The sequence below is a fragment of the Erythranthe guttata genome, chromosome 12 (assembly GCF_056151865.1).
Source record: "Erythranthe guttata isolate IM_541 chromosome 12, IM_541, whole genome shotgun sequence".
Lineage (NCBI taxonomy): Eukaryota > Viridiplantae > Streptophyta > Magnoliopsida > Lamiales > Phrymaceae > Erythranthe > Erythranthe guttata.
Window position 1 is genome coordinate 3,317,546 of NC_142544.1, and position 66,894 is coordinate 3,384,439.

Consider the following 66,894-nt stretch of genomic DNA (forward strand, 5'->3'; position numbering starts at 1 on the left):
TTAATAATAAGAAAGTTAAAAAACAAAATGTGGAAATAATCCACGTGTTTCATTATATATTTATTTTTTCCAAAAAAAAAACCTTATATATCTATTTTATATTATTTTTTTAAAAATTCTTAAAATAACAGAAATCGAAATACCTAGCCGTTCTCCCGGGCCGTAGTGCTGTTTCGCGCAATTACACCATAGTTTCACCACTGAATCAACCGTACGATAAATCGACTTGCAAAGGAATCCCACCGGAGTTGAAGGCCATGCCGGAGTACTGGTTGTCATTTCGAAACGAAGAGGGCACGACTATCCCGTCTGTCGTGGCAACGGCCCACGATACCGTAATGACTCCCGTGCAACCAATAGAACCGTATGTTAGTCCGTTTCCTCCCGATTTCGCGGAGTATCCGGCTAATTGGGTATATACACCGGATGGGTGAAAAGCATATGAACCCGGACTATCTACTGTTCCAATTACTTACACTCTGGTGCCACTCTCTTGGACAGAGATTCCAAAAGATCACTTAATGCTGGTTCCGGGCCAACCCATATTCAAAAAGGTTTACGAATTAGGTTTACGAATTACATTTCCATATTTGATTCCTTAACTCGATTTAATTCCACGTTGCCACGTCGGGGAATAAGCAATCACCCTATTAGCACCGTCTGAAAGGATCCTTCAACGGTTAAACTTTTATAAATTAAAACAGTTGGATAATATAAAAATCTTTTAATTTAGCGGAGTATGAAATTATTTATAAATTAATAATTAATAATGTAACACGCCACCTTTTCAAAATCCCAATTTATCTTTTACTCAAAATTCTTATGTGCAATTATTACGTGAATTAATTATATGACTTACGTGAATAATTTATATACTTTATTATCTGCTATATTTCGAGTAGATTTATTTTATGTGTTCGAAATTATGTGAAATAGATTACTTAGTAATGTGATTAAATGTTATAATTAATACTAGCATGCACGTATATGTACATGTATGTATATATGTATACATGGTTCAGAGGTTTGTAAAAGACTAAAATAGTCCCTCACATTTTAATATACTCCAATTTCATCCTTTAATTTAATCTAACCTCAATTTGACTCCAAATTTCACAAATTATCCAATTTTGACCCAAAACACAATTTCATGGACAATTTCGTCCGTCGCCGCCGTTGACCGCCGCTCTCCGGCGTTGATTTTTTTTTCTTTCTTCGTGATTTTTCTGTCGGTTTGCGTCGTTGACCGGACTTTTTCGATTTTTTTTTCTTTAATATCTTTTTGTCCCCGTTTAAACAACAATATTGATGTGGTTGACAGTAATATTAACAATATTACTATTAAACACAGTAAAATTAACTATACTACAGTTTAACACAGTACTATTGCTATATTAATCTCTAGCAGAATAATATTAACACAACAAAAGTCATTATTATTGTGTAATAGAGTAATATTAATATGTTGACCGTTCAACAAATGTAAACATAATAAAAAACCAAAAGAATTGACATTACTGTGGTTGACAATAATAAGTAATATTACTGTAACAGCAGTAATTTTTACCGTCAACCACAATAATATTATTGTGTTTACAGTAATATTACAATAATAGACAGTAATATTATTACGTTACTCCGTCATTAACTCAAACAAAACAAAAAACCCAAAAAAAATAATAACAATGATGTGGTTGATAGTAATATTATTGTGTTTACAGTTATTTTACTGTTAACGACAGTAATATAATTACGTTGACTTTTCAACAAATCAAACAAAATGAAGAAAAAAAAACCAAAAAAAAAAATAATATTGTCGTTGACTCTAATTGTACTGTGAAGGACAGTATAATTACATAAATGTACTGTCAACAACAGTGCAACTACGTTAATGTACTGCCGGCGATAGTATAATTACGTTAATTTACTGTCAGTGACAGTATAATTATTGTTAATGACAGCAAAATTACGGTCAATGTTTAGCGGCAGTCGTAAAAAAAAGACTAAAAGTCAACGCCGGAGACCGGCGGCGGAAAAAACAGAAAGAATTTTTTTTTTCGAAAAAGTCAACGCCGGAAATCGGCGGTGGAAAAAACTGACCAGAAAAAAATCGAAAAGTCTACGCGCAAAAACTATTTTCTGAAAAAGAAAAGTTTTAAAAAAAAAGTCAAAATTAGATTTTTGTAGTTAAAATTAATTAAATTGGGGTTACAATTAAGAATTGTGTGTAAAGGCTGGGGTAGTTTTGTCGTATACATTAATTTTTCATTTATTTATAATATATATTAAAGGGATGAGCTTATTGGCGAAAGAGATATAACCCCTAAACCTAGAATAATAAAAATGGTTGGTCAGTGACTTATGCACAAAAACCCCTATATATTATGAACCGTGCCCCTATATATTATGAACCGTGTATGTGTGTGTTATGTAAGTTGATGACTAAATTAAATAGATATTCAAATGGGTAATTTGCATGACAGCACACTTGGCAATTGATAATAATTTTGGTTAAACCCACACCTTGCGAAAATTAAAGGCATCCTTGTTAATTCTTCTTCCACATAATTTCATACTTATCTCCTCCCCTCACCACCGAAAACACGATCACCACCATTATTGTTCATCTTCTTCTATCTCAACTCCTATTTTCCCAAGAAAACAAAAAATAGAAATGAGGGTTCCCTATTTAACCATTGTTTTGGAATATGTCAATAACATAATCAAGAATATTTGTCCACTCACGGGAGAAAAATACACAACTCTTGGAAGCGCACACACACTCTTTCTTTCACCATCAAAGTAGCTTGACTTGATTTTGGCATCAATCTTTGAAGCACCCTTCCTTCGATTGTCTTTCTTTTTCCTACGGCTATATAGGTAAGAAATTTTAATTTCATGTTGCAATTAGAAGGTATCAATAGTAATGGGTTTTCATGATTATTTAAAAGATTGAAAATATTTCAAAATTTTAGATGTTTTTGGGGAAAAATGAAAAAGTTGTGTTGCTCTTTTATTTCTTCTTCTTGCATGTCTTATATATGTTTATAATCAGTAGATAAAAGTTTTAATGGATTAAAAGTTTGAATATTTCGGGTTTACAGATTTTTGCAAAAACAAAAGAGGGAAATTGGAACTTCTAGTGGTTTGCATGTGTAAATCTATATACTTTGGGGTCAAATCTTTAATTTTTCAAAAGATCAGCTCTAACTAAGTTTTCAACTTTGTTTTCCTGTAAGTAATAGGTAAAAAATATTTTTATTTGAGGATAATTCATGGGTTAATTAGATCTATTCAAGAAAATCGATTTTTGATAAAGAAAAGAGTTTTCTAGCTTTTAAATTGTTAAAAAATCGAATTTTATAATACTTTAAAATAATTTTAGAGTCTTGAAACTTGGTTAATTATAAGTCTTATAATTTAATTTGAGAATTTTTGAAAGTCATTTGCTTTTATTTCGAATTGTAAAGATTTATGTGCCATTTATGGTGTTCTGATGATTTAATTGTCATGTCTTGAAATGATGGTATATAAATAAATGAATCATGGTATTATGTACTTTAATCTACAACAGGAACATGTTTAATATGATGTTGGTATTTATTAAAGTGAGTTAAATGTCTAAAAGTGGCAATAAACCCTTTCGGACGACACGACACTTTCGGATGAAGGGTTTGCTGCAGCCTTGCAAGCAAGAAACCCTTTCTGATGACAAGACGCTTTCGGATGAAGAGTTTGTTGCAGCCTTGCAAGAAACCCTTTCCGACGACACGACGCTTTCGGATGAAGAGTTTGATGCAGCCTTGCAAGAAACCTTTTCCGACGACACGATGCTTTCGGATGAAGAGTTTGCTGCAGCCTTGCAAGAATTCATTTCCGACGACACGACGCTTTCAGATGAAGAATTTGCTGCAGCCTTGCAAGAAACCCTTTCCGACGACACGACGCTTTCGGATGAAGAGTTTGCTGCAGCCTTGCAAGAAACCCTTTCCAACAACACGACATAGCCAAATCAACCTAGTCAACAACCTAGCCAACAACCTTGTCAAACCAAAAAGAGAAAATACGTTAAGGTATATAACTTATATATTTATTTTTTCCAAAAAAAAAAACCTTATATATCTATTTTATATTTTTTTTAAAAAAATTCTTAAAATAACAGAAATCGAAATACCTAGCCGTTCTCCCGCGCCGTAGTGCTGTTTCGCACAATTACACCATAGTTTCACCACTGAATCAACCGTACGATAAATCGACTTGCAAAGGAATCCCACCATAGTTGAAGGCCATGCCGGAGTACTGGTTGTCATTCCGAAACGAAGAGGGCACGACTATCCCGTCTGTCGTGGCAACGGCCCACTATACCGTAATGACTCCCGTGCAACCAATGGAACCGTATGTTAGTCCGTTTCCTCCCGATTTCGCGGAGTATCCGGCTAATTGGGTATATACACCGGATGGGTGAAAAGCATATGAACCCGGACTATCTACTGTTCCAATTACTTACACTCTGGTGCCACTCTCTTGGACAGAGATTCCAAAACATCACTTAATGCTGGTTCCAGGCCAACCCATATTCAAAAAGACCAATTGATGTAACCATAGTTTCGATTAAGTATCCTTATTTCTAAATGTAATTACCATCTTGCCAAATGTGGCTATATTTTTGCTAAATTGTAACTAATTCCCTACTTTACTTACTGTTGTTTCTCGTGGTATTTATGTGTTTCGCTAATAGTATATGGTTTTATTTTGCTGATTAATAAATAAAAATCATTGTTTGACTCATCTATAAATATCCCAATTAAGGCTCAATTAGCGCTTATCATTACCGTTTTTAATTCATCTTTTACTATTTTATTAATTTATTTAACTCATTTTGATTGATTTTGACCATGTAACAAATTTTTGTTAATTTCATCGTGGTGCTATTTTCACCTCCAAATTATCTCAATTCACCACCAAAGATTATAAAATGTCACAAATACCCCTCAAATTTATAATACACCATTGTTCCTTATATTCACTTAATCCTATAATTTTTATAATTTTTTTTTTTATTTTTTTTCAATGAAATATTTATTTATTAACAAGATATTTAAACTTTCATATCAGATGAATTTGTTTTGAGGAAACAAAATTATATTAAGCCAAATTAGCCAATTCTGAAGAAAGTTCAAGAACTTTCATACAAGCAATCTTAATTTATTTCTCAAAAACGTGAATTCCTTCTCTTTTTGTCCTTCGAAAATATTTTTCTTTGACTAAGTGTATTCACTTATGGTGGAGAGGGTGTGATTTCCGGTGAAAAATGTGGGATTTTTTTTATAAATATTTTAATTAAATTAGTGGTAGATGGTTTATTGTGATAGAAGAAGAAAGAGGTAAAATTGGAAATATATTTAATTTGGTGGTGAAATAAGATATTTCGGGGGTGGAAATAGCACGTCTCTTTCATCTATTATTGACACAAGTTTAATATAATTTCATCCATTTTCCCTATTTTAACATGTCTAGTCAGTAAACAATATTACGTCTATATGTTTAAGCGATTTGATCCTGAGCGTTCAAAGTATTTAATCAATATTACCTAGTGAATACCTATTAATTATTATACTTGAGGATAAATTACAATCACTTCGAGGTATGTCAAATTACGAAACCCCTCCTCTTTTTTGGGTAAGTACAACCATCTTCCTTAACTATAAATTTTCTAACATGTCCACCATTGCGGTTTCAAATTTAATGGAATCTTCTAGATTATATGGAATATTCTCAATTTTGTACATGTTTTATCCCTTTCGAGCTCCACATTTTGAAGCTAGATGATCATAAGATGTATTTTTTTAGCTTGTATATATATCAGATTGTGGTGCATCATAAACTATAATTTTGCACGAAACGAGTACAAACTAGAGAACATTCCTACTAGCACCTTTGAATTTGAATTTGACACTATAAGAGTAGAGATGTAAAAAGATTCATAGTTAATGGGGTAGATATAATTATCCAAACATGAGATTTAATTATCCAAACATGTAAGAAAATTACGGTCAATGTTTAGCGGCGGACGTAAAAAAAACACTAAAAAGTTAACACCGGAGACCGGCGGCGGAAAAAACAGAAAGATTTTTTTTTTCAAAAAAGTCAACGACGGAAACCGGCAGTGGAAAAAACTGACCAGAAAAAGAAATCGAAAAGTCTACGCGCAAAAACTATTTTCTGAATTTTTTTTTTTTTTAAATTCAAAACTAGATTTTGTGGTTAAAATTAATTAAATTGGGGTTACAGTTAAGAATTGTGTGTAAAGGGCTGGGGTAGTTTTGTCGTATACATTAATTTTTCTTTTATTTATAATATATATTAAAGGGATGAGCTTATTGGCGAAAGAGATATAATCCCTAAACTTAGAATAATAAAGATGGTTGGTCAGTGACTTATGCACAAAAACCCCTATATATTATGAACCGTACCCCTATTTATTATGAACCGTGTATGTGTGTGTTATATAAGTTGATGATTAAATTAAATAGATATTCAAATGGGTAATTTGCTTGATAGCGCATTTGGCAATAAATAATCATTTTGGTTAAACTCACACCTTGTGAAAATTAAAAGACATCCTTGTTCATTCTTCTTCCACATAATTCCATACGTATCTCCTCCTCTCACCACCGAAAACACGATCACCACCATTGTTGTTCATCTTCTTCTATCTCAACTCCTATTTTCCCAAGAAAACAAAAAATCAAAATGAGGTTTCCCTATTTAACCATTGCTTTGGAATATGTCAATAACACAATCAAGAATATTTGTCCACTCACGGGAGAAAAATAACGCAACTCTTGGAAGCGCACACACACTCTTTTTTTCACCATCAAAGTAGCTTGACTTGATTTTGGCATCAATCTTTGAAGCACCCTTCCTTCGATTGTCTTTCTTTTTCCTACGGCTATATAGATAAGAAATTTTAATTTCATGCTGCAATTAGAAGGTATCAATAGTATTAGAATGGGTTTTCATGATTATTGAAAAGATTGAAAATATTTCAAAATTTTAGATGTTTTTGGGGAAAAATGAAAAAGTTGTGTTGCTCTTTAATTTCTTCTTCTTGCATGTCTTATATATGTTTATAATCAGTAGATAAAAGTTTTAATTGATTAAACGTTTGAATATTTCGGGTTTACAAAGATTTTTGCAAAAACAAAAGAGGGAAATTGGAACTTCTAGTGGTTTGCATGTGTAAATCTAAATACTTTGGGGTCAAATCTTTAATTTTTCAAAAGATCAGCTCTAACTAAGTTTTCAGCTTTGTTTTCCTGTAAGTAATAGGTAAAAAATATTTTTATTTGAGGATAATTCATGGGTTAATTAGATCTATTCAAGAAAATCGATTTTTGATAAAGAAAAGAGTTTTCTAGCTTTTAAATTGTTAAAAAATCGAATTTTATAACACTTTAAAAATAATTTTAGAGTCTTGAAACTTGGTTAATTATAAGTCTTACAATTTAATTTGAGAATTTTTGGAAGTCATTTGCTATTATTTCGAATTTTAAAATAATTTTAGAGTCTTGAAACTTGGTTAATTAATTATAAGTCTTATAATTTAATTTGAGAATTTTAAAATCATTTTAGAGTCTTGAAACTTGGTTAATTATAAGTCTTATAATTTAATTTGAGAATTTTTGGAAGTCATTTGCTATTAGTTCGAATTTTAAAGGTTTATGTTTCATTTATGGTGTTCTGATGATTTAATTGTCATGTCTTGTAATGATGGTATATAAATAAGTTGGTTAATTATAAGTCTTATAATTTAATTTGAGAATTTTTGGAAGTCATTTGCTATTAGTTCGAATTTTAAAGGTTTATGTGCCATTTATGGTGTTCTGATGATTTAATTGTCATGTCTTGAAATGATAGTATATAAATAAGGACAATGTTGGTGTTCTGATGATTTAATTGTCATGTCTTGAAATGAGTTGGTTAATTATAAGTTTTATAATTTAATTTGAGAATTTTTTGAAGTCATTTGCTATTAGTTCGAATTATAATTTAATTTGAGAATTTTTGGAAGTCATTTGCTATTTGAGAATTTTTGGAAGTCATTTGCTATTAGTTCGAATTTTAAAGGTTTATGTGCCATTTATGGTGTTCTGATGATTTAATTGTCATGTCTTGAAATGATGGTATATAAATAAGGACAATGCTTTCGAATTTTAAAGGTTTATGTGCCATTTATGGTGTTCTGATGATTTAATTGTCATGTCTTGAAATGATTGAGAATTTTTTAGATGTCATTTGCTATTTGAGAATTTTTTGAAGTCATTTGCTATTAGTTCGAATTTTAAAGGATTATGTGTCATTTATGGTGTTCTGATGATTTAATTAGTTTTATGTGCCATTTATGGTGTTCTGATGATTTAATTAGCTTTCGAATTTTAAAGGTTTATGTGCCATTTATGGTGTTCTGATGATTTAATTGTCATGTCATGAAATGATGGTATATGGTGTTCTGATGATTTAATTGTGGCCAGAATCTAATTTTTTATTATTTTTTAATATTTTTTATTTTTTATTTGAATTTTATTCCATTTATACCCTTATTCCATTTATACCCTTTAATGGTGTTGGTTCCAAATTTAATGGAACATCCGAGTTTCGGGTGGACCGATACCGATTCGCAGGGGGCGGATCCAGTCCGGGGCGGGTCTTCATGGGTTCGGTCAGGGTAAGGGGCGGACTTTTAATTCGAAAAATGTTGTGGTTGGGGGTTGAACTTGGGTTGCTCGAAAAAACATATAAATCCCAACCACTGAGGCATATCAATTATTTGTTGTTTACCTAGCAAGAACCGTTAATATAATGTCAAATGATTATAATAAATAATGTTAAATAGATTGTTTATTAGCATATTCATTATTATTAAATAATGTTTACTAAATTATTGAAATAATATAAAATCAAGAAAAATAAATTAAGGACTTGAGCTTAATCAATTTAAATATTACGATTCAATTTAAGTATTTGAATAAAATGTAAATGTTAAAAAATTGATTAATTTTTACAATCTAGTATTTGATTCTTATGATTTTTACAAATTAAATTTTATTATTTTTTTTATAATAAAATTCAATTAATTTTTTTTACTTAAATTATAAATAGTTAATTTGATCAATTCCTCCTTGTCAATAGTTGAGCATAATCAATTCAAATCTTTGAATAAAGCTTACGAATTGAAAGAACTTGACCTTAACAGGCCAATACAAATCTTACGATTAACAGATTTATTCTTACAATTTTAACAAATTATATTTTATTATTTTTATGATAAAATTTAATTAAAAATATATTATACTTTAATTATAAAATAGTCAATTCGATTAATATGTTCTTGTCAATAATATCTCCCTTTAAAATACTAATAAACCAAGTAATTAAAGAAAATCACAACATAATATTTTGATTCTACTCATAATCTGTAGTTTATTTTAAAGTAGGAAAATTAATTGGAATGAGTTATAATATATTATTGTTAAAATAAATATCATCTATATTTTTTATTTATAAATATGTTCTTGTCAATAATTGTCCTATAATAAAATAATTAATAATTTTAATATTAATATGTTTTTGAAATGATTTATAATCTTTTTGCTACAAATAAATATATTATTTTGTTTTAACTTTCAGTTTATTATTATTATTATTATTATTATTATTATTATTATTATTATTATTATTATTATTATTATTATTATTATGTACCGCCACATGTGGCTCCTCAATCCCCTAAACCCACATTAATATCCTAGATTACATAAAATGTGTTGGGATTAAACTTTAAAGTGTAGAAAGAGAAAATAAATAAAATTATAATTGAAGGATATATTTGTAAATTCCCTTTTTCTGGTTGGCTAGAATCTGGCCAACAAGATTTACCGTATAAATAATGAATGATGGGATTATGTACTTTAATCTACAAGAGGAACATGTTTAATATAATGTTGGTATTTATTAAAGTGAATTAAATGTCTAAAAGTGGCAATAAACTCATTAAAAATTGGAAGAAAAGTGTCTTACCTTTACCAGTATGATTTCGCCAATCTTATTAATGAAAGGGGTAAATTACGCCCACACCCTTGAGGTATGCTTAAATAATTTTAAGGTCCATGTGGGATAGATAATTACACTCACCCCTAAAATATAGTTAGAAGCTATAATGGGATAATGTATTGAATACGTTATTCTGATAGAGTTTTAACGAATTATATTATTACTTTTAACCAGTGGTGGAGACAACATAGAGTTAGGGGATGACATGGCTCCCCCAACATTTCTTAAATCACTCATAGCTCTTTGTTGCTCCACCACTTCCTGAAACTAGTAGTCCGTTAGAACTCTATCTGAATAACGTACCCAATGCATTATCGCATTAAAGTTTCTAACTATGTTTCAGGGGGTGAATGTAATTATCGATGCCATAGAGACCTTAAAGTTATTTTAGTATCCTCAAGGGCGTGGTGTAATTACTCTAATAAAGAAAGGTTGCTCGGGTGAAACTCTAGCGCAACATTTTCCGCTCATATGAAGGTTATTGTTGTAATTATCTTATTTTATTTATTTTATTTTTCAAATCCAATTTTCAAATTCTTCCACGGTCCTAATTGATTTAATTTTCCAATTATTCGTCATGTTTTTTCTTCAATTGTTTGGCAAATTTATCGCTCTGTATCTTTTTTCCAAATAACAAAAAAATTGTTGGTGAAATTGGGGATAATAAATTTGGTTGGTGTTTATTTTTTATCTATCTATCATCTATCATACAAAAGTGTGAATACTAGATGATAGTTTCTTCCATTTTTCGTTTGTTCAAAAAAGAACCCCCCCCCCCCCCCCCCCCCCCCTTTTTTTTTTTTACCTATAAACATGTGAATACTAGATGAAGTTTCTTCCTTTTTTTTTTTGTCCAAAAATGCCCCTTTGAACAAGTGCTACATTGAGGCTAATATGGTAAAAATATCTAGCAAGAACCAACAAACCGTGTTTAACATCTTCAATTCCATCCCAACTCGAACAAACATTTTTGTAACCGACAATTCACAAGTGCTTTTTATAACTCACATCTCATCATTTCCTTGCATTAACACAATTAAACATGCAATTCAACAATAATTTCACAAATAAAAAACTTCAAATGACATTCCCATACACAAAATGTTCATTATCAATCAACTATTAATAATGAAATAACTGCCATCCTTTGGCATTCCTCAAAAAGAAATATATGAACTGCATCCGATCCAAATGTAAAGAAAATACAAACAGCTTCAGCCTTCACGGTTACTTAGGTGTTAATGAGAATATAAATTAAAGCATTAACCAAGAAAGTTGTGCAACCTACAAATACCAAAAGCTTCTACGGTCTATATATATACCCACATTTCGACACATTTTTCTTACCCTTACAACAAGAACACGACAAAAAATTGTTGACCAGGTGCATGATTTAGTTATAACAACACTACAATCTTATACACACTTTTTTCTTTAACCACCTGTGATTCTTATAAATATATCATTCATGTTTTGTATTCACAACTCGAGTTTGTTTTCTTAGGCTTTTTGTGTATGAATATGATTGTTTACCATTTCCAAAAACCGATTGCATTATATTACCATCTCTTATGTTTAATCCCATGCATGGCTTGCCACTTTGGCTGACAAACACAGGTCTAACAGTTGGGCCTCGAGAGGAGGAGCGTTGACTCTCGTTAGGGTGATGAATGGTGCCGCCACTGCTTCAGTGGCACGAGTTGAAGCTTCCGCGATCATGCGCTGAAGGTACTCATCGGTTATCTTAACTGTCCAAGGATCAAGTAGAAGTCGATCATGTTGAAGCTTTCGCGATCATACGCTGAAGGTCCTCTCCAGTTATCTGAACCGTTCAAGAAGCAAGGAGAAGTTGATCCTGTTGAAGACCATGTGGGACCTCGCGAGGGGAGCGTTCGCTCCCTTTGTGATGATGTGTGGTGCCACTGCTTCAGTGGCCCGAGTTGAAGCTTCTGCGATCTTACGCTGAAGGTCATCTTCGGTTATCTGAACCGTTCGAGGAGCAATGAGAAGTTGACCCTGCTGAGTCCCCGGTGGGGGATAGCGAAGATGAACTTCTGTTGGATCACGAATGCGGGGAGGGGGAATCTGCAAGCCACAAATGAACTTCTGTTAGCATTGAAGGGTCTCCTCGGTTATCTGAACCGTTCGAGGAGCGGGAAGAAGTGGATCATGTTGAGGATCTAGTGGGACATCACGAAGAAGATCTCATGGTGGATCCCGAGCACGAGTAGGAGGAAGTGGCAAGCCAGAGCATCCACGAGGTGGGAGGTTGTTAGTAATGTCACGCTCCCCCTGAGCAGATGTCTCAAGGACATCTTGCGCACTACGTGATCTTGTCTGCCTTCCCACAGACGGCACCAAAATGATGCTGCTAGAGTTAGATCACCTTAGAGTGTTGAAGTAGGATGAGCTGGAAGAGCAGAGTGGATCACTGGCTCACGAGCTTGATGACCTTGAGATACCTGCGATCATAGAACACGTGAACTAGGCCGGGGGTTGATCCGGCGGAAACCTCTCCTACGCTCAAGTCAGACGTGCGGATAGTAGAAATAGTTGAGAGAATACCAAGTATAGTATTACTCAGATAATAGGGCGTACCTTAAGGAATGAGTTCAAACATTTATTTATACCTCATTGATTGGGCTGAAGTTTAATTAGTTGAGATTGTCGGGCCAAAACTTTATTTGAAGGTGATTGGACATCGGTAGTAGTGGTCTTCAATATTGAGCTTGTGGCCCAATAGGTAATGAAATTGTAGGCCTATTGGGTTGGCCCAACTAGGCATATCACTATGTTTTGTAATTCAATCATCTCATGTGCAGAAAGTAGCCGAATGTAACCTGCAGTTTGTGAACGGAGCGTTGGATCAGGTAGTCGAATCTATACGAGTATTAAAATGGAGTGATGTGTATGGATATTACCTGTCTCTTAATTGCTATATAGTAGATATTTTCATTTGCTTTGTTTGGATTTCTATTATTATGCAAATGCTTACTAACATAAAAATGATAATGATGTTAAAAAATAAGCTCACAAATTCCCCTCTCATTCCTTGAAAACAACCGAAGAATATTAAAAGGAACCACTTATATAGTTGAACAATATCCAGAGTTACGTTACAAACAATACAATAAACCGAACACAGGCTTTTCTGATGATCCATAAAACCATACTCGTTTTTCTATACAGCAATATCATATCACTTTTTGTATACTTTTCTACTATTTTGTGATGTATATCCAGTTTTGGTTTCACTATTTCCATAATATTTTTTTTAATCAAATATTTGCTTTCATGATAAATATCCATATGCATTACACGGGTGAAGTACTAGTACTTTATAAATAGTTCATAAAAAAGGACTGGAAATCCAACCAAACTAATAGATACTTGATTCGAGATCGTTCGTAGAAGCTCGTTTCAATTTGCTAACAAAATGAACCACGTTTGATCACATTTTCCGTTCCATAGGCTATGAAGATCGAGCTCAATTGAAAAAAATAAAAAAAGAATAGGTAACAAACAAAAAATATTCAAACTACTAGACTCGAATCGTAAAATATTCAAAAGGCGAAATATTTAATATACTTAATATTTTTTAAATTTTAATAATTAATAATATGCAAAGTCATACTTCCCAATGATTACATAGCATCTTCAGTTCATATTAGGGCATTACACAACCATTTCATGAAATAAAAAGAATCCAATTCCTACTTCATGTATAAAAACTCTCTGAAAGTACATCCCAAAAAAAAAAATACATCATTCGCAGTTTTGCACTCCGAAATATTTCCGACAACCCCACAAAACTTTGTGCTATACGAGTTCTCCGACCACACGAGCAACTCGAAAATGAAATTTGTGTCGCTCACAATTCTTTTTTTTTTTTTTAAATTGTGGTGCTATTTAATTTATTAATTAGTTATCTGTCTTCGTGGATGCATGTTGTGTTCTCGATTTTCCCATCTCTTCGCTGCTAGAAGAAGAAGGGTTGAGCCCGTATTCGCTCGTTCCGTAATCACTGCTGTTGAAATCTTGGGATGACATCACCATCTGTCGGAACTTCACCATGTCGGCATTGTAGGCCCCGGTGTCGTAGGCCCCCTCTCTGCTTCCGTTGGGATTGTACACGTTGCTTTGCCCCGGTTTTACGCCTTCGTTCAAGTCGTCTAGTGACGAATCTCCTTCCAATGCACGTGCAATCTGATGTAAATAATGAACCGTTGTGTTTTAATTAAGGTGGAAATGGAACTGATCGGACTGCAATTAGCCCTTTCAGAAAAATTACCAAAAATATTCGGAAGTGAAAAACTAACTCAAATTCCAATTATGTTTCAAGAAAATCAAAAAAAAATCGGAATTCAAAATTTTGGAAATCGGAACAAAAAACTTGTTCCAAAATCAGAATTTTTCAGAACGGAATCGGTGGAATTCGAAAGATTCCAATTTTTAGTAACCTAAAATGTAAATACATAACAATTTTGATATTATAAATGTAATTTCCAGAAGAAAAAAGTCATAATTTTCAAAAAAAAAAATTGAATTTTTTTTCAAATTCCAATCCAAAAAATTCCGAAACATCGAAAGATTTTCTGAATTTGGAATGAAATATTGTGCCGAAATCGAAAAAATTAGATAGGAATCAAGGGAAATTGGAAATTATGTTTCAATTTCCATCCCTTAGTATTAATTATAGCTCGACGTAGCGCACTTTATTTTTTCTAGTTCATTGTCGACTTCGGAATATCATCTAATTCGAATCCATGTTATATCGCACATTCAAACAGCAACAAAGCCATGATATTTATCTTCGCGCGAATCAAATATACACTAGAAGTTTTATTTTGGAGCTGAGAATACTACACTACTCGTAAAATAACAAATCTATGATTAAAATACTAGGTTTTGTATAAGCCACGGGGCCATGGCCCCGTGGCCATAAGTTGGCTCCGCCACTGCCATTCAGATATAATATGGCCACATTATATTTAGCTCGTCCATATGTATAATATGGAACACCGTTCTATTAGATGATACATCCGAGTGGAGTATACTAGGTAAATATCACATCGACCGTTCATCCAATTCGAAAAATATTGGATGAAGGGAAGATCTTCACGGCATTTACCGATGTATACTCCACCGGGTATAGTATAGTTAGTTGATAGTGGAACACCTAATATGAAAACACTTATACGAAATACGAATAATGTGGGAAGTACATATATTTCAAGAAAATACGATTGTATTAATATGTAACATATCAAAAGGTAAAATCAAGATGATTCGAAATTTTTTGCTTACCTGGCTCATTCTAGGACGCCGTCTTGCTGAATGACGTATGCTAGCTGCAGCACAAGCAACCATACGAGCTATCTCTTGCGGAACGTAATTGCCTTCAAGCCTTGGATCAACCAGCCCGTTGTAATTTCCATCTTCCGATGCTTTCGACAGAAGAGGCCTCGCCTATAAATAAAATTAAAATCGAATAAATAGAAAGAGTAGTAGTTGGCTAAATATGAAGAGAGATATAGAGAGTAGAGAACAAACCCAATCTACTAAACTATCTTCCATGATTAAGTTAGTCGGGTCAACGGGTCGACGACCCGTTATTAATTCCAAGAGCATGACCCCGAACGAGAAAACATCCGATTTTTCGGTTAGCTTCCCACTTGACGCATATTCGGGAGCTAAATACCCGAAAGTTCCCATAACACGTGTAGACACATGAGTGTAATTATCTGAAGTGAGTTTCGCCAAACCGAAATCAGCCACCTGGATAATGTACACAAATAAAATAAATATATAATTATGTTGATGAATATTATTTAGGAGATTAAGTAGTTATAGTATATATATTACCATGGCTTCGAAGTTGTCGTCGAGAAGAATGTTTGCCGTTTTGATATCGCGGTGGATGATTCGAGGGTGGCCTTTAAACCACAAAAAAAAAAAAAAAATAATGAGAATTTATAGAAAGATTTAAAACTAGTAATTATACGAAGGAAAAAAAAACTAACGGTATATCGTCTTACAATCTTCGTGTAGGTAAGCAAGTCCTTTGGCCGATCCAATCGCAATTCGAAGCCTCATTGCCCATGCCATGACCGGTTGACCTTTTCCTGCAATGACATAATCCAATAATTACACCGGAAGGGTATTTTAGTCATATTGCATGTTTTTTTTTATAGAAAAGTAACTTACTAAATGTGTAGAAACCTTAAACGACAGTTAATTTGAAACGGAAGGTCTTTCTTACCATGAAGATGAAATTCTAAAGTCTTGTTGGAAACGAATTCATAGACTAGCATTCTTTGCCCGTTGGCGATGCAATAACCGACAAGGGACACGAGGTGGCGGTGGTGGACCCGGCTAATGATTTCAACCTCAGCTTGAAATTCCCGCTCGCCCTGCCCGCTGCCCGACTTGAGACTCTTGACCGCCACCTCCCGCCCGTCGGGCAAAACCCCTTTGTGCACAAAGCCGAAGCCGCCTTGGCCCAACAAGTTGGCCTGAGAGAATCCGGCGGTGGCTGCCGCTAGATCCTCGTAGGTGAATTGGCTCATGCCGACGCCGATATTCGGCGACGGGGCCATCATAGGCGGCGTCTGGTGTTGCTGCCCCGAGTGAACAGAACTGTAATCGCTGCTCATGTTCACTAGGGGCGGCGGGGGCGGTGCCCCCCACCCCCCTCCGGGGGTGCTCATGAACCCCGGCGGTGGCGGCAGGTTTGATTGCTGGTCGGCGGTGTGGGGACTCTGCCATTGTGTGGGATCATTGTAGTATTGTTCATTTCCTAATAGTGAAAAAAATCAGTTAACATACACAAAAAGAGTTATTTGCAAATAGTACCCCGTGAAATCTCGAACGGCTCAAAGACCCCTGTGTTACAAAATGTAACTAAAACCCCCTATGAGTTTTAGTCAAAATTGCATGTTTTATATTAGATTATCAAGAATTCATGCAATTTTGTACACTTTGATTTAAAAAATTCTGAAGCTAAAGTTGCATGTGTATACCTTTAGGGGGCGGTGCAGGATCCATATAATATCGAGGTTTCTTTTTCTTCCTCGAACATATTAGAAAGAAAATGATTAATGCAAGAACCAGCACTCCTCCGGCGACAATTCCGGCGATGATGGCCGAACTCGTGTTTGAATCATGGGATTGAGTCTGAGACGAAGAAGAATCGTTTGAGCCCGACAAAGAAGAATCGGTTGCCCTATTAGCGGGTGCTGCTGGTGGAGGATGAGGAGGAGGAGGAGGAGAAATTGAAGATGGAGGTGTTTGTGCACCACCGGCTCGTGGTGGAGGCGGCGAAAGGGCGGCCGGTGTCGGAGGGGAAACGGTTATCGGGGGTGGAGGGGCAGAGTTCGGGGGAGCCGGGGCGGATGAGTTATTTGACGGTGGAGGGGGCGGTGAGGCGGCTGCATCGGGGGGTGGGGGCGGGGATGCATCGGGTGGTGGGGGTGGGGGTTGATTTTGTGGAGGTGGAGGTGAAGGAGATGTGGTTGGTGGCGGTGAATCGGGTGGCGGAGGGGAAGGGGAAGGCTCGTCCGGAGGTGGTGGAGGAGAAGGGGAAGGCTCGTCTGGAGGCGGAGGAGGAGATGATGCTGGCGGTTCGGACGTCGTTGGTGGTGGTGGAGATTCCGGCTTCGGGGAGGAAGGATCGGGAGGTGGCACTAGCTCTTGGGAGGATTCTGTTGGCGGAAATGTGCCGGAATCGCCCTCCACCGCCGCCGGAGCTGTGTCGGGAGATGAAGCCATATCGGTGGAACTTACGACAAATTTCCTTCAACGCAAACATGCACCGAAATCTCCACACCTTCTCCCAACCAACAAAAAAAAAAGAATAAAAGAATCCCCTTGATCACAATTATATATCCAACAAACCTTTAATTTTTTTATTCTCATGCAAATGGTTTTAATTATCGAGATTCGATTACGAAAGACGATATTTTCCCATGTTTGCGTTTACCTGAAATTTTAGGGAAAAAGAAAAAAAAAAGATAGAGAAATTATGGGATTGTGTTTGTTGCCATAATTTTTACCAAAGAGCTACCTTCTAACACATTTGCCTTCCTATTAAAAAGGTAATATGTTTCTTTCTCTTTCTTTTTAAAAGGTTGTTTGTCTCTTAAAAAGATCTCTTATTTTGGTAGGAAGTTAGTTAATAGTTTTCCAACAAGTTCATATTTTTTGGCTTGTCATGTTTCACTTTCCCTCCCTAATCCCTATCCCCAAACACGGTCCAAAACTATTGACGTAGAATAATCTTAGTATAGCAAATTGCACTTCACCCCCTAAAAAAATGTCATTTTTACACTTTTCCCCCTTCGAAATATATAATTCGGTGCATTTTTCCCCAAATGTATATTTTTGAGCTAATTATAACTGGATTAAGAGTGTACATGTCAATTTACTTTTTCCGCTTTAAAATCCCGCTTTCAGTACTGAGTTACTTAGGGTTCCTAAAGCGACACTATACGCTTCCAAATTGACAAAAAGATTGATGGTGAACAACTACCCCCAATTCTTCGCAAGTCTAGCACTCCCAATATTCAGAACAAAAGACAAATATCAAAGGAATGTATAAAATTATAAACAAGACTGTCACGTTTGAGGAATCGTTTGAACGATCAATGGAGAACACATGGTTGTTGCCTGCAGATTCAATTGATTTTGGGAGAAAAGAAGAACCCTATGTTTTTTGGGTTATTCGATTTGGGAGAGAAAAGAGAGCCCAACGACAATATGGGGTGGAAGATGGTCAAATGATATTTACAGCTTTAAAAACGAAATTACCCCTCCCAATTACTGAAATCCGACGAGAATTAGCCAGGAAATACACATTTGAGGCAAAGTGCACCGAGTTAAATATTTCGAAGGAGGATAGTCTCATTTTTCTATTTTGAGGGGGAAAGTGCAAAAATGACATTTTGTAGGGGATGAAGTGTAATTTTCCTAAAAATATTATTCTATGGTTTAATTCCACTATGCATCCTTGAAATGTAGCACATTGCCAAAAAACTATATTTCAAATGTGCCAAGTGGGATTAAGCCATTATTTTATCTTTGCGAAGAAATCCAAAATTAGCTACAAATTAGGTTAAGTTTTTCCAAAAAAAAAAACAAATTATTATAGTAGACTTACGGAAATTGACAATAAACTTCTAAAAAGGGAGTTTTTAACAGAATATGTTATTAAACTTGTAAAATTTGATAGTGAACGTTTGGATCGGATGTGGACTTCTAAAAATGACATCAAACTACTGAAAACTGGCTTTAAATTGGCAGTAAACTTCTCAAAAGTGAGTATCTAACAAAATACGATAATAAACTTAAAAAAATGGTTCAAATTAGAAACTGACGTCGAGTTTATGAAAATCGAACCTCTCTTGCATGTTTCCCTAAATAAAGGGACACCAACATATGTGGTTTATAGTTAGTTCTGCCTGTTAGAAACAAACAGACATTACCATGAATGAATTTTGTATTATGCGAGAATTTACCTAGAAATTCGAAGAATTATCCAGAATTATGTAATAGTTAGTATTAAGTATTAACTAAACTAAATTACATAATTTTAAGATAATAATAATATGAATAAAATAAAATAATTAATATGTGAATACAAAATTATTTAATTTATTCAATATACTTATATGTGATTTATCAAATGGTACAGAGGGTTAAAAAGGTGAATAATACTTTAAAAAAAAAAGAAGAAAAAAAAAAGAAAAAGGAAAAAAGAGAACAAGTAAATTATTTTGACGATACGGCGAAAAATGGAATGCATGTAGTGTTTACAAAAGCTTATACAAATAGATTATAGTTTTTTTTTTTTGTTTTTCATAATCTATTTTTAAGTGTTTGTAAAATCATTTTTTTTTGTTTTTACTTCTCTTAAAGGTGGTGTTTGCAAAAGCTTATTTAAAACCAGAAGTTAGTGATGTGAGTTAAGTTGTAATTTCTAAAAGTTGGAGGTGTTTGCAAATTAGTTGGAAAATAAATTAAATTAGAAAAATCAGGGTACATGGGCGCTTCTAAAATTATAGCTTAAAACAACTTATTTTAATACAAACAAAAGCAAAAACTTATTTTGCAAACACCTAAAAATAGATTATGTTCACAAAAAAAGTCATAATCTATTTTTAAAAGCATTTGCAAACACCACCAAAATAAACAACTTTAAGTTATAATTTTTTAAGCTTCCATAATCCTATTTTTTTATGTAAGTTTATTTTCCACTAAGGTGGTGTTTGCATAAGCTTTTTGAAAGTGATTATGAGTTTTGTTTCTTCTTCCTTATAATCTGTTTTTAGGTGCTTGAAAAATCAACATTTGCATTTGCGCTTATTAAAATAACCTTCTTTAAGCTATTTTTTTAAAAGCACCCTTAACCCTGCTTTTCCTATTTAAGTTCATTTTCTGGAATATTTGCAAACACCACCAACTTTTAAAAATAAACACTTAAAACTGGCTTAAATCAGAATGACTAACTTCTGCTTTTAAATAATTATTTGCAAACACCACCTAAATTTGCAAACACCTTCAAGGCTTCAACATTTAGAAATAAGCACTTAAAACCAACTTAACTCACAATTCATACTTTCTACTTTTAATTTAGCTTTGCAAACACCACCGGCGGTGGCATTCCTGAAATTAACCCATGTTTTCAGGGCAAACATAAAAAAAGTTTTCGATTTCCCGCCCATCGCCTCCCCAATAGAATGGGCATTAAATTAAAAAAATAATTAACATTTTATTTTACTGCTCTCTGCAAATAAGCCTTTTTGAATTTCCCTCTGACACTCTCCATTTTTTTTGCACTTCCTCTCATTCTTCCCTGGGGTTCTTTCTTCCATAGAGGAGAGTTGAAAGCGGCTCATCTCTCTAGAAAAAAATCATAATCCGAAAATCTTCGAAAAAAATCAAGTAAGTACAGTTTCAAATCGTCGTACGAGGTTTGTGATTTAATTTTTTTTTTGGCGTTGGATTTCTTCTTCTGTATGCACCGCTGAAGGCGAACGATTGTGGAGATTAATTATTTTATTTTTGTGTGATTTAATTTTGATTTTAAAAATTTATATTTTATGACCTAGGGTTTGAAGATACGCTATGGCTGATAACGAAGTGAAGAGCGAGGCTGTAGCAGATTCTCCGACTTCTGTTCTCGAAGAAGAGGTATTACTATTTACCGGTGCTTTTTTTCTTTTGTGTCGGTAGTTTTTTGAAAGTCGTCTGTTTGCTTGTAAGAGAGAAAAAGGTAACACTAAATTGATTTCTGAACTGGATCTCTGTTTCCTTGTTCCGTGTGTTTAGTCGGTGGAGGAATGTGTTTCTTAGAGCTTAACCCAAACTCAGGAAAACTGCATTTTTTTTCTTTTCGGTTCGAAGAAAAATGAAATTTCGTTTTGTCGATAGCATACCAACGGTGACTGTATGTTTATTTAATGTGGGTGCTTTTAAAAAAATTATATTTTACCATGGAGAGTTTCTTTGGCTTAGTTTGCTTGACGTGTTCGTTTAGTTTTAATATTATGGAGAAGTAGTTTATACATTGAAGTTTTTGTATTTGATTAAATTTTGTTTTACCCCGCTGATTATTGATGCTATTTTGAGTTGAAGGACTGCAAGGAAAACATTGGCTTTAAAACGGAGGTAGAGGATGATGCTGAAACTATAGGTTGTTCTCTTATCCCGGAAACCATGGAAGAGGAGGAAAAGAAACTACAGGAAGAGCGGTTGAAAGAAGAGGAAGAGGAAGAAAGGAGAAATAAGGCTAAAGAAGAACCTCACTTGAATGACACGCAGTTCACTAAACTGGATGAGCTTTTATCACAGACCCAACTTTACTCCGAGTTTCTGCTGGAGAAAATGGATGATATTACGAAGGTTTCTTTCTCCTCATGAATTTGTGTCATTTTAATGATATTCTAATTCTGCTAATTTCATCATTTTTTTTAATCATGTTAGAATGGGGTGGAAGATGATGAGAAAATCGTTACGGAAGTCAAAAAAGGCCGTGGTTCGAAAAGAAAGTCTGCTGCAAGTTATAATAATGTAATACTTCATTTCTACCTTTATTTTAAATGAAGTTATAATTTAGATTTCTGATTTTACGGTTTATTTCTGTCATTATGCCTATCAGTTTAGATGTGAAAGTACAGTCTGTAAGATTTATGGATTTTATCAGTCTCGTTTATCACTTACGAGTTCCACTTTGCCCAAACAATTTCTATACATCTGCAGAAGAAAGCCAAGAGAGCTGTTGAAGCCATGCTTACAAGATCTAAAGATGGTGTTTCTGCTGAAGATTCGACCCTTACTCAGGAAGAGAGAACTGCTAAAGAGCAGGCTGAACTGGTACCCCTCTTGACTGGTGGAAAATTGAAGTCTTATCAAATTAAAGGCATAAAATGGATGATCTCACTGTGGCAAAATGGACTCAATGGGATCCTTGCCGATCAAATGGGGCTTGGAAAAACAGTTCAAACTATTGGTTTTCTTGCACATCTCAAAGGAAATGGATTACACGGGCCTTATTTGGTTATTGCTCCTCTGTCAACTCTCTCAAATTGGATGAGTGAAGTAGAGAGGTAGTTAATTATTACTTTTTACTTCTTGTATTGACTCAAGATACTTTTCGTTTCTTTTTCACATATTATATCAATGTAATGTAAGATGAATATTCTCTTCCAATGTACTAGGTTTACACCCTCATTGGATGCAATCGTTTATCACGGTGACAAAAAATGTAGGGATGAAATGATAAGAAAGCACATGCCAAGGACAGTTGGTCCTAAATTCCCTATTGTCATTACTTCTTATGAAATTGCAATGAGTGATGCACGACGAGCATTGAGGCATTACAAGTGGAAATACCTGGTTGTTGACGAGGTATGTATAATTTGTGTGTTTTAACACTAACTCATGTGCTGGTGTTTCTTTATTTAAAAAAAAATGTAATACTTTTTGAAGGGACACAGATTGAAGAACTCAAAATGTAAATTGGTGAAAGAACTGAAATGGCTGACTGTTGAAAACAAGCTTCTCTTGACCGGCACACCTCTGCAAAACAACTTAGCCGAGCTCTGGTCACTGTTGAATTTCATTCTTCCTGATATTTTTTCATCCCATGAAGAGTTTGAGTCATGGTAATGGACTTTTAATTGTTAAATACTTTTTGATTGAGTTATTACTTTATTAATATCAGTGGTTTTTTTGTCATTTATAGTTTGAACAATTGTAATGAAATTCATGTCTCGTGTTGGTTACTATTCATCTCACGTTCGAGCATGTGCTTCACACTTTTAGCAGTTGACTGCATTTTTTAGTAGTTAGATATTTGAGTTTGTGGGCATTGTAATTATCTTCATATCAAAAGTGTATCCTTACATATTTATATAAATTTATAAATATAATTTTTTTGCTTGCACCGAAAAGAAACCAGGGGATTTTTATTCCGAAAAAGAAACTAGGGGGGTTTTGCTTGTACCACTCCAATGAGTTTTGCAATTATTCTTTGCTTCTAACTTCCATAGATTTTTTCTGTAGAGAGTTTTAGTTACGAATAGTGGAATTAGTTTCCGTGCAAACAGATTGCGAAGGGTAAATTGTGTCTGGCAAGATTGAATAAGTACTGCCTACTGGGTTTTTTTTTTGGGAGATAATATTAATTTTAGTAGTAACGAGTATTGATGTAATCCATTAAGTGGTATTTATATCGTCTGAATGAAGTTTGTTACTTTTTTATCACTAATTTATTTGGTGTATGGGTCTTTCAGGTTCGATTTTTCAGGGAAGTGTGCTAATGAAGCCCTCAAGGAAGAAATGGAAGAGAAAAGAAGGGCACAGGTAATCTAATAATGACAGGAATGTGCCGCCACAGGCTACTGTTATTTGATGCTTATTTTTCATAATCGGCGTTTCATCAACATGTAGGTAGTGGCCAAACTCCATTCTATATTGCGACCATTTCTGCTACGCAGATTGAAAGCAGATGTGGAACAATTGCTCCCTCGTAAGAAAGAGATTATCTTGTATGCAACATCAACTGTGTATCAGAAAAACTTCCAGGAACATCTTATTAATAGGACACTGGAGGGTCACCTCATTGAGAAAACTAATTATGGTAATTATCACTATATTTCCTTTTTTAAGTTTTCTAGGTGATTTTGAGATAGAATTCGACCGGTATGATTTTCGTTGGCATATATATTGCCTAGTGTTTTGTTCGGGTGTTTGTTCTGTTTAAAAATTTACTGAATATGAATTGCTCAATGCTATGTGGTTATCTGTACTTTTCTTTTCTTTCTCGACTTCATTTATGTAGCATGTGGATGTTCATTCTGACACGGTTATACAAATCAATATTTCGGAAACATATTATCAAACTGCATGACTGACTTTGTGAAATTTGCAGCTTATGGTATGAGAGGAAAGCTCAACAATTTGATGATTCAGCTTCGTAAGAACTGCAACCATCCCGATCTGTTGGAGTCTGCATTTGATGGTTCCTGTATGTTATCTCCCACCCAATATTAAACTAAATAAAATTGATTAAACTCCTTCCTAATCGTTTACTGTCCTGTATTCTTTGGCAGATTTTTATCCGCCTGTGGATCAGATAGTTGAGCAGTGTGGCAAATTTCAGTTACTGGACAGATTATTAACTAAGCTGTTTGCTCGCAAGCACAAAGTACTCAAACTTCTTCCTTCGTATGAAAATGAATTTGAAAATGCAAAATGTTATTACTTGTTCGTTTGTCTAACCTTTTACTGTATCTGGGATAACAGGTTTTGGTATTTTCTCAATGGACGAAGATCTTGGATATAATGGAGTACTATTTTAGTGAAAAGGGTCTTGAAGTCTGCAGAATTGATGGCAATGTTAAATTGTCAGAAAGAAAACGACAGGTACGTTGTTTTTTTTTTTTTTTTTGTAGAATTTTTGTTTGCTCTTTTCGGTTCCTTATTGGTTCTAATATTTACAGCTCCTACGATTTATTTTTTCCCGATCAAATTCAAGTTCCATATTCCAAATCTTAATGATGGCTGTGACCATGTTTAGTGTTTTTACCTCTGTGCATGTAATTATCTTTCTAATTGACATCAGTTAAATATGGATTCGGTTCTGAATCGACTCACGAAAAAATATCATGATGTTGGACCTTATATTGTACAAACTTATCTGACCTTACTTTATGTAATGAAATAACGAACAGATACAGGAATTCAATGACGTGGACAGTAGTTACAGAATCTTTCTCCTTAGCACCCGTGCTGGTGGGCTCGGTATTAATCTTACTGCAGCTGATACCTGCATTTTGTACGACAGTGACTGGGTATTTTTCTCAACTTTCTGTATTCATGTCTCTCTAAAAGCTAAAGAACGCATGAACAATGTATAAATACCTTTGGTCTCGATATTAATCAAATTGCAATTGGCATTCCACAGAATCCTCAGATGGATTTACAGGCAATGGACAGGTGTCACAGAATCGGTCAAACGAAACCTGTTCATGTTTACAGGCTAGCCACTGCTCAGTCTGTTGAGGTATTCATAAGTGACATTCCCCCCCCTGCTCTCTCTCTCTCTCTCTCTCTCTCTCTCTCACACACACACACACACACACTGATATGTTCTTGTTTCCACTTAATATCACTGAAGAAAAAACACATTGTACTTGCAGGGTCGAATTCTGAAAAGAGCTTTTAGCAAGTTGAAGCTCGAACATGTGGTAATTGGAAAGGGACAGTTTAAGCAGGAGAGGTCCAAGACTGAGGGAATAGAAACTATGTCCGTAAGTACAATTTCCTCCTTTCTAATGTTTTATTTTTCGTGCTTCATAGTTTGTTATTTAAGTATTCAGTACTTTGGGGTAGGTATTCATTTATTATTCTTTAATACCTAAACAATGTTCTTCATTTCCTCGACTTCCGATTGCATCTCTTACACCTAAAACTGGCTCATGCTCGTATTTACATGAATTTAATTTTAGATTTTTTTTTTCTAGGAAGAGGAATTGCTAGCACTTCTTCGTGACGAAGACAACGAAGAGGACAAATTGATACAGACTGATATCAGCGACGAAGATCTTGAAATAGTTTTGGACCGTAGTGACCTCGTCGTTAATTCAGTCGAGTCGAAACAAAAAAGTGTGCTTCCTCTAAAAGGACCTGGTTGGGAGGTTGTTATTCCTACTGCTACCGGAGGAATGCTCTCTACTCTCAACAGCTAAAAAAACAAACGACATGCTATTTCGAAAGGCGTCGGCATCGTTTTTGTTGCTATTTTTGAGCTCTCATTGGTTTGTTCCTCTCATTTTTTGTATGTAATATCTGGAGAGGAATGATTATTATCTATCTCTATTTGGATTGACTATTGGAGAAGTTTGGCAAAGTCAACATATTATGGGGTGTTTTAAGATTAGTATTTAAGACATTGATTGTAATAGATTTTTGTTGTAAGCTGTAAGATTGTTAAATGAGCTTATTTTTGTATGGATCTGCCATTGAAAAAGTTAGGTGCTCTGATTTGTGGCCTTTTAGTCTTTCTTGTCACTACTTTCTACTATTTCTTTAGAACAATTTCATATTTGGATGGGAGATTGAGGAATTAGTGACTATCATTCTTTAAGTAAGGTAAGGTTAATTTATCAAAAAACATTAATGTTTGAGTAATTACAATCACACTTAATTATGAATCTTCTTATAGTCTACCCTTGTTGTGACAAATTTATTGGAAGAATATTTTAGATTACATGGAATATTTTCCAATTTGTATTCATTTTATTACATTCGAGCTCCAGATGTGTTGCATCAAAAACTGCATTTTTACACAAAACGAGTTTGCTTAATGAGATCAAAATTGTATATAAAAAAAAACTTTGAATTAAATAATTAAAAAAAAAATATTGTTTGTTTAAGAAAAAGGTAAAAAAGAAATATGAAGCCAATTTAGTTGGGCCAGTGTGTTTGCAGTTTGCGTTGATAATAAAATTTTGCTAAATAAGAAATAATAAGGATAAAAAAAAAAAATGGACTTAATTTATTTGGGCCAGCTGGATCTGAATTAGCAAAAAATTCCGATGCCGGGAATCGAACCCGGGTCCCCTGGGTGAAAGCCAGATATCCTAACCGCTGGACGACATCGGATTATTGATATTAGCTTCAAAATAACAAATAATGGTATAAAATAATACTAATCCTTGTTTAGTTGCGAAAATTGCAAGTTGCAAAACGTTATTCATGGCACTGATTATAGGCGGCAAAATTAAATCTAGACTTCCCTTTAAAACTTAAAATCTAATTCGGTTTCGCAGATGTTACTTCCAGTGAAATAACTAGGGATGACAATGGGGCGGGTTTTTCAATCCCATCCCCGCCCCGCTATGAAAATCCCCATCCCGTCAAAAATCCCCATAGGTATTAAAAGAATCCCTATACCCGCCCCATTGTCATCCCTAATTATTTCACTGGAAGTAACATATGATAGATCCTCTAATTCTAAAATAAAGCTTGTTTGCATAACTAACTAGTAACTAATGATTCCTATTGTAGTGCCAAAATATATTATATTTCGTCCAATAAATAATAGTAATTTTTTTTTCATATATATATTTTCGACGAAAACAAATTAAGTAGTGTAGCTCCCTATAACAACTGAAACCCTTCTCCAATTCATCAGCAAAAAATCAATGAGCGTCTTCCGCAAAAATCCCTAGTTCTACAAGATTCAAATCGAAGTAAAAAATTCCCCCAAAATAGAAATCTCCATTTACGTATGTTCAGCTCCGCATCAACCGAAATTCTATCCGCATTTCACGTATAGAATCCGCTGCGTTTTGTTTTTGATCCTGTTTTTAAATTCAATTTGCGTTTTGCCAGGTTTCCGATTCAGATGGGCGACTCGGTGATAACTCGGTCGACACTCGTGGAGAAACTCAGGGATCATCAGATCAGAAACCACAATAAGTGGTCCTTACTCGGTCTCTTCTCGCACAGACCCTATATCTCCACCTGGTATGCCTTCTTGTTCCTTATTTTTTTTTTCTTTTTCCGAATGTTAATTAGGTTTTGGTTACTGATTACGAAAATTAGGTTAGAATTTGCATTTTGAGTTATATATTATGTTGTTGAAATTCTCAGGTATCTTATTGATTTGTAGAAATTGTTTTTGAAGTATGTGCTAGAAAGAACTTGCTGTTGTGTATATCGTATTATGACGTGGTATCGTATTCACATTGAGTTTTAAATTTGTGTTCATTCTTTGTTAGTCGATCTCTTGAATTTTAGGTTTTCTTGAAAATGTAGATTGAATACAAGCGTATTTAAATAGAGGTTGGCTTGACTGCTTAGTTGGTCCACGGGGCGATTAAACTATTTGAAGTGTAATTAATATAATGGTTAGGTTTTGTTAACCTTCGAAATCACGTGATTTGTGAAGTTGCTTATACACGCAGAGTGCCGTTGCATCCATTCATTCGTTAGATGAAACATATGCTTACATACTTTTAAGAGTCTATATCTATTTGCAATAACGAAACAGTAATACGATACATAATGTCAATCGCTTTTTTTTTAATCTAAAATAAGATTATCTGCATTTTTAACTTTTGAACTTGATTCGATTCTATCTCTTAAATTCATGTTATGTGTGCACTTTGAGTTACACTTTTTGTCATTTTTTCATGGGTTTAATTCGATTCGTGGATTTTCAACACACTTTCAGTCACTTTTTCTTTGTGTTTTTGCTTTAAAAAAAAATCCTCGAAACCCACTGTCTCGTGTATCTACAGCAATATTCATGGACTTTAGAGAATAATACTATTTGATTGTGAAATAGATGATTTCTGGGATCCGTAGTAAACAGATACTACCTGAAACAAACAACACATTTCTTTTGTCAGTCTATATTTTGAGCGCCCTGTCTGCATGTATTCAAAGTACGAGGGATTTCAGATGTGGTAGCTTCATTTAAGAGAAAGAAAGAAACTGAAGATTAAATAAGAATTTCGTGCAGACAAGATATTTTAGTCGGGGTTATAATGGTATGCACTATCATAGTAACTTGTAAAATTGTGTATCTGCTCTGTCAACATATCTGATTCTAATTTCAAATATTCCTTCTGTCTGTGCATTCGAATTTTGGGCGGAGTCGAGTTTAATGTTTACTTGTAAGTCATATCTGAATAACAGACTCTTCTGATGGACTCCGTGTAGTAAAGTTCAACAAATATACATGTGCATGTACAACACGATGATGTAGTTTTAGTAGAAGTCAACAGATGTTAAGTCAAGGTAGTGAAGCTTCTGATTTTCCTGCACTCTCGACAATCTTCAGTATGGAAACGAAATCAATTTCTGAAATGGCAGATAAATGATCAAGAATTTCTGTTAAGTACAATATGCTTATTTATCAGATTATATCTCTAGTCTCTACTGCCCGGTGAAGTCAATAGTAGCCAAATTTGAGTGAAATTAAGTATCTCCAATTCGTCACAAACAAAAAATCCGATTAGTTAGAAAATCAATTTTAGTCTACGGCAAAATAGAAAATTTGGGCATTCCTTAGATCATCAAACTTTGTCGTGTAGTGTATTTATTTATAGTCAAAATATTGCTATATTTTGAAATATTTATCGTTTCTTTTCTTTTTCTTTATGCAGGGTTGAAGTTATTGTTGCTCTGTTATGGGCCTTCATCTTCACAATGTTTATGCTTTCATCGTATCTTGTCTATTACCTAAACCATAAATGGATTGCCCTCGTTATTTTCTTCATCGGCATCCTTATCCCTATTCGTTTGAGATCCGCTCGAAAGTACTTATCAAGGAGGGGCGATGGAAGAATGCAGCTACCTCTATCCATGTGAATGGAATGGTAAGAAAATAGGCAACACGCAGGGGCATTAACGTACTTTCAACTGCGTCTCGGGAAATTTAGAAAATGGTATGAAGGGTTATTGTACAATTTGACAACCCTTGCTATAAGAAGTATATTGATCTACTATATAAAAAAAGTTAGCATATTGACTGTTTGGGCAGATAATTGGTATATATGTTTCTGGCTTCTAACATGAGATTTTTGACTATCGGATTTGAATTCATGTCTTAGTATTTTCGTTTTCTAAAGAAACTTGTTTGGATGGCAACCGAAATATCGGTGGTTTAGATATGGAAACGATTGTGGTGGTTAGAATCGTACAATTCGTTTCGAACAAATATTAGTAGTGAGAGTATGATAAATGATACTAGATGCTACTTTTTTAGTACTATTCTTTTTTTTTTTTTTCTCTTTTTTTTTTTTTCTTATTTTGTTGAAAAATTCGAGTAAGTCGGTTGAATATTTTATGTTAAAATATTGAACTTTAGGTTTTAATGTTTTAAATTTTAACACACAACTTTGGGAAGTTATACACTACACTGGTTTATTTACAACGGATTTTTGTTAATTGTAGATGAGTCGGTGTTAATAACCGGGTGTAATATTTGGCTCCAAAGATTCCTATAGAACATGGACTTCTTTTAAACAACTTAAAAATTAATCATAAATGAATTTTCAATCCACCAAAATAACTCAAACTATATAATTAAAAGGGTAAATTATGCCCACACCCCTGATGTATGCTTAAATAACTGTAAGGTCCCTGTGGTATCGATAATTACACTCACCCCCTGAAAGGTAGTTAAAAACTCTAACGGGATAATGCATTAGATACATTATTCCGATAGAGTTCTAATGGATTATTACTTGTAGCTAGTTATGGAGATAACATAGAGTTATGGGGAGTTATGAGGTGACATGACTCCCCCAATATTTCTTAAATCACTCATAACTCTTTGTTGTCTTCACCACTTCCTGAAACCAATAGTCCGTTAGAACTCTATCGTAATAATGTATCCAATGCATTATACCATTAGAGTTTATAACTACGTTTCAAGGGGGTGAGTGTAATTATCGATACCACAAGAATCTTAAAGTTATTTAAGTATACCTCAGATGTGTGGGTGTAATTTACCCTAATTAAAATTGAGAAGCAAAATTTTATTGCATCGTTACGTGAAAATGTTTTAAGTTGGTAAAAGAAGGGTAATTATGTAATTGTGTAGTTTGTGGAGTAGGAAAAGAAATTGTTTTGCTCCTGGAAAATAGTGGAGGGGCCATGAGCTACGTGGCAAGAGCAGCTAGGGTTCCGTCGTGGGTGGAAATTGTCAGCGCGTCCATTCCTCCACCATTACTTTTTGTCCGGTTCTCAATTCCACCGAATCCTTTTCTCTCCAAAACCGTCTCTATATTAATTGCCCCCGTTGACCAAATCACCTAATTTTTCTAGGAAAATAATGTTCTGGATAAACTTTTTTCTTTTCCTTTTCGTATTCTAGTAATCACAGTCGGACCCTTGAAAAACTACATGCGACTTACGTCTCTTTTACGTTGATATGTTGTTATGTCTTATTTTTCGAATTAATTTTTTTATTGTTTGAATAATGTACTTGTATAAATTATTTTTATTCATTATAAGATCTTAGATAAAAAGATGTGGTAGAAGTACTTTAAAAAAGTAAATTAAAAGCTCTTCTCATTTTTTTTTTTTTTTTGTTTTACTTTTACGATCTTTTGCAAGAAAATAATTATCAAATACTGCGAAAGAATTTATAAGCTTTTCAAATATTTTTTTTTTAACAATTCATAAACTTAGCAAAACACCCTCTATAATTACTATAAATAATGACAATGTTATATGTTACATTTTTTCGTAGACATTCGAACATCCAATCACTCACCAAACACTACTACGAAGATGATACGTTGTTTTTATTCTTTTTTTTAGATTTAAATAAAAATGTGAGGTATAAGTAGTTTTAAAGAAAATGTTATTAATTCTAAATGAGCTTTTTGAATTTCTAAGATTTTTATGACAAAATACAAACACTTCAAAGATCTTATGAGCTCCAAAACATTTTATAAGTTATTTTTTAATTGTTTATAAGCTTAACCAAACACCTGTTCGTAATGACATATTCAGAGTAATATGGGTACATCTGTAATTAAAAAAATGATGTCTAATAAATTTGAGATTAACTCTAATATTCCACATATCAATATGCTTCTATGGAATATTTCAACTAATTAAAATAAATAAAATATATAGGAACAATCAAAATTCAATTAATTTATGACAAATAAAACTCTAAATATTCATTTACACAATAATATTCGTTGAATGGCATAAGTGTATTTAAGCTAACAAACCAGGTGCAAATTCAACAAACTCGTGATTATATTAAAATCACCTTTTGGCAAAGCAAAATCTCTTTAGCCAAAATTTCCCCTTTTCTTTTCTTCTTCTTCTTCTTCTTCTGTATCTTCAATTTTCTCCATTCCCATTCGACCGAGCCTTCACACATTCTCCACACACACACACACACCATATCAACATTGACATACACAATCGATAGATACACCTGTATATATATTTAATCTATATAGAGATGTGGCGGTGCGTGTCCCGTGGCCTCCGCATTCCGTCGAGGAAATCCACATCCGCCGACTCCATCCGCCGCCTCTTCTCGACTCAATCGGTTCGACTCCTCCGCCTCTCTATTTCAATTTTTTTTCTTCTTCTTAATTAATTTACGAGATTCCAGTTTAATTTGCATCTGCGACGAGCTCATCTCGAAAAGTTGTTGCCTGTGTGCTTCGATTTGATTTGATTTGATTTGGTTTGGTTTTTCGTCTAATTGGTTGATTTTGATTGTTTTTGTTAGCTTGATGGGACTAGGTCTTTGAAATTGAATATGTTTGTTCACGAGACGAAAATCATGGGGTTCCGTGACTGTGGCTGTTGATCTTTTGATTTTTGTTTTCTGATCTTATTGATGTATTTGGGTTTCGATTTTCTAAAGTGCTGAATTATCCGTGTTTTAAATTTGATGCGTTTTTATTTTCGTTATTAATTGTCTTTATTTATTAATCCTATTGGGTTTGAATAGAATGATGCAGCGCCATCCTATACAGTGGTGGATCACACATACGATGCAGTCGTGGTGGGTGCAGGAGGTGCTGGGCTGAGGGCTGCGATAGGATTATCGGAGCATGGATTCAACACAGCTTGCATTACCAAGTTATTTCCTACTCGTTCACATACCGTTGCAGCACAGGTAATCGAATTCTTTCAGCCTGTGTTTGTATATCCTGTAGTTGCATTTTTCAATATAGCGAGTGCGTTATTCCAGCACATGAATTTGCTCTTATTCTATACTTTGTGCATGTTTCCTACAATTGTCTTGCATTAATGCTTTCAATGGAACAAGGCAATGGAGTATTCAGATCTTAGTTGTGGCAAATTTTTCCTCTTTTTTTGGTTTCCTTAAATATTGCTAATGCTTGTGTGTTATTTCGTGGAGTAATGTATTATATTCATGCTGGTGAAGTCAAATTTTTCCTTAAAAAAAGATTTTTTTAGATAAAACCATCCTTCTTACTTTTTTTGTGTTCCGTAAAATCATCTGCTCCTTCAAATGGAGTCTTGTGTTTGCTTACTATTTGCCTTTCTAGTATCTTTCTGTTTTCACAGTTGTTCATGTTAAGTTACTTAACCAATTCCCATACAGTTAGGAGTCAGGGTCTTGGTAACAATTTTCTGTGGTTTGAAGAGCTTATTTATTTCTGAACTGTTCCCCTTTACTGGCAATCACCAAGTGTTTTGGTGATTTCCAACTGATGGGAGTTGAAATAATTTATTTTAACAAGAAATTAATCATAAATGTTGGATGGTGTAGTTTCGCATTAATACCAAGTTCATCCGTTTTCCTATTCTTCTTGTTCGAAAACCATGAATTTCAAATCCTTTTGATTTCCAGCTGATGTTGGTGTGTTCTGTTGCCTCTTTATCCAGTCAAAATCATTATAATGTCTTATTCTTGATTATTCTCTTATTCTAAGAAATAATGGTATCAGTTATCATGGGAAATATGGTTTCTTCTAGCAGTATCTATGATCTTTTAACTCCAGTGTATTACAATTTATTTAGTCATGACATACTATTGCTGAATTCTGCAGGGTGGAATAAATGCTGCGTTGGGAAATATGACAGAGGATGATTGGAGGTGGCACATGTATGACACAGTAAAGGGAAGCGATTGGCTAGGTATAGTTCTGATACAAGCCTGACTTCTTGTCTAATCAATCCTTTGGAAGCCAAGTGGTTGCTTGTTTTTCTTCTTGTTTCATATCAGCATTTTGTTTTTAAGTTGAGTAGGATTTGAACATCCTTAGATTCAGAAATATAAATTACAAATAATTTTGGCAGTCATTGTCCTTGTAGTGGTTTTGGTACCAACTGTGCTGTTTGTTTATCAGTTATGAGGTGTAACATGATTCACTAACTCCAAAAATTGCCAATGAGATGGTTAATATCTTCTATGTCTTTCACTTTATATATCTTTATGCAACCGGGATTTGGTTATTCACAGGCGACCAGGATGCCATTCAGTACATGTGTAGGGAAGCACCAAAAGCAGTTATAGAACTTGAAAATTATGGGCTACCATTCTCCCGGACTGAGGATGGAAAGATATATCAACGTGCATTTGGTGGTCAAAGCTTGAATTTCGGAAAAGGTATGGTGATATTTTCAGTAGAAACACGGTTCCTTTTCTTTTCAAAATCTTTTTGACTGAGCAATCTCTATTTCCCATAGGCGGGCAAGCGTATCGGTGTGCATGTGCTGCTGATCGAACTGGACATGCTTTGTTGCACACTCTATATGGCCAGGCTATGAAACATAACACTCAATTTTTTGTGGAATACTTTGCCCTTGATTTACTCATGGGCAGTGATGGTAGGTTTTTGCGAATTGCCTTCCATGTATTCTGATCTCTTCACTTTTTAATTTGATTTGGACTTTCCATTTTAACCCTTCCATCCGTCTTCATGCATCTGAAAAAATTACTGGATAGCTCCCACATATTTTTCTGTATTCATGATGCAGTCTTAGTTAGTTGCTGTAAGAAAAATAGAACTTCTAGAGTTTATATAGACTTGAATAAACTAGTGGAAGTCCTTTATATTCAGATTAAGTTACATGCAATTTGTATTTATTTCTAACTATCGAGGTGGTGTTTGCTTATTGATTTTTAGGTAGCTGTCAAGGTGTAATTGCCTTAAATATGGAGGATGGCACCTTACATCGGTTCCGTTCTGCCTCAACGATTCTTGCTACTGGGGTAACAATCTATTGTTGAACAATTTGTTCAGGCATACATCAGCGATGCCTCAAATTGCTCTTTCTAGTATTTGCAGCCCTCCCTGTAAAATAATGCTTTTTCTGATGTACCTTTCAGGGTTATGGTAGAGCGTACTTTTCTGCAACTTCAGCTCACACTTGCACCGGAGATGGCAATGCCATGGTATCACGTGCTGGGCTACCTCTCGAGGTTTGTATAACTTTAATTAATAGGATAATTTTGAGGAGAGGGGTATTGAGAAGGAATCTTTATCTTCTAAATGAGTTTCATTCGAATTGGATTTCTGCAACTAGCCAGCTACTTATACTGTGAGTTCTGCTTGCAGGATCTTGAGTTTGTTCAGTTTCATCCAACCGGCATTTATGGTGCTGGGTGTCTCATTACTGAAGGTTAATTCATTTGGTCTTTATCGTTGCTCTTCATCAGGCATTTATTTTATTCCTATTGCCTCAACTTAACAACTTTTTTATTTTTCTTTGCTCATTTTTACCATGCTCAGGCTCCAGAGGTGAAGGTGGTATTCTTAGGAACAGTGAAGGTGAAAGATTCATGGAACGGTACGCCCCAACAGCCAAGGATCTTGCATCTAGAGATGTTGTCTCAAGATCTATGACAATGGAGATCCGAGAAGGGCGTGGTGTTGGTATGTGGTTACTTTAGATTTGGATAGATCAAATTTTCACTTCGTATTAGTCCACATTTGCCTGATGTTTCAAGTCTACTCATGACAGCTCTGGTTCGTACTCTTTTGAATATATCAAAGTAGAGCTAAAAAGAAAACCCATAGTTTTGGAATTGCCCATCTTACTTCTCTAATAACCAAAACTATTTGATATTGTGTCGGGGATCCAGACTTCCAGGTGACATAGCCAATCTGTTGAGTGCAGTCACTGTAAACAGTATTTACCTACCATCTTATAGTTCAAATTTGTGGTTTGCAAGTGCATATGCTACCACTTGAGAGCCTAATTCACAGGTTCTGGGTTGAATGCTATATGTTATCTATCACGTAGCCTGAGGAGTGTCTTAGTGTTTATTTTTTCTGTTCAGCAAAAATCTTCTTTGTCTGATAATATGCATTTTTAAGAAAATGAATTTATTCTCCTTTAATTCTTAACTCTTATCATTGCCTGAATTCTGACACAATTCTTGGCTTCCTACAGGACCTTTGAAAGACCACATCTATCTTCACTTGAATCATTTGCCTCCGGAGGTTCTTCAAGAAAGACTTCCAGGTATTTCTGAAACCGCCGCCATTTTTGCTGGTGTTGACGTCACAAAGGAGCCAATCCCTGTCTTACCAACCGTCCATTATAACATGGGTGGAATTCCAACAAATTACCATGGAGAGGTAGAATTTACAGCATGACACTGAGTATACATTAAGAACATCCGTATTCTTTGTCCTAATTGTTTCCTTTTATTTTTATTAAAGGTTGTTACGATCAAAGGTGACAATCCCGATGCTATTATTCCTGGGCTATTCGCTGCTGGGGAAGCTGCCTGTGCATCTGTTCATGGAGCCAATCGACTTGGAGCCAATTCACTTCTTGACATTGTTGTCTTTGGCCGTGCGTGTGCCAACAGGGTTGCAGAGATCCATAAGCCAGGTACCCAAAATTTTCTGTTCATTTTGTGCTTTTACGATCTATCTAAAAATACAGTTTTGAGTTACATTCACTTTGAAATATTGCAGGAGAGAAACAGAAGCCATTAGAGAAGGACGCTGGAGAGAAAACAATTGCATGGTTGGACAAGCTTCGGAATTCAAATGGTTCCCTTCCCACCTCAAAAATCCGGTTGAACATGCAAAGGATAATGCAAAACAATGCTGCTGTATTTAGGACACAAGAAACTCTGGAGGAAGGTATTAATTCAAACAGGAACTCCTTTTTCCTTTGCCTTTGCTCTCACCTCAGCCAAATATAACGACAATGTTTCATCTCATTTTCTTGTTCCCTTTTTATCTGTCTTTTTTAAGGCTGTAAGTTGATTGACAAAGCCTGGGAGAGTTTCAATGATGTCAAGGTGGAGGACAGAAGCTTGATATGGTATATTCTCGTCTCTGAAACACCTATTGTGAGTTATTTGTGAATAATAATATGGTCATTTTACCTTATTGGCCCCCCCACCTGTTTCGACTTTGTTGTGTAGGAACTCTGACTTGATCGAGACCATTGAGTTGGAAAACCTGTTGATTAACGCATGCATCACTATGCATTCGGCTGAAGCCAGGAAAGAAAGTAGAGGAGCTCATGCACGTGAAGATTTCACTGTGAGTTCCAAAATCCTTCACTATATATATATATATATATATATATATATATATATATATATATATATATATATATATATATATTATATTTTCGGGGGTGGGGGTTTCTAGAAGCTTGGAAATTTCTTCATCTTTATGTATAACCGACTAACCGTGTACACATATTTGCTTTGCAGACAAGAGATGATGAGAAATGGATGAAACATACATTAGGGTAAGCTTTGCTCACTAGAATCTTTTTCTTATGTTCTCACGGAATCCGAAGGTCCATTTTTTTCCTTTCCTTTTTTAAAATTGATTTTAATTATGTGATGTGCAGATACTGGGAAAATGAGAAAGTCCGACTGGATTACCGACCAGTTCACATGAATACACTCGATGATGAAATTGAAACTTTCCCTCCCAAGGCTCGAGTGTACTGAGGAGTGGGCTTGTTAAGGAGGAGCAGATTTATCTGCTAAAGGTTTAAAGATTGCAATAAATTAATAAAAGGGCCAAATTTTGGTAATAAGTAAAAGCTTTCTTCAGCGTTTCAGTTTCAGTTTCACTGATGATTTGATGCAAGAAAAGCAATTATAGCTTTCTTGTAACTTAGTGATTTATTATTATACATACTATTTATTATTATGCTTTGCTTCTCATACAGTACATACTAGTTGATTGGCTAATTAATGTATGGATTTCGAACATCTCTGTGCGAGTTTTTACCGAAGGATGAAGATCTTTGCTCAACTTTATAGTAACTAGTTGCATTTTGGTGTTAGTAATGAATCAACCTGTGTCGAAGGCAATAAACCTTGAGTTCAATTCATATTCGCTTTGATTAAAGTTCATTCGTACTCGACTTCAATGTCAATTTAACTAGAAACTTTTAAATTTTGATAAACATAAATACATTCGACTAGATTTGATGGATTTTCGCCAAGCACGAGTGGCCATGATTTTGTATAAGAGATCGTATCATGAAAGGATTAAATACAAATTGTACCTTCGTACTATCATAAGTACTGTCGTATATATCTCCCTATACTATAAAATGCTACAGAGTGACCAAATGTCGTCAAGTCATGTTAAAGAATCCGTCAATATGCATTAAAAATATTATAATAATCATAAATTAAATAACAACAATACACGACAAATAAGCGCAACTCCACGCCGACCAGAGTGTCAATATACAGGCAATATGAATCGCTTTTAAGACACATTTTTAATTTTATTTTTTTGAACTATAAATGATTTATTAGGCAGCAATATTACATGAACTTAATCTGAAGTACATACATACTTCTATTATGAGTAAAATCCAAACAAAGCAAATGAAAATATCGACTATATAGCAATTAGCGAGTACTCATTCACTAAATTCTTCAAGGTGGAGGATCAGCGGAAAAAAATAAGCCATGAATTTGAAATTCTTAATAAAAATTCAATTAAATTGTTTGGATGAATTCATTATACAAATAAATCCCTACTTCCAAACAACAACAAAGAAAGAAAACAATCATAGGCTAACGGGTACGTTTTCATAGTTTAAGGGGTGTACGTTTCATTTCTCACGATTCAATAACCAATTTATCTCAACTTGATGTTGTGGTCACCAATAACTAATAACCAATAAATCATAGATTGTTGTTGTGGTCTCGGAACTTGTCCCGGTGGCTATCTGCGTTCATCAGCTTCATAAGGATTTCTCTCCAAATCCTTATACAATGCACGACATGTATATTTTTTTTTATTAGGAATTGTATTAAATTATGTGCATGCATACGGTAAATTGTAAACATTAGTATAAGCAACAACTTAAGCTAGATTTTACAAAAGTTAAATAAAAAATGCATTTCTTACTTAAATGAAATTAGCATATAAAATAGCAACATTAAAATAATAAATATCGACTAAAAGTAATATAATTTGCAGATTGGAAATGAAGATAATAGTAACATGAACACATATCTTTCTAGTTAAATTCTTCTCACCCAACTTCTATTTCTCCAAAACACTCCTTTTTCATTTTTTCTTCTTTTTAATAACATCAAGTAATTATTTTGAACAACAGCCAATAACTAAGTATTGTCAAAATAAATTATATTAAATGAAATTAATTTATTACTGTTGTTACAGTAATATTATTGTCAACCACATCAATATTAATTCTGTCAACCACATCAATATTAATTCTTTTGGCTTTTTATTATGTTTACCTTTGTTGAACGGTCAACATATTAATATTACCCTATTACACAATAATAATGACTTTTGTTGTGTTAATATTACTGTGCTAGAGATTAATATAGCAATATTACTGTGTTAAACTGTAGTATAGTTAATATTACTGTGTTTAACAGTAATATAGTTAATATTACACAACAATATTGTTGTTTAAACGGGGGGCAAAAAGATGTTAAAGAAAAAAAAATAAAAAAAAAAGTCAATGCCGGAGACCGGCGGTCAACGGCGGCGACGAACTAAATTGTACTCAACTTTGTGTTTTGGGTCAAAACTGAATAATTTGTGAAATATGGGGTCAAATTGAGGTTAAATTAAATTAAAGGATGAAATTGTAATATTATTAATATGTGATGGACTATTTTAGTCTTTTATAAACCTCTAGACAATGTGTGGATTTTTTTTTTTTGTAAAAAAGTTTTTTGTCTGGACCCCTTTATAAATAAGTACCCATTGATAGGCTTATTTGTAAAGTACCCTTAGTTATATGATGCTAGATTTAGTTATATCATATGTTCTCCCTTTTTTCATTATGGCTTAAAATTTAGAGTTAAATACAGTTTACACCCCTAAAGTATACACATTGTAACACTTACTCCATAAAGTATTATTTGTAACACTTACCCCCTAGCACAATTTAATTTGTATTTTAAATTCTAATACCTTAAAATTTTCTCCTGTATTGAAAGGAATAAATAAAAGAATAATTAAATTATACAACTAAAAATATATATTGAAAAGTGCAACATTTTAAAATTTAAAAATATTATCTTGCGTTATGTACATATTTTAATAAACAACATCTAATTGTTGTTGGACCAATTAATCGAATATAGTTATATCGATCATTTTAAGAAATCAATACATAACTAATAGTAATCTTAAGTATTTAATTAGGGGTGGCAATTTCTCAACTTGGACCGGATCCGATCCGGATCCATGTGGATCGGATTCAACAGGAACCGGATCCAATATCAACCTATATGAATGAATTTAATGTGGATCGAGTTTAGACCGATCCAGATTGGATCCACATGGATTCATTGCATCTTTAAATCAACTTATGAGGGTGAATATCTCAACTTTTAGGGTTTAATATCTCAAGTTTCACAATTACACATATTCACACACACACACACTCTTCACACACACACACACACACACACACACACACATACACATACACATACACACTTTTTACACACACGCACACACACACACACACGCACACACACTTACATGCACATACACACTTTTTACATACTTTTACACACACTTACATATACACACACATTTTTCACAAAATAAAATAATTAAAAAAAACAGAGCACATGTTTATATATGTATCTGTTTCTATATATATATATATATATATATATATATATATATATATATATATATATATATATATATATATATATATATATATATATATATATGTTTATATATACACACACACACTCATATACACACACAGTTTCTACATACACACTCTCTATTTTACACACATATACACTCTCTGTTTTACACACACACACACACACACACACACTCGCATACATACACAGTTTCTACACACACACTCTCTGTTTTACACACACACACACTCGCATACACACACAGTTTCTACACACACACTCACATACACACACAGTTTTTATTAATATACTCATTGATAATTTTTTATCGATTAAACTTTTAATTAAAATAATATTTGACTTTTTTTTGTGGGAAAATTGGTATTTAATTGGGTTTTGGTTGAATCCAATATGACCCACTTTATTTTGTGGTTACACTTTCAATAGATTTAAAGTGGATCCACATGGATCCAATTTAAAAAAAAAAAAATCAACTTGATCCGATCCGGTTTGTTTCAACTAGACTTAATCTAAACTGGATCCTTATGGACCGAACCGGATCTAATCGGATCCATGAAACCGGATCCAAATTGCCACCCCTATATTTAATAGATATCTTTTGCCCTAACTTATCTTTTCCATTTATTTTTTCCTAAATTTATCAGGGGTCTAATGTTATTTTTAATTTATCTATGTTTGTTAATTTATACTTTATAGTACAGTGTCATTGTATGTATGTATGTATGTGTGTGTGTGAGACGCAAACTCAACGATGTAAACATTGAAATAGAGAAAATAATCAAATAGATAGGACTTAAGTCTATAAAATTTTCGCATAAGTCAAAATTAATATTTTTTCCAAAATAATTTCTAGTTAACAATCTACCAACATATTAAGTGAATAATTGGAAAATTAGATAGCCATAAATCATGAAAAATGCACTATCTAGCTGGTTCCTTGAAGCTGGCTGAAGATTAGTCATTGTCACTTGAGTTTGAACTTCTTCATTGGCTAAGTTCTTTTTGTCAACAATCTATTAATCTTCTGCATAATTATTATCAAAAAAATTAGTAAAATCTTATAAAAAAGAATAGATGTATTCAATTAGAAATATAGAGAGTGAACTTCGTCCATTTATAACATTTTAGGGTCCAAGTTGTCAGTTAAGTAATTTTTGGGATGCAAATACAATTCATCCATTATTCTTAATTTATATTTATTGTAAGAAAATAAGAGTAAAATACTTTTACACCCTTGTACTATGCCTAATATAACACTTCCTCATTTGTACTTTGAAAAATACATTTTATCCCCCTTAATTTAAGGGTTAACTTATTTCACCATTAACGATCGTTGGAAGTAAAATAAATTTAATATACTTTTAATAACCTTTGATAAATTACACCTTATGTTTATCATTAAGAGGATGCTAATACCTTTTGAGTGTTTGGTTGTCGTATTATGCATGTAGGATGATGTCGTATCTCTCACCTTGGGTGGATTGAGAACATTGAGTAGGTCTTTGCACGCACGCATGTAGGTGATCCAATCCAGCAAAGACGAAAAGCGGACCTGCAAAATATAACAGGTGAAGTAAACCATGAGTTGATCCGACGGAAACCTCTCGCCCAAGCCAGGTGCCTGAATCTAAGATAGTGTATAGAGAGAGAGCTAGAGAGACTTGATAGAACATACCTTTTATAATGGGGCTAAGGTTTTATTTGTATTAGCTAGCGGTAGAATTCTAATTAGACTATAATTCTAACTTAGCAGTATACCTCCAACTAAGTTTTTTATTAGTATAATGGGCCGGAGCCTTTAATCAAGTGGGCTCGTTTTATTGGGTCCAAGATTCAGGGCCCAATATGGTAAAACAACCGGTGGGCCCATTAACGACCCACTTAGACGTATCATAGTATAAATTATTTTGAACCATAATATTCCACATACTGAAATATTATTGCGGCAAAATTCCTAATTTGATGACACTGGGATTAAATTGAGCAGAAGCATACTGAGATGTCCACATTACAAGCATATTTTAGCCTACTCATTTGAGTCATTTTCCATTACAACAGGTGTAAATAGTATAAAACCACCTAATATTTGCTCGTTTTTTTGGATAAACATCCCAACCAAAAAAAATATCCGATTCCACCTGACTCAATAAGTTGTGCCACGTTGTTCAGTTTCAGGCCAAAATGCCCGAAATTAGACACGTTGCATATGCGATTTGAAGGAGGGTTTTTTTTTCAAGTTAAAAAAAAATTAATTCGACAATAAGTTGTGCCACGTTGTTCAGTTTCAGGCCAAAATGCCCGAAATTAGACACGTTGCATATGCGATTTGAAGGAGGGTTTTTTTTTCAAGTTAAAAAAAAATTAATTCGGCATAATTTCTCCCAATTCATTATCTCCTTTCCTCTTCCACCAATCTTCTTCCTTATCCTTCTAGCAATCTTCCCCCAATTTGTCTCAGAAAGGGAGATCTAGGCAAATGACTCATCCTCTCAATTCGGCCTAAAAAGGAAAAAAATTGAACAACTTAGGACATGCAAAATGGGAAAGACCTAAAAGCCCTTAAAAATTGCATGTGCGATACAAATACCTTTAATTCCGGTCATTTTGACCTGAAAATGAGTAAGAAGGGACAACTTAGCACAATTTATTGAGTTCAGGTGGAATCGATTTTTTTGTTGTTACGTTGATGTGGTGATCTAGAAAAAATAACAAAATTTAGGCGATTTAATGCTGTGTTTATCCTTACAACGATTATATCTTTTTCCTTGGGGAAAAAAAAAACTAAAACATAGATGAGTAGTAGTCCTCAATTTGTCATTGTTCTTTGAATTATAAAGATCGAGAGAAAGTGAATGTAAATTGTGGTACTAATCGTGGTTAAAGTTCGTGTCAAATCACATGAACCAATTACAATGAGATCGTATGATTTCTCACCAACTCTAAACACAAATTCGGGCCAAATCACACGAACTAATTTTGTTTTTTTTTTAATTTAAAAAGTTTTTAACAAAAAAAGAAAAAAAACTCACGAGTTCGTGTAAAATAGCACGAGCCCGAAGCTAGAGTTTGTGCCATTTCACGTGAATCGATGACTTTTAGTTATTTATTCTCTAATTTGCGTGTTTCTGCACGAACTTGAACCTACGAGTTCTTGTAGGTCTGCATGAACCAATACCAAAAAAACAAAAATCGAGTTTTACAAAAATTCTACCTCTAAAGACGTGTTGTGAGGATCCATTTCGATAATTATTTTTTCCAAATGATATTATCGGATAAAATCGCTATATTTTTCAAGTACTTGTATTTGGACTTAAGAGAATTTGAAAAACTTTTGAAAGAAAAATAAAAATTGGGTTGAAAAATTGTCTGCAAGTTCTAACAAAATCCATGCATACAATTTTGTAGGAGAAAAAACACACCACCAAAATTGTAAAAGAGAATAATTCGCCTCCCCCTTTTATATACTAAGCAAATATCCTCGTAACTGAACCACCCCTTACCCATTTAACTCGCTCCATGCTCTATGCAACCCTTGAAAGTGTATCGACCTCGATATAATTTCCCGTATTCTATTCTATTTTTCTGCTTCTAAATTCTAGTTCTTTCTTTTGCATTTTCTTCTTTCGACAATCTTTTACTTTTCTTCAATGGCAGAGAATCAGGACGGGCAAATAATGCAATGAATGGAGGTTGCAACCAAGATCAGTTTGATGTGTTCACTATTGAACTAAGTCCATGATTGCCTTGGTTAGGCTGGATTTCTGTGTGAGCATTTACTGAGATTAAGGATGATGTTCCTGATTATTTAAGGGCCAAATACTATTGATGTTGAATCTGTTGTACCAGTTATCTTCAACATTTATCGAGTTTCAGTATTTCTCATGATTTGAGTTGTTTTATGCAAGATTTTACCTCTTCAAAGATGACAACATCTATGATCTCAGTGTGATATTGAAGTTCTATGAGTTGACGTCATTGTACATATTTTTTTCAGCTATATTCGTCCATCGATATGTTTGTTTGAAATGCAAAAAAATTATACTGATGCTACTTTGACAAGAATGAATATCTTATCGAATACCTTTCACTGCTTGTACTAAGAATGCATTGTTTTCGCTCTTGACATCTGAAAGAATTTTCAAATTATATATCCATATAGAAATTCATGATACTTAAGGGATCCTATGATGTTTGCCACCTATGTTGTTGCTATATTCATATTATTGTCTTAAGATGAACCCTGTTTGTCGTGGAATTTAAAAGTCAACTTGCGATAAGATGTGTATGTGCATCAATATTTGGTAAAGAAAATTATATCCTGAGATGTCTTAATATTGGAATATATTAGTAAAGATTACGTAAATATATTTCTATTTATTCACAGAAGTTAATTCTTCGTTAATGGCTTGTTGATTTTTGTGTTGCCCCTTTTATAAACCCAACTGGTTGAGGAGTTTCAGGTGGAATCGACTTTTTTTTTGTTGATGTGGTGATCCAGGAAATATTGGCTAAATTTAGGCGATTTAATGATGTTTATCCTTATAACGATTATATCTTTTTCTTTGAGAAAAAATAAATTAAAACATAGATGAGTAGTAGTCCTCAATTTGTTATTGTTCTTTGAATTGAAAAGACCGAGAGAAAGTGAATGTAAATTGTGGTACCAATAGCTTGTAGAGTGGACTCTCCTATCTCACAAGTTTGCCATATCTAACTTCAATTATTATATTATTCAAGACTTTCGTCTACTGATAGATGAAAATAATGAAGTTACAAGGCAAAAAAAATACGAAGAGCATAGTCCCCTCTCATTCCTTGAAAGCTAAGTAGTAAAAATAAGCATTAATAAAGTTGCAAAATACCAGAGTCTACAAACACTAGATTAAATTATACATGAAATTTTACGATAATTCATAAAACCATACTTTTTTTTCAACATTAGTTAAATGATCAAATCAAATACATAAACATACTCAAAATAACACATTCGGACTAGAAAATAGAGAAAAACTAATCAAAGTCAAATAGTAACTGTCTCGATCTAATGTCTACAACAAGAGTAATTCAAATGTTGATTGAAGGATAATGCGGGTTAAAAATCGGACGATGATGGTTGTGATTCTAGCATATATACCAGGTAGTGTACCGGAATCTCCTTAAAGTTTATTGACACGATCGTCCAGGAACTCGGAACAATGTCATATCCACGCTCATATGCAGTCCATCCATCTCGCATATACTGCAAATCCGTGCTGTGCTTGGTATACTCCGGAGGGTATGGACTCACGTATGGCTGAATTGGCGCCACGAGATTCTCTATTTCATGTTGCGCAATATTAATAAGAGTAGTCGGAGCCCTGGTTGGGTCGAATCCCACCCAATTAAGTGGGATCCCTTTTATACCCGGTGGTAAACCCTTGCACGTCGTCTTGTCAATAGGCTGAAAATCGGGTGACACCATTATATGGTTAGGCGGCACGGCACTGAAACCCGAAACAACAGGAAGACGAATTACATGATTTTGGCTTGTGGTTAATGAACCAAGTCCATGATTGCCTTGGTTAGGCTGGATTTATGTGTGAGCATTTACTGAGATTAAGGATGATGTTCCTGATTATTTAAGGGCCAAATACTATTGATGTTGAATCTGTTGTACAAGTTAGTTTCAACATTTATCGAGTTTCAGTATTTCTCATGATTTGAGTTGTTTTATGCAATATTTTACCTCTTCAAAGAAACAACATCTATGATCTCAGTGTGATATTGAAGTTCTATGAGTTGACGTCATTGTACATATTTTTTTCAGCTTAATTCGTTCATCAATATGTTTGTTTGAAATGAAAAAACTTATACTGATGCTACTTTGACAAGAATGAATATCTTATCGAATGCCTTTCACTGCTTGCACTAAGAATGCATTGTTTTCGCTCATGACATCTGAAAGAATTTTCAAATTATATATCCATTTAGAAATTCATGATACTTAAGGGATCCTATGATGTTTGCCACCTATGTTTTTGCTATATTCATATTATTGTCTTAAGATGAACCCTGTTTATCGTGGAATTTAAAAGTCAACTTGCGATAAGATGTCTATGTGCATCAATATTCGGTAAAGAATATTATATCCTGAGATGTCTTAATATTGGAATATACTAGTAAAGATTACGTAAATATATTTCTATTTATTCACCAAAGTTAATTCTTCGTTAATGGCTTGTTGATTTTTGTGTTGTCCTTTTATAAACCCAACTGGTTGAGGAGTTTTAGGTGGAATCGACTTTTTTTTTGTTGATGTGGTGATGCAGGAAAAACAAGCAAAATTTATGCGATTTAATGCTGTTTATCCTTACAATGATTTTATATTTTTCCCTGGGGAAAAAAAAAACTAAAACATAGATGAGTAGTAGTCCTCAATTTTTCATTGTTCTTTGAATTAAAATGACCGAGAGAAAGTGAATGTAAATTGTGGTACTAATAGCTTGTAGAGTGGACCCTCCTATCTTAGAAGTTTGACATATCTAACTTCAATTATTATATTATACAAGACTTTCGTCTACTGATAAATGGAAATAATGAAGTTACAAGGCAAAAGCAATCCAAAGAGCATAGTCCCCTCTCATTCCTTCAAAGCTAAGTAGTAAAAATAATCACTAATAAAGTTGCAAAATTCTAGAGTCTACAAACACTAGATTAAATCGTATATGAAATTTTACGATAATTCATAAAACCACACTTTTTTTTTCAACATTAGTTAAATGATCAAATCAAATACATAAACATAGTCAAAATAACACATTCGGACTAGAAAATCGAGAAAAACTAATCAAAGTCAAATAGTAACTGTCTCGATCTAACGTCCACTACAAGAATAATTCAAATGTTGATTGAAGGATAATGCGGGTTAAAAATCGGACGATGATGGTTGTGATTCTGGCATATATATACCAGGTAGTGTGCCGGAATCTCCTTAAAGTTTATTGGCTCGACCGTCCAGGAACTCGGAACAATGTCATATCCACGCTCATATGCAGTCCATCCATCTCGCATATATTGCCAATCAGCGCAGTGCTTGGTATACCCCGGAGGGTATGGACTCACGTATGGCTTAATTGGCGCCACGTGATTCTCTATTTAATGCTGCGCAATATTAATAAGAGTAGTTGGAGCCCTGGTTGGGTTGAATCCCACCCAATTAAGTAGGATCCCTTTTATACCCGGTGGTAAACCCTTGCACGTCGTCTTGTCAATAGGCTGAAAATTGGGTGACACCATCATATGGTTAGGTGGCACGACACTGAAGCCCGAAACAACACGAAGACGAATTACATGATTTTGGCTTGTGGTTAATGAACTAAGTCCATGATTACCTTGGTTAGGCTGGATTTATGTGTGAGCATTTACTGAGATTACGGATGATGTTCCTGATTATTTAAGGGTCAAATACTATTGATGTTGAATCTGTTGTACAAGTTAGTTTCAACATTTATCGAGTTTCAGTATTTATCATGATTTGAGTTGTTTTATGCAATATTTTAACTCTTCAAAGATGACAACATCTATGATCTTAGTGTAATATCGAAGTTCTATGAGTTGACGTCATTGTAGATATTTTTTTCAGCTAAATTCGTCCATCGATATGTTTGTTTGAAATGCAAAAAATTATACTGATGCAACTTTGACTAGAATGAATATCTTATCGAATGTCTTTCACTGCTTGCACTAAGAATGCATTGTTTTAGCTCATGACATCTGAAAGAATTTTCAAATTATATATCCATATAGAAATTCATGTGATGCAGAGGTGGCGGAGTCGAAATTGGGTGGGGCCAAGATTTTTCCGAACCGGAACGACGAGGGGAGTCAAACACACCGCTACGCTATGATGTACGATGGATTTTGGCGTTTCGAGGTCGTTTAGGCCTTCAAAACGACGTTTTTGCTATTTTAGGAAAGTTTTAAATAATTCATAATTAATTCTAGAAAAATCGGATTTGAATTCCGCAAGTTGGGTTGTTTCCAACTTTCGGTATTCTATTAGATTTAGGAGTTATTTCGGTTTTTTGCCTTTTTTTTGGTAATTTTCTCGTTTTCCTAGTTTGATTAGGTTTTTCGTTTTCTTTAGTATAAATAATTGCTCTAGCGTTTATTTTTCAGCATCTTTCATTATTAATAAAATTTCTGATTTTTCTCTCAATTATCTGGTGGATTCCAGAGTTATCGTGTTCTATAGGATTAATTCGTAGTAATTAATTCTTTACCGTGCTTCCGTTCTGCGTCATTATGATACTTAAGAGATCCTATGATGTTTGTCGTGGAATTTAAAAGTCAACTTGCGATAAGATGTCCATGTGCATCAATATTTGGTAAGGAAAATTATATCTTGAGATGTCTTAATATTAGAATATACTAGTAAAGATTACGTAAATATATTTCTATTTATTCACCAAAGTTAATTCTTCGTTAATGGCTTGTTGATTTTTGTGTTGCCTCTTTTATAAACCAACTGGTTGAGGAGTTTCAGGTGGAATCGACTTTATTTTTTGTTGATGGGTGATTTATGAAATACTGGCAAAATTTAGGAGATTTAATGTTGTTCATCCTTATAACGATTATATCTTTTTCCTTGGGAAAAAGAAAACTAAAACATAGATGAGTAGTAGTCATCAATCTGTCATTGTTCTTTGAATTAAAAAGACTGAGAGAAAGTGAATGTAAATTGTGGTACTAATAGCTTGTAGAGTGAACTCTCCTATCTCACAAGTTTGCCATATCTAACTTCAATTATTATATTATACGAGACTTTCATCTACTGATAAATGAAAATAATGAAGTTACAAGGCAAAAGCAATCCAAAGACCATCATCGTCTCGATCTAACGTCTACTACCAGAGTAATTCAAATGTTGATTGAAGGATAATGCAGGATCAAATGTTGATTGAAGGATAATTATCGAAATGGAACCTCACAACACGTCTTTAGATGTAGAATTTTGTAAAACTCGATTTTTGTTTTCTTGGTATTGGTTCATGGAGATCTACGAGAACTCGTAGGTTCAAGTTCGTGCTGAAACACGCAAATTAGAGAAAAAATAACTAAAAGTCATCGACTTACGTGAAATGGTACAAACTCGAGCTTTGGGATCGTGCTATTTTACACGAACTTGTGAGTTGTTTTCTTCTTTTTTTGTTAAAAACTATTTAAATTAAAAGAAAACAAAAATAGTTCGTGTGATTTGGCACGAACTTGTGTTTAGAGTTGGTGACAAAATCATACGATCTCATTGTAATTAGTTCATGTGATTTGACACGAACTCTAACCATGAGTTTGTGCCAAACCACATGAACTATATTTTTTGTGTTTACTATTTGTTTATTTTATGTAATTGTTATTTGTTTGATGCAGGAAGAACAAGTACAAATAGATGTTGATGATAGTTATTAACAAGTTCGAGTTACACGATTATAGTCAGTATTTTAACATTTCCACTATGATCGAGAATAGAGAACAATTAATTGATTGGATGAAGAATATTGTCAATAGTCACGGTCATTTATTGATATATCAATCTACCCACTCCATTAGTTCATATAAAACGAGTCATAGGTCTTATACAGAAACAACAAATAAAGTAGATATGCAAAGTTTTCAAAAGTTTGGGACCAATAAATTTTTATATCCCTTCCAATTATAAGGTACAATGAACCGTGATAGAACTTGGGACCCATGCTTAAAAAATATCTATGATAGTCACGTCCTGTAACTGTATCTTCCTAGACCTGGTTAGTCGTTTGACTAAAGAGCAAGTTGAAACGACAAAATTTGTGATAAAAAGGCACGTAAAGTCAAAGAGAATTTTGGGTCGTTTGAGAAAAGAGGTCCCGGACATGGCGGCAAGCTTGAGTGATATGTATAATGTATGTTTGAAAATGAGTCGAGACGAAATGCAGGGAAAAACTATGCAATATATGTGGCACCAAGTGAATGAATGTGAACATAAAAAATGGTTTCGAACAAACACAGATAGATAATACTTACAAAACCAATACGTAATACTTGTGGATTGTACTTACAAAACAAACAAGTAATAATTAGTTAAACTTCAACCATCATAATTGATAATTTATTTTTACAACCAGCTAATGATAATTTCATTTTGATATAGGTATCAAATGCCTCTATCGAAAAAAACAAATTGTTGTTACTCATGTGGGAAGGAACTTTATCATTGTTGTTGCGTTTACGTCACATGAATGACGTTGATCTAAAATTGCAGCAACACACAATCTAGCATGGACATGACCACGGGTCGGGTTGGGTCCGGGTCCTGGTCCAAATTTTAGGGGACCCGAAACAGACCCGTGGGAGGCGGGTCTGGGTCCGGGGCGGATCCACTCGGGTCAATCGGATGCTTCTCTTGCACATACCGTAGTAATGAACAATAATCAATTGTGAATTCAAAATTGTAATATTTCTAAAAGAAATAGTATTAGTATGCAATAAATAATTTAGAAAATAAAACATGAATAAATATAATTACCGTGCAATATTTGCATTTTGTTTGGATTTCTACTTCAAGCAACAGCCTCAAACTTCGAATAAGTATCTAAGTTGTCACGTCGGAAATAAGGGAAATACTCGTAAATCCAACACTGCAAATTAAACAATTGATATTAAAACATAATAAATAAAACATTTTAAACAATTCAAGATAAAGTAAATAAAATTGATTTACATGAAGAAGCGTCGTGCATCAAGCAAGCCCTTTCATCATGGCTCGAGTACTAATGCCCGACTCAATAGGTGCAATTCGTGTGGTACTACATGAACTAAGCTGCTGATTTCGTGCAATTCTACACGAATTGCACAAACTTCTAATTCTTTCTTAAACCGAAATTAAATATTTAATTAAAAAAAATAGTTCATGAGTTTGTGTATATCTACACGAGCTCAACCACTGAGTTCGTGTAGAAGTACTTGAACTAAAAAAATACTGGGTGAGTTCGTTTAGACATGAACTAGGTGGTCCAGTTCATGTAGTTCTACACAAAATCACCCAAATATTTTTTTATTCGATAATTTACATAAGACAATGAACGATAAATCATAAAAATTACCTCCGATGTGTTCTTTTAAACCTCGGATTGCTTCAAAGAATTCAAAGGAAGAGAAAGTTTGAGAGAGATTGTAAAACAAAAAAAAATGAGGAAAAAATGCCTGCAAGAACTGTTTTACGCCGGCAAAAAAACACCCCATTTTCCTTTCTCCAATTTTATTATATTACTCTTTTTTTTCTTTTGGGGAAATGATATTAGTTTTTTTTTGTGGTAGTAATTCTACGTTTTAGTTATTCGACATTATTTAAGCCTTCAAATTCATATTTTCATATGCTGGATTAATATTTCTATAAGATCAAACAAAATTGAATAATCACATGTTTATAGTGTGTGATATATTCACTCGAAACTTTTCTTTGTAAGTTGCAATAAATTAAGACCAATTAAACAAGCAACATTCTCAATAAAATAAGTTATAACTCCAGGAAAGAAATTAAGCAGGATTAAAGTACAATTGCGATTTTAATTTTAATTTTTTTAATCTCGATGTAGTAAATTAATCAATTTTGTTAAGCTCGGTGTAGTTAGCTCAAGTGAACTAACTCGCGTTATTCGGGAAAGGTAGCTAAAATAGGGTGGTAAACGAGCCGAGCTGGCTCGTGAGCTCGATGAGCCGGCTCGAAAAAAGCTCGAACTCGAACTCGAGTTTTTCGTGTTCAAGCTCGAGCTCGCGAGCTCGAGCTTTCTGACGAGCCGAGCTCGAGCCAGTTTTTAGTTGTTCGTGAGCTCACAAGTCGGCTCACGAGCCTTATTTATTATTTTTATTTTTTATTAGTTTTTATTAAATAATGTATAAATATATAAAATATTATAGAAATAAATAAAAATAAAATATAAATATTAGAAAATATATATAATTACAATTTATTGTTTATTTTGTAATTTTTTAAAATAATTTTTAATAATAATAAAATAATAATTAAAAAAATATTTAAAAAAACAACAAAATGAGCATGGGCTCAAGTTCGACAAAATGGATACGAGCTCGAGCTCGAGCCAAAAAAGAAGGAACTCGACGAGATCGACTCGTTTACACCCCTAAGCTCAAACCCTTAATATTTTGATTGCAACTCTCTCTTCTAGACTTCAATTAAATGGTTTAAATTGAATTAGAAAGTCATGAATAGGACTACAGTATTTATGTTTTATATTCTCAGATATTTGGATTGCATCAAGAGACAATATGAACATTTTTGTGACATCCTAAAATTGAAATCTGTTGGTAGTGCTTGGTATTTGCCCATAAGTTTCTTACTAGAGTTCCGGTCGACTCGATTCAAGTTTCATTAAAAAGAAAACAAACACCTCTAAAACTTTGATGTTTTGGATCTCCATAAATTAAAATTGCACGAGGGTCAAAATTGTGCACGTATCGTGAAACACGCTATTTTTGTGTATGTATTCTAAAAATCGATCAAGGTGGCCGATTAATCGATAACAGAGGTGGAGGCGGTCCCAAACCCTTATGATTTTAGTGTAAAGGTTTGAAAAATCGGATTTTTGCCTGTGAGGCGGTTTTAGGTAATTTAAGGCGGGTTTAGGTGGTTCAATCGGTCTGAGGCGGTAAAACCTTGAAGACGGCTTAAACTTCGGTAGCAAAAATAGATCAAAAATTGGGTTTTTTTTCAATTCAAACTAAAAGTTGGGATTTTAATTAAAAAAAAAATGAGTTTATGCTTTATTTTGTTTATGTTAATTGTTATTGTTAAAGAACCTAGTGATGTATACCAGGAATATTCGCGAATAAATTTAAATTCAAAAAATTTGCCTTTTTATTTGTATTTTATAAAGATATTTATGTATTATGATCTTATTATTAAACTTTATTATGTTATTAGGAGATATAACTATGTTTAAATATTTTTTTATATATATATTGAGTATTTATAAATAATATTTAGAAATATATTATATTAAATTTTAAAAACCGGTTTATTTTTAATTTATCACCGATTAATCACCGTCGCGCCGACTCATCGTGAATCGGTGCCTAACCGCTAACCACATTATTACCGATTTTTACAACGTTCTAGCGAAGTAATTATGTAAAAAGAATGATGTGAGTTTTAATCTTACTCAAATAATAATATAATAATAATATCCAAACAAGGGGGTTTCCGTAATTTGATCATATATGAGGGTGGTTGTAATTTATCTTAATAATTATACAATGGTAAATTACACACACCCCTCTCAGGTATGCTAAAATAACTTTAAGATGCATGTGGTATCGATAATAACACTCACTCCTAAAATATAGTTAGAAACTCTAATGTGATAATGCGTTGGATACGTTATTTCGATAAAGTTCTAACGAACTATTAATTTGAGGAAGTGGTGGAGACAAAAGAGCTATCGGTAATTTAAGAAATGTTGAGGGGGCCATGTCACCCTCTTATATTATCCAACTATGACCCGAATACCTATCCAATTTTGCGTCCGGTCCAATTCTAACAACATTGTTTGAAATACAAAAAATATGTGCGATGCCGGTGATAATATAGTAAAATTTGTATTCAAACTTATAATAAACACAATAATTCAAAAACCAAAAATTGACACGTGTGAAGCTAGAACCCTGGATTCGCACCACGACTCGTAATTTGCCGGACTTTGCATGCAATCCTCTCTTTTTTGTGCATCTTTATTTTATATTATCTATAAATTAATTAAATCCGTAATTTATAAATTATTATATGTGACATAATTAATTAATTTCTGAGAAAAACACCACAAGATCAAAGGTGATCAAAATTACAACAATGGTGAACTCGCTTAGAGCACTGATCAGAGCGCAAGCTGCATCTCTTTTCTCCTACTCTCTCCCCACCGGAAAATATTCCGGCGCCGGCGGTGCTGTCAGATTTGCCCAAGTTGTTTCCGGGTCGGGTCAACCCGGCGCTTCTGAGAAACCGGATCGAGAAGGTCACAAATCCGATACCGGGTTAGTTTTCTATTTGCCTTAAAAAATAAACAAAATAAATAAATAAAAAATAAATAGATATAATTATTTAGGGTTTCATCTGGAGGGTACGCAAAGAGATCCGACGAAGAAGGGTTCGGAGCAGAATATGGGGGGAATCAGTCTCTTTCTAAGGACGATGAGGATAAAATTGTCCATGGAAATTCCCCTGGTAATCTATTTTTATAATTACAATCAGCCCTGAGGTAAAGTTTATTTACGAACAACTCCCTACAGTTTTCAGAATTACATCCACCCCTTGGAATATGTAGATTTCTTACATTTAACACCTTTTGTAGGGGCTGGATGTAAGAAATTTACAAACTACAGGGCGTTGAATGTAATTTATGAAACAATAAGGGGTTGTTTTGTAATTATTCTTTACTTCAGGGAGGTTGTTGTAATTTACCCTATATTTATACATATTATTTCATTTATTTTGTAAATTAATTTATCAATTGGATATATTTCTCAATATAATATGGGGTATTTGTGAAGAATATGAGAAGAGTAAGAAGAGTTCTTGAAGAAGAGAAGGCCAATGAAAGAGAAATTGCAACAATGCTGCTTGTGTTAATTGTTTTTCAAGATTACATATATGTTGCATCTTGTATTTTGTTTTGTATATGTAATTTTTAAGTTTATTTTGAACCTTATATTACAAAATTACAGTTCAATAATTTGTTAAATAATAAATGGAATAATATTGAAATATTGTACTTATAGACGTACTTATATATCCGCATATTAGATTAATAATTACAAATTAAAGTGTTAGAAATAATTATATTTTGTAATATTAAAATATAAAAGTAGTAATATAACAATTCATATTATAAAATCAAATAAATCAAAATAATAAATTGATTCAAGTAATTAATTAAAAAAACAATCATTAAGTTTACGTATTTAAATATAATATTCATAAATATACGTGTTATATTAATGATGTCAATTTTTATACATGTTCATTCATGCGTATATATGTGCATGATTGTGCAAATTTATAATATAAATAAAATGAAGTATATACCAAATTTAACAAGTGTGACAAAGCAATTGATTAACACACATAAGCAATTACAATGAAGTGTCAACTAACAAAATAAAATAAGCAATTTAAAGAAGGAAGGCATCAAATATTGAGTATTGGAAAACAATTTTGCTCTTTCATATTGTATTAATAGTTCTTAAGCAAATTCCGAAGCTATGCTAAGTTGTGATCAAATTCTAAGGCACAAGAATCTTAAGGGTATAAGCTTTTATAAGTTCTTGATTCAGCTATGTTTGGTTTTGATTCATCAATGGATTTGTCGATAATTAAGTTGTCGATCTTTACTCGCGCGGTATCTGAAGAGGAGTTGGTTCCTTCGTAACAAAGCCATGCATGCGAGACTGTCGACTCGGACATTTGTACGTACAACATAACATCGTCCAATGTCTCTTCTTCAATTTTTAATAATTTTGTTGGGATTTAATTCGTAATTCTTCTTAGTCTTCATAGGTGGAATCAAGTTATAGATCATCAAATGAGTTTAATTTTGCATTAGTATCATTAGTAAAATAAGAAATAAATAATCGGACAATTTTATCCATATAGAATAGGGGTGTGCACGGGTCATAAACTCGCGGGTTCTAAACCCGCTCTCATCCCATCAAACAACGGTTCTTGATTTTGAAGAATCAAACTTGTGGGTTTTCAACGGATTTACGATAGGTGGGTCCATGGCGGGTATGTAGTAGGACCCAATCTTTACGGGTCGAAACCCATTATTGTCTAAACAATTTTTTTTATATATATAATTTATACGGGAGAATAATTAGAAACTAAAATTAATAACCTAAAATCTTAAATTGAAACCAAACATAAATAATGTAAATGTCAAGAGTAAATAAAATTAATACTACTCAAAAAAACATTATACAAGTCTTAACCATAAAATCCATTATAAAACTAAAAATAACTAATTCAAAACTTAAAAGACAAAATATAAATAAAATAAATATAGCATTTTCAAGCATAACTAATGCTATTCAGCTCCATTCAACACCATTTTCTTCTGTTTTTTTTTTTTTTTCTGCCGTGTGTTGATGGTTGTATATATATGTTTTTTTTTCCTACATTTTCTTAAAGATTTTCATAATCTTTATAGGAAATACTTCCACAATTATAGTTTAGTTTATTTATGTAATTGATATACTAGAGATACTTTATTTATCCATTAATATTATTAATTTATTATACTATATAATGTAAACAAAACGACGTCGTTTTTTATGGTGGGGCGGGACGGGTTTCACGGGTATTAAAAAAAAATGAACCCATCTTAAATCCAAACCTACGGTTCTTCACCATTTATTTAGGACTCAATTCTATGGATGGATCTATCCGTCCGGTTCCAACAGGGCGATTTTTCACGGGTTTGACGGGTGTAGCGGGTTGATGAGTCTGACTTGCTCACCCCAAATATATAATATACTTTAACATCCGCGAGATCCAGTTCTCGCGGAAAAACAATAAGAAATCCTGAAAAATTTATGGTGTCGGTCAGGGGCGAGTCCACCCTTGGGCAAGGTGGACTCAAGCCCACCCTCATTTTTTAATTTGCCCCCTATATTATACCATATAATTGGCCCACCCAAATTTTATTAACTAGTCCACCCAAAATTTCAATTAATGCAAAAGAAGCCCCATATTTTATTAACTAGCCTACCCAAAATTCAAATTAATTAAAAAAGTCTCAAATTTTACTAATTAGCCCACCCAAAATCCAAATTAATACAAAAAAAACTCTAAAAAATTGTTTTTTTTTTCTTTTTTTTTTCGTTTCTCCTGTTCGTATTTTCAAAAAAAAACCTAAAAAAATCTCGGGGGCGCTGCCCTGAACCCCCGAAAATTGAAGCCCCTCCTGTACCGAATTCCTTGTACCGAATTCCTGGACTCGCCACTGGAGTCGGTCGATAATGGCCACTTTGAGGTACACTGCCTGTTGAAAATCCAAATAAATAAATCAAATAAATTTGTGTCCGAAAGGGATATATATAGTAGAATCTCGATAAATTAATAACCTCGTTTAAATTTTTTTTTTTTTTCCCGGCCCCGACTCGAGCAGAAGGTGCTAAATTAATATTTTGATAATTAATATTTAACTAAATTAATAGAATTTTAGTGGTCCCAAATATATTTTTTTATAGAGATTTAACTGTAATATATATAATTGAAGGAAACGAACTAGGGTTTTAGTGTGTAGAAAAAAAGAGATACATTCAAAACACCTTGTTTAGATACTATTCTTCCGGCAGTTAATGTAGCTCCACCGGCCAAGAAACGAGCCTTTCGTTTTCTTACTGACGTATAAAGTCTTTTCGGTACTATGTACAAAAATCCACTTAGTTCTTTAGTTGTGTCAAAAACTCCCATTTTTGCTTGTACAAGAGCTTCCCTTTCTCAACTTATTATTTTTCAATTAATTAAAAATGACTAAGGTTAATATATTCATCCTTCAGTTGAGATATTCTTAATTGTTTAGACCCTCTTCAATGGAGGAATATATGAAATGGATAGTTATTTTGATATTCAACTTTCAAGGATGTAAAAATGCATGCGGGAAAAAGAGATATCAAAACATTAACTATCCAACAAACCTATCATAAATTGTTATGTGTCAATTTTGAATATATTTATACTTATTTAAAATTTGATGATTGGCGGTTTGAATAAATGAGTATAAAAATAATAAAACGAGCATCAAATTAATATTTGATGATCCATTTTAATACTTTGATATTGAAATTACTCTAATAGCAATTTTTTTTTATTATTATACCGTAATTCCAATATTACTAATTTAGTTATAATCAATTAACTTTTTTAGTATTTTATATTATAGCAAATTATGAAGATAAGTGTTATATCTCATATGTACTATACATTAGAAGAGAGAGTTGGATGCTATACTTGATTATATTATTTACATTAGGTGGATTTGAACTGTAATTTAACTATCTACTAAGCACACATACACATAGATTTTTTTTTTCTTTTCATTTCGGAGAGAAACTAAAATATTCCGAAGTGCTAAAATAGGTTCAATTTCTATCTATAATATTTACTAATTATATTATAATTATTATTTTTTGGAAGGAATATTTACTAATTCACACGCAGTAGTGAAATACACGGTTGATTATTAACTATTGATCTGCACATAACCGCACGCACTGATATCATCATGTGTATATGTTTTTAGTGGGAAGTTATTTCACTACATCATATGTATATTTTAGTGGGAAATTTTTTGACAACATCAACAGTTAATAAACTATCGATCTGCACATTATCACACCCACTGATATCATCATATGTATATGTTTTTAGTAGAAAGTTATTTCACTACACCATATATATATTTTAGTGGAAAATTATTTCACTACATCAATCGTTAATATTTAATAATTATCCGAAACATTTCACCGAGTATAGCATCTGGGTGTCAATTCCGAAACCTGCATGAGGCACACGTGGTATCTCCAAGACCGAATCCTTCCTCCACGTCCACAACATAACTATTCCCTCTCACAAAGAAACTAAATATATACCTCAAATAAAAGCTTAATAAATCTCAGTGATCCTGAAATTCCATATTATAAAAAAATAAAAATAATAATAATTAGAAGAAAATCAAAAGGAAAAAGCAAAGAATTAATTAATTAATTAATTAAATAATGGCGTCGAATCTGAACCCAAAGTACGCATACACGGTGGTGTACGTGAGTGACGTGGCAAAATCCGTCGCCTTCTACGCCAAAGCCTTCGACTACCACGTCCGCCGCCTCGACGATTCTCGCCGGTGCGGTTCTATACAATTATTTATTTTCTTTTTTAATTTTTTATTTTTTCAATTTTTCTTAATTATATAATAAGTTAATTATGTATATTAATTAAATCAGATGGGGAGAGCTGGAGAGCGGACAAACAACGATAGCTTTCACGCCGGCGAAGCAGCACGAGACGGAGGATCTCACCGGAAAAGTTCAGATCCCTCATTCCGACAGCCAGAGGAATTCCGTCGAGGTCTGCTTCGACTATTCCGACGTCGATGCTGCCTACAAGGTCTGTGCGAATTAATCTCTGATTTCTTAATTTTTTTTTGTTCTGCCTGATGTAATTTCGAATTTTTTTTTCTGCGGCGGCGGCGGCGGTGGTCGGAGCAGAGAGCGGTGGAGAATGGGGCGGTGGGGGTGAGTGAGCCGGAGGACAAGGAGTGGGGCCAGAAAGTTGGGTACGTGCGAGATATTGACGGGATCGTTGTCAGGATGGGAAGCCACGTGCGGCAGCAGTAAATGAACTCTACTAGTTATTTATTGTTGGATCATCACGTATTTATGTATTTATTACAATAAAATTAGTATTATTAATAAAACGTGTTTGTGTGGTATATAATATATTATCACGTCGAGCTGAAATTTAGATGGAGGAGTGAAAGTTGGAACGAAAATTTCAATTTTTGTCGAAAAATATCCGATTTCGCAACAACTTTTCTCATTCCGTTTTCTTTAAATTTCTGATGTTTTTGGATTGGAATTTGAATTATATATATGAAAAAAATTGGAATCTCTTCCACCGGCTTTTGACCTACATAACACTTCCACAGTCATCAACTAACAGGATTCTGATTTTCGATCCGATATATTTTTCAATATTAATTTTGAAAATTTCGAAATTTTAAAACTCATGTGATTTTTGAAAAATTTCCGAACTTCCGAAATGTATGGGACTTTTGGAATATAATTAGAATGTATTTTAGATTATAAAAATTTTGTAATTGAAATTGAAACTGTGTATTAGTAAAAAATCTGGAAGTTTTTTACAAAGACTAACTTCGATCCGTTTCAAGACATACTTTCCTTCATTTGTTAATTTAAATGTACACTTAATTTTATTTTGCATCCTTCAAAATGCACTATTTTGGTACTTTACATCCTCAAAATATATTAATAGTGTTTAGTATCTTCGTAATCAATAAATCATACATAATCCATCCCAACTCAATTTTAAAGTTAATTTAATATTTTTAGTGGTATCTTTTTAGGATGATAAATGTTAAATCAATTTTTTTATTCATACTATTTTGAAATTAGCTATAAAGTGTAAAAATAAAAATATATCTCATCAACATATTTAAAAGCTATGTCTTTTATCACAAAAATAAATATGGAAAAAAAATCCTTCCGCTATTTCGTTGTCAACGATCAAGTTATCTGAAAATATCTTAAAATTATATCTTTTATTTGTTCACACTTTATACGCTCGAAATTAGGTTGGAAGTTGAAGATAAAATAGCAATTTAATTTATTATTTTGCATCACTGAAAAAAATTACAAATAAAATATGAAATTGTCTTTATTATTCAATTCATAGTGCATTGTGAATGATTCATTGTGTTTTGAGGGGCAAAGTACTATTATTGTTTTTTCAAGAATACAGAGTCGCAAAATACTCTATTTCAAGGGGGCAAAGTGGAATTAAGCCAATGTACACCATACTAATTAAAGTAAGGCAAAAGAAAATTGTCAAATCTTTCAGAACAAATCAAAAGAACCTACCATGAGATCGTGCCAATCCGGCCTTAATCGCGCTTCAAACAGAAAAAAAATTGGGCGTCAAAACGACCTTCCTATCGAGATGCGCAAAGGCCACTCAAAATACGCGCGAATCGGTTGAAATTGGTCAAGAATTGCAACAACAATCGCTAGGGTTTTATGTTAGTCGAACTAGGTTTCGAGTTTTTTGTTTTTTTTTTTTAAATTTGAAGAGAAAAAATTAAGTTTGGGATCGGTTGTTGACAGCAATATTTATATATTTTTTTGTTCTGCTAAAAGAAACTACTTCGGTTTTTAAAAACACTAGGGTGGGCTTTCGTACATATCGCATCGTATGTCCGTTTCGTACAATATGGCGATATATTCCAATGTTTATGCAAGTACTGATTTGTATCTTAAATCGTTTCGTAATGGTGATATATACGATATTTGACTATGCTAATATGTAACTCTCGATAAATATTTATAAATTACTTTTAGTATATTTCTCAAGCAAAATCACTAATTGGAAACATTTTAACACTCAATTGATTTTTTTTTTATTTGTGTTCTTTTATTTGTAAATTGCATCTTAGAATTTTCAAATGATGCAAGTTTTGGAGGAAAAAAGTGACACGTGTGATACGGGCCATTCTAACTGGAACGAATAAACATGAACCCACAATGACCTAACTCGATATTACAAGAGAGGTCGTCAGACCACGATACCTCGGTGACGACATAAAAACACCATAGCTCGCAAGCCCAACACCAAAACGAAGAAAACGAGCCCAAAGCAATAAAGGCCCAAGATACGTGACTTGAGGGCAGGAAGAAACCCTAAAAAAGGAAACCTTGGAGGCCAATGTTTCATCATCTATAAATAGGGGAAGACATTATATTATTTATGGACATGCTTTTCATACGTACTTTACACCAACACACTCAAAAAACATTATACTGACTTGATCGTCGGAGCTTTCCCGCCGGGAAAACCTCCCGGCGTTGCAGGTCTTTTTCACCGGAATCCGGATCACACGCTTGGACTGAGAGAAGAAGCCCTACGGACCAAATCAACGTGTATTTCACGTCCACTAACCAAATTGAATAAGAAAATTGAAAGTCAAACTAATGGTAGACACAGCCACGTAGCAGGACGGGCTGGGCTGGCTCCAAGTTTTAGGGGAGTCGAAATTGACCCGTAGGGAGGTAGGTCCTGGTTCGAATCGAACTTTAAAAAAAAAAAAATTGTGCTTTGTTAATAATAAATTACAATTAAGAAAAAAAAAGTAAATTGAAACTTGATAGCACTTAAGCTTACCTTGAAATTTAGAAAAAAAAATAAAGAATTTAAAACAATAAACAATTTTTAACTTTAAATTATTATTGAAGAAATCATCTACGTTTAAATTGAAGCATTTTCTTTACACTTATTGCGCAGATGTGAAGCATTTTCTTTACACGTATTGCGCAGGTGTCGTAATGATTCAAATAAGATTAGTTCAATATCAGTATATTTAAACGTGTTTTCGGTCAATGGTGGCGTTTGTATTTTAGGGGAGTAGAATTCAATCGGATGCTTCTCTTGTACATATCGTAGTAATGAACCATAATCAATTGTGATTTCAAAATTGTAATATTTCTATACAAAAAATATTAGTACGCAACAAAGAATTTAGAAAGTAAAACATGAATAAATGTAAGAGACGTGCTGTTTCCACCCTCAAAAAATCTTATTTCACCACCAAATTAAATATATTTCCCATTTTACCCCTTTCTTCTTCTTTCACCTATATTTGTTTAACAATTTATAAATCATCTACCACTAAAATAAATAAAATATTTATAAAAAAAATCAGACCATTTTCATTGGAAATTTCACTCCCTACACCTAAAGTGAGTAATACTTTCGTCAGAGAAAACATTTTCGAAGGTCAAAAAGATTAGGAATTCACCTTTTTTAGAAATAATTTAAGATTGCTTGTACGGAAAGTCCTGAACCTCCTCCAAAATTTGTCAGTTTGGCTTAATATAATTTTGTTTTCTAAAAAAAAAAATTACATAATCTGTAGGCCATCGAAGTTTAAATATCTTGTAATAAATATTTCAATACAAAAAAAATTTAAAAAATTTAAAACATAAAATAAAATAGAAATAACTTAAAACACGTGAGTATGGCTGTGCACTGATCAGTTTTCACCACTAACTAACCCATTTTCGACCCATAATTTGTGACGGATAATCAACCATCAACCGACCCATTTAAGTTGGGTCGATAATCTCAACCAACCCATATATAGTTGGGTTGATAATGGTTTCCAATATGTCATAGAGTTGGTTAGTCGGGTAATATCGGCCAACAAACTTTACTTATTAATTTTATTATTTATTAATTTTATTTAAAATATTTAATATTTTTAATTTCAAATTTCTATTTTATATCACATTTATTTAATTTTTTAATATTGACCAAAATCCTAAAAGCTATAAATCTAACCTAAGTATCTATTTTGAACTATTTTAATTTTAAGACATATAGTCTAAATATTTGGACGATTATTATTTGTTGAACTATTTATGTTCAATATATATGCCCCGTAATGTTTTGAATTTTTTTATTTTGAATATTGTTGAACTAATCATATTTAATTTATAAAAGATATAGTGTTGTAACAACTAATAAAATATTAAATAAAATTAAAAAATATTTAGATGGATGACCCATTAACCAAACCATCAACCGACCCACTAAATTGGTTTTCAACCATCACCCAACCCATGTAAATTGGGTCGATAACGGTTTCCGATATTGACCAAAGTTGGTTGGATGGGTTGGGTTGGTTTTGTGACTGGTTTTTAACCAAACCAACCAACGCACAGCCCTACGCGTGAGGATTAACTGAATATAAAGGAAGGGTGGTGGATTATAAATTAGAGGGGTATTTATGACATTTTATAATCTTTGGTTGTGAATTGAGATACTTTGGAGGTGGAAATAGCACCACTCTAAACGTAATTATCGTGTAATATTTGTATTTTGTTTGGATTTCTTCGGTACGAGTTGTATTTCTCAAAATGAATAGAAAAACTTTTTACTGACATTTATAGAAAGATTGAAACGGTTTAGGCTTTGAGAAATAAACTAAATAAAATGAAAATTGTGAGAATGAATTCGTGAATATTGGGTTCAGGGTATTTATAAGTGGAAACAATAATTGAGACTCAAGAGATTTTTAAAAATTAAACATTTATATTTCAAAATTCAAACTTCAAAAACTTTTAAAATTCAGTCTTTCTTTTAGATTACACGGGTTGAACCGGAGTTTTTTACATTTTTCTATATTTAATATATATTTATTTGTTATTAGTGGAGATTTTTAGTAATAACAATAATGAATATGATAATAAATAATTTATTAAATATTATTTATATAACTATTATAATCATTTTACATTTTGATTTTGGAATATATAAAATTATATTTAATAAGATTTAAGTTGTTTTGACCGGATAGGTTTGTACTCTTAGGGCATCTTTGGTTTCTTGGAACCAGCTGGATTGACTGATTAATCCGACCGGATCTCGCATTAGGTATTGTGGACAGCTATCCGAGATTGATCCGTGGCTCGGTTTTCTATCCGCGAATCGTGTGATTTTTCATCCAGCCAGTAGAGGTCAGATTAGACAATCTGACTATAATTCAGATTCTTTTGCCATTACAATTGACTTTTATACCCTTTAAAAATCCAATAATTTACATACAAAAACCTGATATAAATACAATCTTTCTCCCCCAAAATAACTTTTTCTTACCCTAGTCTCGTAAGCTTTGCAGCAGTCAGCATTGTAAGTCTGTAAGAATTCATTTTTTCGTTTTTTCTAAAATTTGTTCATTTGGAATTCAAAATGTGAGTACTGATTCGTTGTTCATATAAATTAAAGACAGGAAGGCGGAGTAGAGAAACATTGTATCACCTGCACTTCTGGATATTATCATCTTGGCGGAAGATATTTTGAAGGTTTGTGTAAATTATGGTCTATAACCTAACCGACCCTCACTTGTTATTATAGGGCAGATCTTTTCACGGGTTAATCGATTTGTTTCGTTCGTCGATTATTGGCAGTTCCCCACATTAAAAACTTTCCATTGCTGTAATTATATGTATTTATACGTTTTTAATGTTTTAGGCTTTGAGGGTTGTTATTGAAGGAATATTGATTTTCAACCTCCTGTGTTCGAATCGTCCTCTACTCGTTTAGAAAGGTTAGTACCCTTTTGTTGGACTCTCTCGTATGTTACTTGTTTAGATGCACATGTTAATAGTCTATTTCAATGATTCGTCATTTTTTCGAACTTCAATTTAATGAGCCCTTGAAGTTATCTTGATAACTACTGTTATGCTTATGTGCAAAATTAGTTGGCAAATTTGATTGGGTTGTGATTAGTTGTTCTCTTTATGTGCATAATTAGTTGATTATCTAAAAGTAATATATACCGTAAGAATTTCCATTGCAAAGACTGAGTGTGTAGTCTGTATTCTTTTTTTTTTTTGACGAATACCCTTTTATTTGTTCTTTAATTTCAGTTTCATTCCATGGATGCCAATACGGACAAACATGTTGTTGTTGTCGTAGCGTTCCAATTAGTTGAGCAAATGAGAATGCTAATGGTTATGTATACACAACTTGTGAGATTAGTTAGACGTCGTCAACTTAGGATTCGAAATGGTACTGGTAGGTTCTACAGTCTTAAAAGTAAGATACCTCATCAAATTGATCACTTGTCCTACCTTGTTGGATGGAGTGACACTGTTTGCCGCCAAAATTTACGAATGAACACCGATACATTTTCTCGTTTGTGTTTTCTTCTTGAAAATGTTGGTGGTCTAGTTGCAACTAGAAATGTGTCTGTAGTTGAGCAAGTTGCTTTGTTCTTGCATGTCCTATCACATCACGAAAAAAATGTCATAATTCA

General features: G+C 33.4%; 5 protein-coding genes, 1 long non-coding RNA gene and 1 other non-coding gene across 8 annotated transcripts; 5 read left to right on the top strand and 2 right to left on the bottom strand.

Moving 5' to 3' along the window:
- Positions 1 to 13,799: 13,799 nt before the first annotated feature.
- On the bottom strand, positions 13,800 to 18,308 carry LOC105950328 (proline-rich receptor-like protein kinase PERK15). The gene is made up of 7 exons (XM_088826765.1): positions 17,136 to 18,308; positions 16,376 to 16,912; positions 16,152 to 16,238; positions 15,979 to 16,049; positions 15,667 to 15,891; positions 15,421 to 15,582; positions 13,800 to 14,319 (listed from the first exon to the last, which is right to left on the bottom strand). The coding sequence occupies exons 1-7, from the start codon at positions 17,881 to 17,883 to the stop codon at positions 14,035 to 14,037; spliced, it is 2,115 nt and encodes a 704-aa protein (XP_088682891.1). The 5' UTR covers positions 17,884 to 18,308; the 3' UTR covers positions 13,800 to 14,034.
- A 2,256-nt stretch (positions 18,309 to 20,564) lies between these two features.
- On the top strand, positions 20,565 to 26,672 carry CHR1 (chromatin remodeling 1). Of its 2 annotated transcripts, none has more exons than XM_088827428.1 (16): positions 20,565 to 21,054; positions 21,222 to 21,303; positions 21,748 to 22,014; positions 22,096 to 22,182; positions 22,372 to 22,718; positions 22,830 to 23,019; positions 23,101 to 23,276; positions 23,907 to 23,976; positions 24,064 to 24,253; positions 24,545 to 24,640; positions 24,726 to 24,820; positions 24,919 to 25,038; positions 25,347 to 25,466; positions 25,580 to 25,678; positions 25,815 to 25,925; positions 26,139 to 26,672. In XM_088827428.1, exons 2-16 carry the CDS (start codon positions 21,238 to 21,240, stop codon positions 26,361 to 26,363), a joined length of 2,259 nt encoding a protein of 752 aa, XP_088683554.1. In that variant the 5' UTR covers positions 20,565 to 21,054; positions 21,222 to 21,237; the 3' UTR covers positions 26,364 to 26,672. The 2 variants fall into 2 exon arrangements, with proteins under 2 accessions (XP_088683554.1, XP_012846850.2); XM_012991396.2 differs by having other exon boundaries at positions 20,748 to 21,083.
- Positions 26,673 to 27,207: 535 nt separating this feature from the next.
- Positions 27,208 to 27,279, bottom strand: TRNAE-UUC (transfer RNA glutamic acid (anticodon UUC)). Its single transcript has one exon. It is a non-coding gene; the product is annotated as a tRNA-Glu (tRNA).
- A 486-nt stretch (positions 27,280 to 27,765) lies between these two features.
- On the top strand, positions 27,766 to 30,399 carry LOC105966821 (uncharacterized). The gene is made up of 3 exons (XR_016034822.1): positions 27,766 to 27,905; positions 28,012 to 28,146; positions 29,793 to 30,399. It is a non-coding gene; the product is annotated as an uncharacterized LOC105966821 (long non-coding RNA).
- Positions 30,400 to 31,456: 1,057 nt separating this feature from the next.
- Positions 31,457 to 38,381, top strand: SDH1-1 (succinate dehydrogenase 1-1). The gene is made up of 16 exons (XM_012991401.2): positions 31,457 to 32,707; positions 33,119 to 33,286; positions 34,188 to 34,275; positions 34,601 to 34,747; positions 34,828 to 34,968; positions 35,268 to 35,353; positions 35,471 to 35,563; positions 35,700 to 35,763; positions 35,874 to 36,017; positions 36,538 to 36,725; positions 36,810 to 36,984; positions 37,071 to 37,241; positions 37,356 to 37,425; positions 37,529 to 37,649; positions 37,826 to 37,863; positions 37,969 to 38,381. Exons 1-16 carry the CDS (start codon positions 32,618 to 32,620, stop codon positions 38,069 to 38,071), a joined length of 1,887 nt encoding a protein of 628 aa, XP_012846855.1. The 5' UTR covers positions 31,457 to 32,617; the 3' UTR covers positions 38,072 to 38,381.
- A 16,690-nt stretch (positions 38,382 to 55,071) lies between these two features.
- LOC105950325 (uncharacterized) lies at positions 55,072 to 56,016 on the top strand. The gene is made up of 3 exons (XM_012973678.2): positions 55,072 to 55,318; positions 55,390 to 55,508; positions 55,835 to 56,016. The coding sequence occupies exons 1-3, from the start codon at positions 55,137 to 55,139 to the stop codon at positions 55,861 to 55,863; spliced, it is 330 nt and encodes a 109-aa protein (XP_012829132.2). The 5' UTR covers positions 55,072 to 55,136; the 3' UTR covers positions 55,864 to 56,016.
- Positions 56,017 to 59,931: 3,915 nt separating this feature from the next.
- On the top strand, positions 59,932 to 60,774 carry DSI-1VOC (dessication-induced 1VOC superfamily protein). Its single transcript, XM_088826528.1, has 3 exons — positions 59,932 to 60,186; positions 60,287 to 60,449; positions 60,551 to 60,774. Exons 1-3 carry the CDS (start codon positions 60,062 to 60,064, stop codon positions 60,677 to 60,679), a joined length of 417 nt encoding a protein of 138 aa, XP_088682654.1. The 5' UTR covers positions 59,932 to 60,061; the 3' UTR covers positions 60,680 to 60,774.
- The last annotated feature ends 6,120 nt before the right edge of the window (positions 60,775 to 66,894 follow it).

Bases quoted from the DNA above. Each gene is read 5' to 3' on its own strand.
- LOC105950328 (XM_088826765.1), bottom strand. From the start codon at position 17,883: ATGGCTTCATCTCCCGACACAGCTCCGGCGGCGGTGGAGGGCGATTCC. The intron at 15,583-15,666 runs GTTTGTTCTCTA...TTTTATTTATAG, and splicing joins AAGATAGTTTAGTAGATTGG to GCGAGGCCTCTTCTGTCGAA. The intron at 14,320-15,420 runs GTAAGCAAAAAA...TATTTACATCAG, and splicing joins GGCGTCCTAGAATGAGCCAG to ATTGCACGTGCATTGGAAGG.
- CHR1 (XM_088827428.1), top strand. From the start codon at position 21,238: ATGGCTGATAACGAAGTGAAGAGCGAGGCTGTAGCAGATTCTCCGACT. The intron at 22,015-22,095 runs GTTTCTTTCTCC...TAATCATGTTAG, and splicing joins AAATGGATGATATTACGAAG to AATGGGGTGGAAGATGATGA. The intron at 24,641-24,725 runs GTATGTTATCTC...ATTCTTTGGCAG, and splicing joins GTCTGCATTTGATGGTTCCT to ATTTTTATCCGCCTGTGGAT.
- SDH1-1 (XM_012991401.2), top strand. From the start codon at position 32,618: ATGTGGCGGTGCGTGTCCCGTGGCCTCCGCATTCCGTCGAGGAAATCC. The intron at 34,276-34,600 runs GTATAGTTCTGA...GGTTATTCACAG, and splicing joins AAAGGGAAGCGATTGGCTAG to GCGACCAGGATGCCATTCAG. The intron at 34,969-35,267 runs GTAGGTTTTTGC...ATTGATTTTTAG, and splicing joins TTTACTCATGGGCAGTGATG to GTAGCTGTCAAGGTGTAATT.
- LOC105950325 (XM_012973678.2), top strand. From the start codon at position 55,137: ATGGTGAACTCGCTTAGAGCACTGATCAGAGCGCAAGCTGCATCTCTT. The intron at 55,319-55,389 runs GTTAGTTTTCTA...ATAATTATTTAG, and splicing joins GGTCACAAATCCGATACCGG to GGTTTCATCTGGAGGGTACG. The intron at 55,509-55,834 runs GTAATCTATTTT...GTATTTGTGAAG, and splicing joins TGTCCATGGAAATTCCCCTG to AATATGAGAAGAGTAAGAAG.
- DSI-1VOC (XM_088826528.1), top strand. From the start codon at position 60,062: ATGGCGTCGAATCTGAACCCAAAGTACGCATACACGGTGGTGTACGTG. The intron at 60,187-60,286 runs GTGCGGTTCTAT...TAATTAAATCAG, and splicing joins CGCCTCGACGATTCTCGCCG to ATGGGGAGAGCTGGAGAGCG. The intron at 60,450-60,550 runs GTCTGTGCGAAT...TGGTCGGAGCAG, and splicing joins ACGTCGATGCTGCCTACAAG to AGAGCGGTGGAGAATGGGGC.